The sequence below is a fragment of the Argopecten irradians genome, chromosome 8, assembly GCF_041381155.1.
Source record: "Argopecten irradians isolate NY chromosome 8, Ai_NY, whole genome shotgun sequence".
In the NCBI taxonomy this organism is placed as follows: Eukaryota; Metazoa; Mollusca; class Bivalvia; order Pectinida; family Pectinidae; genus Argopecten; species Argopecten irradians.
Window position 1 is genome coordinate 25,014,072 of NC_091141.1, and position 72,089 is coordinate 25,086,160.

Below are 72,089 nucleotides of genomic sequence, written 5' to 3' on the forward strand. Positions count from 1 at the left end.
TTAAAAGTAAGGATTATTTATTTTAACATAAGAAGCAGAAATGGAGATGATCTGTTAAAATATTGAAAAATGACCTCTGTGCGCTTCTTTGCTTTATAGGCTTCGTGTACGCCATTTGCATTTTTGTATATGCAGACGGCCCCAGAGGTATTTTTATTGTAATAGACTGTCGCAGATAACGTCTTATGGGGCAAATATATTATAACCGTGTTTTAGGCGGAGCATAAATATAAGATAGCGCAAATACAATGTACATTCATTATCCATCATCACTCACATTTGTAGCAGCGAAATGCATGTCTGTATACGTGTTGTTTACCTGAATAACAAACACATGTTTAAGTCATCTATCAACTTTAAGTTTGATTTTAAATGGTATGAGGACCTTTATGTCTATCTATTGGCATTAACTTCAAATTTGACATTTTCCATTAAAATTTGATGTGCATATATTATATGAGATTGACACAGAAGGTCGAACTGACATTATAATCATCAATTTTTGTCGTCGTTCGACCGCCGTCAATCGTTAATAATATTTAATATTTCACCGAGATTGGGGTAAAGTCTGCCATGCTGTATATAGTTTCATTTATTTGAGGGAGATTGTATTTCGCTATATTTTTTGTAAGTTTATATCTGCGAATAAAATACCCAAGAATTAAATGGAAAGAATGACAAATAAGGTCACCTGCATCGCTTATTACTGTTAGAAATTGGCAAAACTATTTCTCCAGGTAGGGCGTTAGAATTGTACCTATTGCCCCTATTGCATGATCGTAAAAGGCGACTAAATTTAGGATCTCACTTTTCTGTTCTTCCTACTGAATTTATCTTTCCTAATGCCTCCCTTGGCACCGCCTCACTTTTGGCCTTGAGTTCAGCGTTCGCCCCTGTGAGGAAGGCTTTGGGTTCTGTCCCCTGGCCGAGGCACACCAAAGTCTATAAAAATGGTAGTTTCTGCTTCTGCTTAGCGCTCAGCATACAGGGAGTGGGACGACTGGTTGGCTCGTTGTCAGTATAATGTTACCGGCCGGGTGGGGTTTGTTGCCTGGTGTCATCGGCAGCATGCTTCAGTGATATAGCATTATAAAAAGGGCAACAGTTCCACTATAACAGAAGACACAACATGAATATACCGCAGTCTCCCAAAACCCACACCCCGCACAACATACACGCAACACACTGCATACATAGGAGGCCGTCCTACCATGACCATAGCTGTTAATAGGACTTTAATTAATCAAACAAACAATCAAAATCTCCAGATGAATCAGTATTAAGGGGAAAAGCATGGAATTTCCTCCTGTAAAATTTAGTGTTTCTTTGTTTCATTACGTTTAACGTCCTATTAACAACCAGGGTCATTGGCGCTTAGCAAACGGGAAGTGGGACGACTGGTTCGCCGTTGTCAGTATAACGTGACCAGATGGGGTGTGTTGCTTTGTGTCTTCGGTAAGGGCAACAAATCCACTATACGAAAAGACACAACACGAACATACCGCATTATCCCAAAACACGCACCTCCCAGCCTGCATACATGGGAGGCAGTCCTTACGTGACTGTCTGTTAAATGGACGTTAAAATAATCAAACAAACAAAGTAAGGCGGATGTTCATCAGGGTCCACAGCCAAGTGGGTTTATAGTGTTTAAATTCATATATCGTTCTTAAAATGTATTTTATTTCAGTAATACGTTACCATAACTTTAGTATGCAAATACGCTACCTACACCCATCTTCTTGAAATTTATGTCAATTACAATTATAATGTTTCATTGTTCAGGGAGAAAAAATAGTGTCGAATACTTAATTCCGCAAATGAGGGAAGATATCACCTCCACACAGAAATGACCGCCTTAAGTTTTTTTTATTATTGTTATTTGTTTACAAATGAAATAAAAATGAAAAACAAATGTTACCAAATACATTTTATCATCATGTTCTGTCCCCTGGCCGAGACACACCAAAGTCTATAAAAGTGGTAGTTTCTGTTCCTGCTTAGCGTTCAGCATACAGGGAGTGGGACGACTGGTTCGCTCGTTGTCAGTATAATGTGGCCGGGTGGGGTGTGTTGCTTGGTGTCTTCGGCGGCATGCTTCAGTGATATAGCACTATAAAAAGGGCAACAGTTCCACTATACAAGAAGACACAACACGAACATACCGCAGTCTCCCAGTACACTCACCTCGCACAACATACACGCAACACACCGCATACATGGGAGGCCGTCCTTACATGACCATAGCTGTTAATAGGACGTTAATAAATCAAACAAACAAACAAACAAACATCATCATGTGTAAACGTACTTTTACCTTACCGAAGTGGCATTGAAACAGCATTGGCTACCTAAAAATACATACCGTACCTTTGGGACTAAAAACATCACCAGCAGTGTCTATCAAACACACTCAACGTTAACATTTGGACAGGGCATTACATGTCTGGCCTGCACTCTAGGGTAACACCTTGCCAGCTAGAGCCACTATGTGAATAATTGTGCGTGTTTTATGGCTTCTGAACATGTGGTAAGTCAAAGCTTGTGAAAGCCATTACAGACAATTTTCTTTGAACTGTAATCCTATCTAAATACCTGATAATGTCTAGAAATGTTCTGTTTTAACACAACTGAACTTTTGATCACGAACACGGAATGTTTCCACATTTTTTTTGCAGTTAGTACAAATACCACACAAATAGACAACACCGTCAGCATCTGCCAGTGAATATAGCAGTAAATTTTATTTACTGATTTTAATTACTGATTATATTGAAGAACTGGGAATCTGAAGGGATTGATCGCAATTACCCTAGGTTAAATTCAGTTTGATGTATATCCTTAACTGACTTTCATTTCCGAGCACGTATAAGGCACACGCCGTGGAGAATGTGTATGAATGACTGACAGCTGTTGACGTGTATGTTGTTTTAAACCTTTGATTGGTATAAGAGTGGTAAAGGTTTACATCAGTTAGGCCCATTCCACATGCTTGAATGAAGTGTTTCGACCAAACTACACCACCTAGATTATTTTCCAGATAGATATCTTCGAGTAATGTCAAGGTGAAACGGCATCAAGGGAGTCATTAGATGATATAATGACTTTGAAAGAAACAAAAATAATATTCCAGATTAATGTGTTATAAATCAATCGATTCGAAAGTTTACAGTTCAGATCTTCCGTCCTACTTGCAAAGCGTTTTCCTAATTTGAAGATATCAAAATCAAGTACAACTGTATGACTTGAGAAACTATTAGAGGTATATTTTTAAAAGACATTGTAGATAGTTTTCTAGTTTGAAAATGCTTCTAACGTGAACATTCCCATAATAATATGTTTGATTCGATGAGGAAAATTTCGCGAAAGAATATTAAAATAGTCTGTTCAAAACACGAATTCTTTCGATTGGTTATTTTAATGAAAAGGGATTATCCAGGAAATTAGATTAAAAGGATCGTTCCCTACCTTGAGGGTAGGACATAGAAATCTCTACCCGAGGAGGAGACTGTGTAACCCGAGGCTTTCCGAGGTTTACACTGTTGTGAATCTCCTTCGAGGGTAGATATTTTCATGGCTTTCTCTTCAGGTAAGGGATGATCCTTTTCTGTCTCTGTTAAAGAAAAAAAAATAAAACTATTATAGTCTATCCGATTTCAAAAAGAGAATTTACTAACTCTATCAAATGAAAGATTTATATTTTACTTTGTCACAAACTCTGTAAACTCGTTGCACTGTGAAAAACAAGAATCATTTTGAAAAACTCAAAGAAATATTTACATACATGTATATTGTAGGATTTTATTGGTTAAACGTCCTATTAACAGCCAGGGTCATGTAAGGACGCTCCAGGTTTGCTGGTGGAGGAAAGCCGGAGTACCCGGAGAAAAACCACCGAACAGCGGCCAGTACCTGGTAACTGCCCACTTGGAATTCGAACCCGCATTCCAGAGGTGGAGGGCTTGTGGTAATATGTCGGAACATCTTTACCACTCTGCTACCGCGGCCCCATGTAGTATATTGTATCAAAACCATTTAAATACAGTACTTTACATGGTAAACATCAACAAAATATGTTAAGGCAGGTGGACTTCCGATTTCGGTGATCATCAGGTCAAAGATGAGCACGAGCTCGAGGTCAAAGGTGATATCGATTGTCCAATTAGACTGCACATATTAATGTTAATTTGCATAATTATAACGTTTTACATATACGGTTTAGCACGGGAATACGTTCTACGCATGCAGACAAGAGAAATCTTACCCTCGACGGGGTTTAAATTCTGATCTCTTTTATTTAATCGATATTCCGAACAAACAATTTCAAAAATATAGGAAATTCTGTGCGGATTTCAAACGTAATTTTGCTTCTCCTGTATCTATGATGGTGATATTTAAAGAAGACCCTGGACAACATTTTATACAGCATATAATTGCAGATTGGTGACAACGGTTCTTCTGGCTCGGATATGAGGTCTCTTTACCCGTATCAAATGTGTCGTGTATCTCTTACTACAACACAGCACCTGCTATATGTACTAGTAGGTGACTGGATAGAGAAATGAGTAGATATGTTAGGATTTAGTTATGTCTATAAACATCCGGTCTTTGTACTTTTGTTCTACATCTCATATATCCTCTTCTTAGACTATGTTATTTCCCACCTTTCAATTTCTTTTCACAGTGATTCCATCCACTCTAGCTGAAGACGATAAGCAATCTTAAAAATTAAATGTTATCTACTAGTCTGCCCGATTTCTCTCAAGACCTTCTTCAACGTATTTTTTTGGCACCTGAGCCCATAGGCAGATAAGTTTACCCAACTGGTAGAGGTAAATCCGATTCCATTCCTATTATCATTCTTCTTCTTAGCTTTAGTCAGTTATCTATTCTCTGTGCCTTCACTCACTCTTGCTTCTTTCACTTTGGATATTGTGAGAGTGTTTAACCTTTGGGAAAATCCATGGATCAAAAATCCTCTATCACCCATTCAACTACCCTGGTTCTACACGAAGAACATCCGTGTTTCATTAAAGATGCTACACCGCTGACGAATGGTGTTTTTTTCTCTGTCAAAAAAAGAGCAGACGAATTAGCATTTGTTCTTCCTTTATAACAGTTAATCTTAATAAATAAAAGTTGATAGGTGAAAATATCATTCATCGGTGGTGTAGCATAGTTAAAGCCACCTTCTTAACTCTAAACATTCTCCTGTCAATAAATAGTTCTATTATAACTAACGAAGAAGTCCATCGATACCCCCAATGAAGTTTCAAGCATTCCGCCAATTTCTGTAAAAATAAAAACCAAACATTGCCATTGTATATTGTCTTTGCCCTTTTGACCTGTAAAAGTACAGTCGACCCCGCAGTAAAGTACACGTGGTGTCAATAATTAATGTTTATTTAAATAAGGATAACGAGAGTCAGACATGATATCTAGGTCGTTACTCAATAGAAACGACGTCGCGTGCTTCAGAGATCTCCGGAAATTTAATCCCCCACTGGAGCAATCTAATTAACCGGACATCATTTCACGGGGAAATATCAGCTGTTCTTAGTTACTTCCTAATACACATCAAACCTCAATCACTGTCGTCATTCTTTTGTATATATATACGGTGAATTTTATATGGTGTAGACTTATTTGACGTTGACAAAGCTACTGTGGATTCTGACCTCCCATCTCTCCCTAATGCATGTATCATCAGCAATATGCAGAGTAAATGTCTGTAAAAATGATGTTGGGATCTTATGGTATATATTTGTTTGTTTGATTAAGGATGTACTCCTCAGAGATGTCAAAATTTTCTTGTATTAAATTTTTTTGCTCATATAGGTTTTTAGGTCACCTGAGACGAAGTCTCAAGTTACCTATTCTAATCGCCTTTTGTCCGTCGTCGTGCGTCGTGCGTCGTATGTCCGTAAACAATTTACATTTGCGACTTCTTCTCAAAAACCACTGAAGCAAGTTCAATGAAATATTTTGCACAAACCTTCTAAGGCATAAGGCCAATCAACATTGTGAATTTTATGGTCCCCACCCCCCTGGGGGCTGTGGGAGGGGCCAAAAGGGGTAAAATTGACTATAACTTCAAAAATCTTCTTCTACACTCACAGATGTGATGGAATCAAATACTCTTGACAGATAGTAAGGTCTAAAGGTCTTTTACAAAAATTGTGAATTATATGACCCTGGGGTCTCAGGTTTCCCCTTGGGGAGGGGGTTAAGTTTACTATAGTTTATAAAGGGAAAAAAACATTTTTGAGCATTATTTGGTCATTTGTAAAAGGAAATGAGTCAAATGTTGTCAGAATTATCCCTATGAAATGGCCATTGAATCCTTTTAACAAAATTTCCATGACTAACTCACAGGGGCATTAGGGGTGGGGCCAAAAGGGGTCAAATAAGCTAGAACTTCAAAAATCTTCTTCTGAAATTCTGGAACTTGTAGAGTCATATACTCTTCATAGATGGAAAGGTCTTAAGGTCCTTTACAAAAATTGTGAATTATATGACCCTGGGGTCTCATGTTTCCCCCTGGGGAGGGGGTCAAGTTTACTATAATTTATATAGGAAAACACATTTATGAATGTTATCTGCTTATTTTGCATAGGAAATTAGTCAAACTGGGTTAGAATTATTAGCCTGAGACAGCATTTTATGGTCATATCCATATTGGTCCTGGCCGACCCACGGGGGCCTTAGGGGCGGGGCCAAAAAGGGTCAAATAGGTTAAAACCTCAAAAATCTTCTTCTGAATTCACAGATTTGAAGGAACCAAATACTCTTCATAGATTGGAAGGTCTTAAGGCCTTTACAAAAATTGTGAATTTCATGGCCCTTGGATCTCAGATTTTCCCCTTGGGCAGGGGTCAAATTTACTATAGTCTATATAGGAAAAACACATTTATGAACATTATTTGCTTAGTTTTAATAGGAAATGAGTCAAACTGGGTTAGAATTATTAGCCTGAAATAGCATTTTAACACCATATCCATATTGGTCCTGGCTGACCCCCAGGGACCAGAGGGTCGGGGCCAAAATGGGTCAAAATGGCTAAAATTTCAAAAATCTTCTTCTGAATTCACAGATTTGATGGAACTAAATAATCTCCATAGATTAATAAGGGAAATTTATAAAATCACTGACACTGACTGACTTCTAGTTTGGTTTTGTTGTTTAACGTTAGCAAAGCAAATTGGAATTTTAAGCATAAGGTTTGGTAACATAATACACTAACTATCAAAATGAAAAACAAAAAATAAAAATTCTAATACGAAAGTTCAACTTTAAAGTTTATTGTAATTCGTAAACAATTTTTATAGATTTGAACCAACTTTGCAATGCTCTTTCTGTAGCAGCACTCAGGTGACCGTCAAGGCCTCTTGGGCCTCTTGTTAGAAATAGGAATTCATATCATACAAGAAAATGGAAGAAAAAACATATGTTCGTGTGCTCGTTTTTGAGCTATTGTCCCTCAAAGATACCTACTTGACAAAATATTGGATTTTATGGGAATTTTGTCGTTTTGCCCATATACACAAGATATTAAAGCCATAATTTCCTAATGAGGTGTTTGATATGTATGGGTGTTTATAGAATTTATTTCCCCGTAGTCTTCTTTAAAAATATACCAGTTTTGATTAATAAGACTTATATTTTTTCCTCAGAATAACAATACATGTAGCCCCTACCCCTTAATTTTGAGCTATAAAATGCACCATTTTCAGCCATTTTTGCCAAATTTAACCCTTTATAGAAAGAGTTCTGGTATTAAACTTTTGTTAATATTTTGCATATCAACAGGGAAAGGGTTGTTCATTCTAAATCAGGCAGAAAAATGAGGGGGTCCGTGTGCTTACTTTTTTGTCCCATTTTAATATTTATTTTTCAGTATTTTAGAGTATAAAATAAAAGTGCTCAAATTGCCATTAAATGTTAAAATAAAGTGAATCATTATACACATTCATGTTCAAAAATTAGCTCGATACAGCTAAAAATACTGGCGCAGTGGTGATTTAAGTACAAACAATTTCAGAAAAAAAGGGTAAAATTTTGGCTCTACTCAAAGCAAAAAAAGACACAATTTCAAAATGGCCGCCAAATGACCATTTCCCGGGGGAAAATCCCCGTATGAAAAAAAAAATTACTAAAAATGGAAATGTAATTTTTTGACAAAATTTGCAACTGGCAACTTTCTACAGATATTTATAGATTTTATTATAAAATCTCATAACTTCTTTGAACTATGTCGAAACGAGACTTCAACGGGACTGAAACCTCAGAAGAATACAACCTTAATTAACGACCTATTAACAGCCATGAGCAAGTAAGGACGGCCTCCCATGTATGCGGAGTATAACGTGTATGAAGTGAATGTACGATCAAACAAACAAACAAGTCCATGTGTGGTTAGTTGCGTGTATGGATTCTATAATGCGTGTTTTGGGAGACTGCGGTACATTCATGTTAATTGCGTCTCTTGTATAATTGAACTCTTGCACTTTTTGCAGTGCTTTATCACTGCAGCATGCCGCCGAAGACATGCAGCAGTAGATACACTTCCATTTCCACATATGTTTTGACATAAAAGACTATTCTGTTTAAGACGACTTTCTATAGGCTTCAAATCACACAATTGTCTAAGATTAAGTAAAAAGCATTGTTACTTTTAAAAACTTAATCATTTAATGGGTAAAATTTATAAGTGGCTTACGGAAATCTGGTCATGGCGATCTAACGGAAAATCGAATTCTGCACACAAACCATGAAAACATGAAGCTGGCTGACATTAAGAGATGACATAAAGAGAGTAAGATGCTTTCATACGGTTTAGATAATGGCATTTGTGTTTAAAATTTGTCGTAGAATAATCCTATCTCGGACTTATCAGGCTGGTTTTTTTTATCTTCTTAAAATGTCACTTGGTGCTTTGGGAAACATTTTCTTTTTTTTTATTAAGACAATACCGGTGTTTGAATTCCCATAATGCATGAAAAGTATCGAGAGATTTTGGAAACGGTTGGCTACACGTAATCCAGTATGGTTGAATGGGAAAAGGTGACAGCAAGAAAAACAGGTTGGATTTCTTAAAGAAATGCAACTGTTAGATTGTGTTGGTATTACTGTACCTGCACGCCCTGAACCACTATTTTAAATGTTTTAACAACAAACTAAATTTCCAGTAATGATAATGAGACATCCAGAATGACTCTTGCCTTCAGGTGTTAAGAGAGCATTATGAATGACGTAGTTTAAAAAATATCCCACTATTAATGGTCAGGACTGCTAGACAATGAATACGTCTCTTTGTTTGGGTTTCTAGTGTCGGTATTTGGACAAAATGACCCTTTATAGTGAGATGATGGACCGGATATCCTCTGACAGAAGCATCATTATCATTAATATTTGTAAAGATGAAAAAGTACTGGCAAGACGACTTATATCTGTTTCAGAGCCGGTGTAACGTTGAAAGAATGACCCCAAAAACCGTTGAAAACTAAACATTAAGCGCACTTGTCACACCGACTCGTTGAAAATGGACCCCGTTGAAATGTGACCCCATAAGAACTTGTTTTTTTTTTTATTACGAAACCCAGTCGCCTTTTACGATCATGCAATAGGGGCAGCAGGTACAATTCTAACGCCCTACCTGCAGGATCTTATCTTTTCTCTTCTTCCTAACTGACTTTATCTTTCCTAATGCCTCCCTTGACACCACCTTACTTTTGGCCTTGAGTTGAGCGTTCGCCCCTGTGAGGAAGGCTCTGGGTTCTGTCCCTTGGCCGAGACACACCAAAGTCTATAAAAGTGGTAGTGTCTGCTCCTGCTTAGCGTTCAGCATACAGGGAGTGGGACGACTGGTTCGCCCGTTGTCAGTATAATGTGACCGGGTGGGGTGTGTTGCTTGGTGTCTTCGACGGCATGCTTCAGTGTTATAGCACTATAAAAAGGGCAACAGTTCCACTATACAAGAAGACACAACACGAACATACCGCAGTCTCCCAGTACACTCACCTCGCACAACATACACGCAACACACCGCATACATGGGAGGCCGTCCTTACATGACCATAGCTGTTAATAGGACGTTAATAAATCAAACAAACAAACAAACAAACGAAACCCAGTTGACTCCATCTATCTATCTTACTTTGGAAAAAACAAATGCCAAAATTCAAGGTCTTTATTTTTATCAAAAGTCAAGATTTTTTTTGTACATTTTTATCGATTTTTTATGATATCATGAAGAAAATAAGTGCAGAAATTAGCAAAATGTTGTCGGACAAATAAATTAGTTAGTTTGGTTTGGTTAATTTTATGTTTTATGTCCTATTAACAGTCAGGGTCATTTCAGGACGTGCCAGGTTCAGGAGGTAGTTTAAAGCCAGAGTAGGTAGAGAGAAAAACATACCACAACATACAACAACACAACAAGCACAAAAACACCATGCGATAACACAACAACACAATACATCAACACACAACACAACATCACAACACCATACGGCAACACAACAAATCAACATACAACACAACATCATACAATAACACCACGCAACAACACGACACACAACATCAGACACCACAAAAAACATCACATAACACAATAACAACGCAATACACAACACATCAACACACAAAACAACATTACACAAAATCATATAGCAACACAACTCACCGTCACACAACACAACAAAAAAACATCACACAACCGCACAGCACCAGTCGAAAACGTAAAATACGACAACACAACACCACATGACCACACCACATCGTACAATACAACAACACACGACAACACACAACATAGGAACACACAACAACACACAACACAACACCACATAGTAACACAACACACTATCACACAACACCAAACAGCCCCACAAAACACAAAACAACACACCTCAACACGACAACACACCTCACACAACACAACATCACAAAACAACCATACGCAGATCACAAAAAAATTATTCATACGCAGATATATAATACACTCATTCTTGTTTTGCAGTCAATATATATATATTAACATTCACCGAATATCTGACAAAGTGTGTTGAAGCTAAAGCTATTCCAAGTAAGATTGCACTTTCATCTTGAATCATGGTGTTCCAATAACTCTTATAACCGTGCAAGGGCGCAAATTTTGCAACGCTATAAAAGAAGTTCTTTGCAAAAGAATGGGGATACAGCACCGAATAGCTTCTCCTTATCAACCACAGACTTGGGCCTTACAGAGAGGTATAACAGGACACTATGTACAATGATCTCGTCATATACAAACGAAAATAGCGTCGACTGGGAAAAAAAGTTGGATTTTACCCAATCTTATTAAAATACATATCCTTATTATCACTACGTTAGATAAGAGGATCTGAGAAAATCCCATTAGGGGTCATGTCCAGGTGACCTTTGTAAATAGCCAATCAAATTGCTTCTGGCAAAATTTTGACAGTGAATTTCAGGGGACGAAATAGTTTGAAAATCTGTCAGAATTATATTGAATGGAGTGGTTGTAAGGATCTGTATTTCAATCAGATTGGATATTACCCTGTTTGCATACAGAACGGCGAATCACGAGTCTACCAAAATGGACCCATTCTCTATTATATATGGTAATGGTTGTGCTGTCAGTTGAACTGGATTTATCTGTTGCTGGAGAGGATTTACCAAATGAGCCGCTCTGCAGTTGAGGGTGGAGTGTTTTGTCAACTTAGCTGCATAACGGAAACAGTCATCGGAACACGTGAAGCGGGCACAGGTCGACAATAACATTATTATGACAAGAAAGCGTCAATAAACACATGCCATAAGTCCTTTTTCATAACACCAGAAAAACACGAGAAAATGAAGAAAGCATGATTCTTGATGGCTTGCAGTAGCGTATCTACCCGTACGCAAAAACGCAGTTGCGTACACATCATGCTGACGGTTTTTTTTAGTTTTGTTCTCTCTGATGTTTGTTAGAACCCATGCTACATGTAATATTAGATCATCGTTAACATAAATGGGTCCTTAATACAATATGACAGTCTTATGTTTATTGACAGGTTTAACCAACGTAAAATCGAAGTGGAATTGATTTCTTAGGGTATACATGTATATAATGATACATTTATGGGTTTGACTCATTCGAAATGTCTATGGTACTAGTGAGGAAGCTACGTTCAGATACAGTACCGCATGATATTATCTAGGCTATTTATTAGAATCTTAAATCATATCTTCGACTTGTTCAAATTTTCACTCGCTTAGTGCTTCTTAAAACATAAACGATCGTTGAATTATAACTGTCACTGTTGTAATTGTCTAAAATAATTTTGAGATTCTATTATATACACTGTATATGTGAACAACGATTAATGCATGTGTAAAAATTGAATTATGCATATGTGAAATAAAATTTTACACATGCAAAAACAGTCACGATTTTAACACAAGCATAATTCGATTTTTGGAAGTGTTTGAGATGTACACATGACTTCTATGAGCTATAGACTTTATTTGTAATGTATATTGTAACAACATACAACTATATGCCATATCTGACAGTTCTATATATTAAGGTAAATAATTGGTAAAGAGCATCAAAATTAAAAACAGAACCCACTCAAAAAGAGTGTTGAATTAGGTAGTAATTAGCTAGAATGCGTAAGCTTCCGGGGGCCATCGCCCCCCTGATTCCCCCAGCATGGCTTTGTCCTGCACCCATTGGGACCTTGGGCGGCCTCCAGACCCCTCCTCTAACATTTTGCGTATATCACAAAACCTTTTAGATACGCGCCTGACTCGGCCCATACAAGATTGAATCTCTAGATCTTCTTCCGAAACGGACATATCGCCTTGAAGGGTTGCGTAGCATCATCAATGCTAGTAGACTGAAGCACCACTTGCAGGACACCCGATGTTCTGACGCGGGTAGTAGTGAAATAATGGGAAAAGGAACAACTGATTTAATACCATTATTTAAGCATGGAAATGTGGATATGAACTTTAACTCTACACAGAAAGAAAAGGATCCTTCTCAGGATGAAACGGAACGCGCAAAACCTATTTTGTTTGCGAAGGTGGACAGAAAATTGCAGGATGATAAATCTGCTCAGTTTGGAATGAATAAGGGTAAAAAATATCACCTATACTCTCTTCACGTCCCAATACACTAATGTATGTACCCGTCCCGGGAATACGATTCCAAAGAGAGGAGAAGGAAATTGCCTATTTAGAGCTATAAGTTACGTGTTGTTTGGGGTACAGTTATATCATGTGTTGATACGCGATTACATAATTGATTACATGAAACAAAATGAGAACGTTTTCAACAATAGCACCTCTACACCAGTACTCGCATACATTAAGGAAACTCAAATAGGAGAAGTTGGCACATGGGGCACGGACGTAGAAATATTGGCTATGGTAACGAAACTGAACACAAACATATACGTGTATTGTGAATACAGCGAGGATGGGGAATGTTCGTGACTGTTGTATGCACCACTTAGGAATACGGGAAATGTAGTTGAATATGAAAAACCTTTATATCAAAAACATGTACATATTTATGCACAATAGTCATATTTCATGTTATTAACGGACTTCTATCAAAATGTTGTGTGAATTCGAGTCTCGGAAATATATTTATGGTAAACGTCGAAATACTTTTAAGTACATACTAAAAGAGGTATGTGCAAGCGCATCTGTCACGATATCTTGTATTAAAATGTAAGTGATATTGTTGGTCTTGTTATGTTTATATTTATAACTTAGTAAACATCTCCAGAAGAGAAGTGATAGCTGCGAAAGCGCTATAGATTGCAGACTTGTTTTGATTTTTGTTTTAATGCCTACAAATTGTGTTCCTGTACGCAACCCTCATAAGACGAGTTCAGTTGTTTGTCATATACAACTTGTGACGTAAAATAAATCGTCGTCGTCGTCGAAATATAATCATATAACAAACATTAAAAATCAAATTAATAATATCACATAATTTTAGTTTTGTAACACTATCCACTGGTACTCGGGAGTGAACATCACACAGTACAAACTTTGGATGCAGTTCATAACAACGTTCCTTTTTATTTACTACGTTACCTCTGTGTTAAATAGCAATTCCTCAGTTTGAGAACACATTATTACAGTATCTACACGGACAGCCAAAATGCCTATAGAAAAATGAAAGTTTATATTAATTTGAACCCCCCAGATTGCCCATAGACCACTTTAAAACGTTTAATGCTTCTAGATAAAACGGTACAATTGTTGTCTACATGGTGTTACTGTATATACTCGGTATAAAAAGCATTGCAAAAGAATAAGCCTACGTATATGTTAATTACAAGAAGAACGATGGCCATAGGACGTCGCCCTCGAGCTCGTTGTCCACACTGGGTTTTACTTCTTTGTCACTATATATAGACAGACCTTGACACTCGTGTCCTTAAACTATATTGCTGCAAAGAACTTTACTTTCATCAGCAAATGCCTTGATTAACTTGGTTAAAAAAGTGAAATGGAAGAAAATGTAAATTTTGTATGTACTTTAAGCCTTAATTGGAAAACATCATGTGATGAATGAATAGTTGACGTCTTTGTACTTTTAGGAAAATAATTACAAACAAGATAACAGATTAAACTCGACAGCTAATGACATGCGTCTGGCAGAAACAATTAGCCAAATAAAAGTGTAGTTAGTTTCTCAATTTTTACACAGAACTTTTCTCATTAACTGATCTAGATGTAGCTTACTCAATTGTGCTATCCTGAAATGTTTATAAATGCCGTTTTAAATAGTTCCTGTCACTGAATCTACTGCTAATGTTGACACGAAGGTAGACACACAGGGAGCTGTCACATTACGTAGTGTCAAATTACCGTAATAACGTTTGTTTGTCGGTGTTCCACTTCACTCCTGTCTAACTCTTACAGTAATCAAACACTCCCAAATTGTGACAATCCCCTGTGCTTTTCAAGCTGTGGGTCAAAGTGTATACTTTGGTGCGAAAACATGGCTATAGTGACGTCACAGGTGACACCAGTGATACTACCACCAAATCCTCATCCCTTACACATAACCCTCTTAATTTTAAAAATAATTTCCGGTGAGATAACGAAAAGGCAAAATAAACACATCAATAGAATCAACAGGGAATTGAGTATTAATCATTTTTCGTTTTTTTTTTTTTTTTTATTTTAAAACTGAAAATCCTATCCATCTCTATAACATTTTCAATAACTAAACAAAAATGACAGAAAAGTTGAACAAGTTTTAAAAAAGATATTGCATTATAAGAAATTTCTATCAATATTTTGACCAGCATCGAAGATAAAAGACAGCAATTCAGAGTTTATTAGAAAATCTAAAGACGATGAATTTATATTAATGTAAGAATAAAAGCATATTGGTTGAAAATTGTGAAAGAGCAACCAAATAATCATTTGGAATAGAAAAAAAGGGAAATTTTGTAACTAAAAGGTACAGTAAATGAAGTGTTCTTGAAAGTCAAAGGAAATAATACAGGATTAAAAAAAATATTTTAACAGATCAAAATAAGGTTAACATATCTCTATTGATAATTCTTATTTTCTTAATCGTGAAGTTAAGCTTAATGAGAGTGATCAAGATACATGTACATTTAGCTGCGAATGACTCTTAAAATTAGATCAATTAGCAAAAGAGCTAGCGCAAGAGTCCAGATGTCTTCAGTGCACAATTTTATTTTATTTTTCCTTTTTTTATTTTATTTTATTCTATTAATTCATTTTTATTTATTTGTTTTAATTCATTTTTATTTATTTTTTAAGATATAGCATTATAGGAGTATTTCTTTGTAGATCTATAAGCTATGCTCACAGATCAGGTCATCTAGTAGATATTCAGAGTCAAGGATTTATAACGTATTCTCAAAGTTGATAAAGATGGACTCTTTTGAAATAGAGACCAATTTCATTATTAACATTGACTACCAGATAGTCTCTGCTGCAACATCAAACAGAACTAAACCAATATTTTCCAAAAATCATTAGTGAATCTCAAACTCGTTCCATTAAAGGTAGATTTATTGGAGACAATACTAGATTACTGTAATGTGACGAAATATTAGAAGTAAATCAGACTCGGTTGTTATATCTCATTGACTTTGAAAACATCTTTTGATTCCAATCGAATGGACACTTTTTGATAAAGCACTAGAGTCTTATTTTTGTTATATCATTAAAAAATGGCTTAAAATGTGTACACTGTATCAAAAGATTGCATTATAACAATGACCATCCGTGCGTTCCAAAGTGATAAGACAGCGGCTAATAAAACGCGTTTGGGTTTTTCCATGATGGTGGCACCCATATGAAAGATACCCTTCGAATATATAAGCAACGAATTTTCTGTGTTTACAATAAAATGTATATGAAAGCAATATCTAAATAGTTTCGGCCTACATTTGTTTGTTTGATTAAATTTACGTCCTATTAATAGCCAGGGTCATGCAAGGACGGCAGTGTGCAGCATGTATGACGGTGCGTGTTTTTGAGAGATTGTGGTATGTTTGTGTTGAGACTTCTTGTATAGTAGAACTCTTGCGCTTTTTATAGTTTTTCGGCATACATTGAAATAAATAATCCACGTGATTTCACCGAGAGAAATAGGCCTACTCTCTGTCTTGAATTCAACGAAGAAAACATTTCGATAACAAATAAAAAGTCTCGAGTCTGCTATCTTTGATCCAAGTGGACCGCTTCTGAAAACGAACCAAGTTCCATTTGAGATACAACAGATTCATATCGATACAACTGGTACGAATCCGCAAAAAGGAACGCACGGCATATGTCTTTAAACCCTCAAATGGCTGCCGTTCAGATGACCCTCTCTTACCATATGTTTTTATATATAGGAGTGGAACTATTATCACCTTCTTTAGAGAGCGATAAAGGAGTAAAATGTGTGGGAATAGACAATGTTTCTAACCAGAAAAAAAAAAGATTTAAACTTAAAGTGGTCAACTAACGATTTCAAACTTCTTGGTATAATTTTCTCCCTCGATTTACAATACCTGAAGAAATTAAATTTTGAAAGTAAACTTCGGCAAAAAAAACAATTATGAGATTTTGGTCTTGCTCTGATTTAACTATTATAGGCCGTGTAAACGTTGTGTAGACTCGATCTGAACATCCCGAAAGTACACGTAAAATAAAAGTACAATTTCATTTGGAGTTATAAGAATGAAAAGATAAACCGTGATACTCTGATAGGTAGAACAGAAGACATGAGGATTTAATATGATCCATATATCCTCATTCATTTAAGCATTGATGTCACTATTTTTGTGAATCTCACAAATGTTTGCAAACTAATTTTATTTCATAACCCTATGAAGTTAAAAAAATAGTTACATCAATGCTTATAATTTATTTTTCATACTGCTTGATCACATAAAATGCGTTTAAACGGACGACTCTATTGATTTTCCAATGGATTTTTTTTTCTAAAACAATACGCAACGTCGACGTCTCTATTGTGACGTCATAATTACGTTGGATTTTCACGCCATTCTCGGTTTTTTCTTCATAGTATACGAACAAAAAGAAGCTGCCAGTCAGAGAGTTGGATTTAGTATGAAAACAAATAAAAATTAATGATTAAATATTTAAAAGTAAAATGGATAAAAAAAGACATACTCTGAATTTAATGCAAGCTGGAAGTTATTATTAAATGAAATACTACCTGTTGATATTGATACCTTCCTTGATCTAGGCAGAGTAAAGCTTAAAGAAGTTGAGAAAACATAAAAATACATTTTGTCAAGTTATCAGAGATTCAGTTTGAAGCAAACACTGTGGAAGAATATCATAACGAGAGTATTATAAATTTGGTTCAATACAATTAAATGGATACTTTAATGCAGTTACATGTAGAGAGAAACAATATCGGTTAAAAAATCTTATCTTTACGAAAGAAGTGTTTTGAACTGTTCATTGAATTATTGAATAGTACATCTTTCAATTTTATTCAGCACATATATCTCTGATAAATAGGCTAGAAAGAAAATGGGGGTTATACTTTACGGAAAATAATAATGTGCATGTTACACCAACCACGCCAAATGACATTATCTCCTTAATCTTAACAAAAACAGATATAAGTATACAAAATGTTTACTGAGAAAAATGCCATCAAATATGTTAAGACTCATGACAAGTAGAGAACAATAAGAAGATTAGGAGATGATGTTTATTGGATTGATGCAAAATAAATTACAGATTACAATCTATTCGTCATACAACCATTTCTACGGACAACATTTTAGGTATGATTTATTTGCTTTTTTGTGAAAAAGAAACAGAAACAGAGGAACCAAGGACGTAGATATCACTTATAAATCCTGGCGTGGAACACATCTTTTTTTCAATGCTAGTATGCAAAACTTGAGAATCAATATCAGTACACTGTATGTATACAGTCAAACCTCGATGTATCGAAGTTCAAGGGACCGTCAGAAAAACTTCGAAACATCGAGACTTCGAATTATTCGTGGTTGAAATTAGACCGATGTTTTTTTTTACCATGACCAACTGTGGTAGTTGTGTACATGTCGTCTCCGTTCCGTAAACTTTATACACATTGCATTTACCACAAGCAAAAGAAAATAAAAACGAAGTATGCAATTAATCATATGTATTGCTATCGTTAGCAATACATACGTATATTATAAACAAGACTTACGTGTACTAGGCCTAACCCATGTACAAGTGTTCGTTTGGTAACTATTTAAGCGATGGTTAATATTACGGAATGAATATAAAAACGAAAACACGTTGTAAAAACGAAACTAAAAAGGAGGAACCGAAAGCGTTACAACACCTACAAAATACTTCGATTTAGAATGATCGATTTGCTCCAGTATTTATGCCAAAGTTGTGCAATGTAACAGTTTTGAGTATGAGTTTATTAATAATGTGGCTCGCTATTTACCGTTCCGTAAATTCTACAAACCGCTACCAATGGCGGCGGCGAACATCAAAAACGACTTAACTGTATCTTTGCCGTACTAATGATTTAATAACGCAGCTTGTAAAAACAAAGCACCGGGTATCGGCCTGATTAGTGATATTAATTATCTTGATGATATCAAGCAAGCAACACAAGCTGTCATAATCCCTATTGTCCGGCGAAGGGCCGTCGCGAGACAGCTAACGTAGGTGTGACAGCATGCCGCGGGGTATCGGCGAACACCTGATCTGTACAGGTAAATTTTTATTCGAATCATCGAGTGTCAGTTACCTATGATTCTATAACAGATGGTCCATGAAAAAAGTTCGATACATCGAGAACTTCGATTCATAAAACTTCGATTCATACATGGGTTAGTTAGTAATGTTATATAGTGAAGAAATTCGGGACCAGACAAAAAGTTCGATACAGCGATAAATTCGATTCATTGAGAATCAATATCAGTACACTGTATGTATATCATTCAATGACGCTGAGATTGTATTTGATAATTCAAACTTTGGTGAATGTTTAAATCATTTGATTTTACTTTTAAAACAATATATTTATTACTGCTGTATGTAAAAAGAATTGCATTGTTTTCCAAACTGTAAGATCTTATTCATTCACTAAAGCAGTGAAAGTTGAAAAAATCAGTTGAAAGAAACAGAAAAAGATGTATTTAGACAAAAATAGGGTTTTTTGGAAGAAATACTTAAGCAATGATGTCATAAAATTACGGTCTGTAACCTTTGACTACTAGCCCGTATTTAACCCATACAACTTAAATAGTGTCATACAATAGCAAAAAAATGAATTAATGAAAAATTAATGAATGCGATTATTTATGTAGTAAATGTTATTATTTATAGTATGTGATGAATCATGTGAGTGCTGTGGTGGTGAGTGAAGTTATCACAAAGAATTTTATGATAAATTTTAAAGTGCTTTGAGCTTGTGTTAATAGTTGCTAAATTTTAACATAAATTATCAGTTAATACTATTGTGTGTAATTTGACATTCCTAAGGTTATATTCTTGCTCATATTTACTCTACATATATCGTTTGTGACATTTGAGATAAAACCCCGTATGTGTGATAACTGTGTATATCCTCTGGCAATTTACTTCGATACCTTTTCTGAAAGATTTTATGTTCCATTCTATTACGTAACCGGATTAACGTCACGGTCATCCTAATTGCCTAAACAGCCATTCCAGAATAATGGTCCCAAATAAAAATAGTGCGCAATCTTGAACGTGGAAAAATAAAGTGTGTTTGAATGACTATTGTTATTATTTTTTAAAAGAAATGGAACTCGTTATTAAATTTCCAGTTTCACACACAAAATGCAAATAGTTTTCTAACTACACGACGTTGAACCATATGAGGTAAATCCTTCGTTACGGAAGTCAGAAATAAATTTCAAGCTCCAGAGGAAAAATACTTTTTACACAATATGTGTTCCACAGATAATAACAAATTCTGCAGGTACTGTAGTTTCATATAACATGTACCTTCATACCAGATATATACTCATCACTTTTTATTGGAAATATCAAAAATGTGCAATTTCACAATTTCGGTATATTTATTTATTTCTTGAACATCGAAATAAAACAAACACATTTATGAAACGAACTCTTATACTAGGACACATTACCGTCTACTGCAAACTATAAGGAAACATATTCAGCAATTTGTATTGGTATAAATCGGTATATAACTGGACCATTTGACGTATTTCCAGCAGTAGTAATTGTTATGGAAGTTAGAAGAAATGTGCAGAAAATCAAAATATTTAAAGCGTTTGTTATTTGGCGAACTATTTTCTATAACATTGAAGTAAATTTCATTTGAGAAATACAAAATACTGTAGAAATGCATTTCAACACAAAAACTGTATAAAACAAATTTCGTTACGGAGATTAGATTTCGTTTGAGAGAACTTGCAATTTAATCAACTTCTCCAAAAATATTCTATGTATGTAATGAGGGCTATATTGATGTAATCTTTCAGTCTCATTAAAAGAAAATTACTTTCTACAAAGAAACAACTTCGTACGCAAATATTCCATTATAATTTGTAGATAAATAGGCTTTCTAATATTTCGTTACGGAGGTCAGAAATGTATTACGTTTTACGGGTTGTATATAAAGTGGCTTTATTACGAGATATCAATCACAAAGCTATTTGAGATACACATTACAAATTAAATGCAATTTATCAATCAGTAAGAACCCTACAGGTAACACTTGATAAAAATAAAAATTATAAAAGCATTCGTATCCTCCGTTACGGAAGTCAGATTTATCATTACACTTGCAAGGTCCCAACAACCCTGCACACAAACCATTTGTCAAATAGGTCTATAGTTCAGATATGCATTTCGTATTTTTCCTCAATAGTATCGTAGTCAAACTCGCTGATCTTGAAAACTTTCCTGCGAGATCCAACTAGCGCTGGAGGCGTAGTCAAAATGTGCAAAATGTCACTTTGGTCGATCCAAATTTGGTCTGGTTTGTTGGGGTATTTGAAGCTGTTTGAACATTTTCCGGTTTTTTCCAAGAAGTCTACATGGATGTCCTCATCATCGGCATCAAATATCTGTCCTATATACCATTTACGATTGTATAACCCAGCAATCCAATCCCCAACATTAAAATTCTTTCCCTGTCGCATTTTTTTGTCAGCTGCGTCGTCCGTTTGTAATGTGTTATTCCCTTTTTGTACGTTGTCCATTCGCAGCGCATTAGCTCCTCCGTGTGTGTTGTCCGTTTGTAACCCGTTAGTCTGTTCATGTGAGTCGTCCATTTGTAGCCCATTAGCCCTTTCGTGTGCGTCGTCTATGTGAGGTGCGTAAGCTCCTTCATGTGTATCGTTCGTTTGGAACGTGTTAGATCCTCTAAGTTGCTGTTCTTGTGTTCGACCCTTTCTTTCCTTAGGTACCAACGAGTGTTTTGCATATCCACCACACGTCGTATTGGTCACATCCTCTATGCACTGTTGGCAGTAACATGAGGTCTCGCGTGTGTGAATTTCCATTGGCCTACTTGACAAAACGTAGTGGATTCTGAACGTTCCAGTGACAGCTCTAACAGATGGCAAGGATTGGAGAGCAGCCTGGGCGGTGTCATAATCATTCTGGTCATACACAAAGTATTTACCTTTGCTTCCATCTTCCATGGCTTTCTCGGCCCACTTGTAGAAATCATCTGCATTTTGTATTGAAGCTTTTCCGTGCTTCACAAAGTCATCCGCCCCTCGTTTCACGCTCGCACCTAAGCCATCGCATGGTCCTTTCCCATGCCCGCTTTCGAGGTAGTTCCATCGTGCTGATACGCCGAACTCATCTTTGTGCATGGAAATCAAACGAAAGATTGTTTTGTTTCGATATTGGCTGGTGGGGGAATCTGTGAGGTAGTGGATTGTAGAGAAATTTGGAACCAAGCCCTTGATGTGTGGTATAAGTTTCAACAGCACTGCGTACACTGACACGGCATTGTGAGACAGGACATCCGAAATCGCTACGTAGCTCTGCATTCCCCTTTCATCTTCATCAGGTCTATAGTATACTACCATGGTGTGAAGACTAACCATAGCAGCATTCCAGTACGCAGATTGTACCTCTTCTACCGAGGAACATTGATAGTTTTCAGCGAAGTCCATCCAAACGACTACTTCACCAATAGGCAAATTTTGTCTCAGCTTTCTGAGCTCTTGATACTGATGTTGGACGCGACCCACATGATCTTCAAAATCTTCAAATTGTGTCGAAAACTGGTCCAGAAATTCTTCTTTTTCTTTGGTTTCCACAACCTCTTTATGGCGAAATTTATCTCCTTCCTGTACCTTCTTCCAGTGTTTGTAGGAAATTTCTGTGACTTCCAAATCGCGTATTTGCTGTATAATTGTATCCTTATCCTTTACACATTCGTCTGGGTTCTTTGAACATCTTACACCTTTTGCGATGAGTGCCCTTAGCTTTAGGGCCATATTTTGATGTCTCGAGCACAGGCACGTTTTCCGCGATGCAAAATTTGCCAGGACAACGTGTTGTGGTCTTAGAGCATAGAATTGGGATTTCGATATCTTCTTATCTGGATTTTCGAACCGGTATTTTCCATACAAGTTCTTCATGTAGTCCGACAATACATTTTTTTGTTTTTTCTCCAAATTTTCTGTCTTTGTATCCCTCTTCCCAGGCAATGTCGTACTGTTGTCTTCGCGTTCTAAAAATTCTGTGACACTGTCACTCAGTTTCCGTTTACATTTGAATCGCCTAGCTTCCCCAAGCTTCCGTACTTTTTTCCGACTAACTCCCAGTGCTTTGCTGATCATTGTGGTACACCTGTATCTGCCAGAAATACCTTTCCAAGCCATCTGATTTTTCTTCTTTTTAAGTGTTCTTTTACCTCTGTTGTTAATGTGTTTGCCAGCAATATCTTTTTCTCGATAAACTTCAGTTTTTTTCTTATTCTTTTGGGAGTGCCAACTGTATCTTTCTGGAGGTTGAGTTGTCGCATTTCTCTGCCTGTTTTTGATTTTGGTGTTACCATATCCGGAACCGTCGGTTCTTCAATTTCTTCTTCATGTTCAACATGGGTGTCGTTCTCTTCTGAAGACTCTACTCTCGAACTTTCATCTAGCTTGTTCTTTTTCAACATGTCCCTTTTCACTCTTTCTAGCCTTTTTTGTAGTCGTTTATTTGACCTTTGAAGTTCCTCATTCTTAGATTTCATTTCCACGTTGTCCCGGTATGCTTTTCTCAGTGACCTGCTGTATCTTTTTTTAAGCCCTGTCGTGGGTGTTTTCCGTTGAGGTAAGCGAACAATCAGTTTTTGTGATCCTGAAGACAGCTCTTCCTGGTACTCGTCTTCTTTATTTTTGTCTTTCCTGTTTTTGTCGTACCACTTCTTCGACCGTTTCCTGCCTTCGTCTCTACGCTTCTTTTTTGCCGAAGACGCGAGAGAATCAATCGGAATATAGGCCTCACGTTTTCGTTTAGCCTCTCTCTTCATGAAGTCTTCAAGGTCTTTTTGTTTTTGTTTCTCTCGCCATCGCCGTTGACGTTCCGCGTTGGAAAGTGCCCCAAAGTGGTGCCCTGTTAAAAGACGTAATAATGATTGATAGAGGAAAATCTACATGAAAACAACATTATTGATGTTTGTTTGACGTAAACAACCGAAATTCTCTTTATAAATGTGTTGAAATATTTTTATGACATCCATAACGAAGTCAATTCTGACCTCCGTAACGGTAGATTTTAATCATATTTTGAGCTATATTATATTTCTATGTTCATATTCTTAGCAAGAAATATCACTTTTTGTCATAACATAATATTCACGTTGTATGCAACCAACCAAGCACTGTAAAACGACCTATGTGAAAGAGTTTTGTTTTAAAACTGATGTCATCTGACATCCGTAACGAGGCATACGGGATTAATAAGGAGGACGATAAGAGAGTTAATACATACACTTAATCAAGGTGCCCATCTCTATATGATATACACATAATTATGCAAACTAACTACCAGAATATCGAATACAGTACCGGCTGAAGGCTTATTTTTCAATTCATTTATTTTTTTCTAACTTCCGTAACATTCTTAACACATAAAGAAGGCGGGGTATCATATTTCAATGTACACCGGTATACCAAATGTTGGCGTCTGCTAGCATGCATTTCAAACGGAATTCCACATAGCCTCAGCAAATAAGATTGAATTGTCAATTTGCTTGAGTTATATCACATTCATATACATCATAAGCAATACATAAATTTACCTTTTGTCTCTGTCCATTGGTTCCGTTGGCTATTTCATATCTGAAATTGTTCGTCTGCACAGTCTTGCGTTTCCGCCGGTGAGCAACAAGAAAAACCGCCAGCGAAAAAGTTCCGTGAGATTGCAAGGATTGCGACTCAATATTCGTTACGGATGTCAGATGTTACGGATGTTAGACTAATCAGTGTTTTTTTTTTTTTTTAACATTTCACAGCCAGTTATATGTTTTATTACATCTACACTCTTTTTTCGGAATCTGTTTATATAATTTTGATAATAAAAAGCAAAAATTAAACAGTGGCTTTCTGCATATATAGAAAACGGCCGTTATGGAAGTTAGACCCTTAAATTAGACATCAAGTTGAAATCAGTATCCTGATTTATAAGTATTTTAACAACACCATGTTGATAACAAACGAATATCTTTATGAAACTGTGATTCATTCCTAATATCATTATACTGGAATATCATAAAATCTTTTAAAACAGACGTTGTTTTTTTACATATTTTCTTTTGTTACGGATGTTATATAGACTATGGCGACATCATCAATTTAATCATTGTAAAACGAACCCCGCTCTGAACAGGAAAACGTGTTTTTGCAGGTAATCTTGACTTTCCTGCGAACAAATCCATGCACAACTGTTAACGCTGGCCGACTATATTTCGCATCCTATGCAAATTATACTTGTGACTAACCAATGCGACATCGACATTTGCGATAGTTTAACCAGAATACGGCTTGTTAAAAGAAGTATACAATGTAGAAATAAAAGCTTTTCTGTATTTTTCAATTAAGATTTGATATGTGTGAAAATTTACACCTATCAGGACGAGTTGGATCCGTGCCATATTTACAAGGTGAGCTAACGATAACAAGTATTTAGAGAAATAAAAAAGTGGGACCATTTTTTTGGAATGACTGTAAAGGACACTGACCACGGCTGATTAATCTGCCAATGAGCGATATCTGTCAATCATAATTCTGTAATTTCATTGTATGTACATTATTTAAGCATGAACTATTTTATTTGTAAGTCAGTTAGGTCTCCGACTTTGTACGGAACACAACGGCTACATTCTGGACACTACAGAATAGCCATCCGTCAAGTCAAAGTTATCATCATTAAATTCCAAAGTTCAACTTCAACATTTTCTTACGTCATCTTTACTTCTTGACAAAACGTGCGGAAGCTTCCGTATGTTAGAAAGCCCACACCACCCTGTGTGGGTGGGGACATCATGTTCAGTATACATGTACATACGTATCTTTGCAGGCTGATCCCAAGGCCCGAGCCTAGACATGTTTCTGGGACATTAAAGGTTAATTTTGGATAAAAAATCATTATCATTTTATCTTTTTTCCAAAAGTACAGTTTGAAATATAAATTCACGTCATTTCATATTTTTTTACTCCCGACCTTATTTTTCCCCATTTTTCTACGAAAAATAATAAGAAGTCGGGATTTCAATCTCACTCAGACTCCGGTTCCGGCCATCATTTTAGAGTGAAAGACACTAAAATGATAATAATAAAAAATCCTCCCGACCGACCGAACCTATTTTTTTTTTTTTTTTTTGTAACCCTAAACAGACATATTTTTTGGTTAAGTACATGTCTAGTAATCCTTGGTGTAGTCTAAGTATGCCTATGCAAATGTAGTTGCTAAACATACATACATAAAAAAGATATGTAAGAATTTTGTCAAGTTTGAACATATTTTGTTATTTTTTCATATAGAAACCTATATTTCTCCTAAAGATTCGAATTAGGTATCTACATGAGGGCAAAAAAACATGTCTGTTTAGGGTTACATTGGCAAACAATAAGGTCGGTCGGTTAGGATTTTTTTTTTTCTTATTTATTTATTTATTTATTTATTTATTTTGTGTGTCTTTCACTCTAATGGCCTGAACAGGCGTCTGAGATCGAAATCCCAACATTTTAAATTTATTTCGTTGAAAAGTGTGGAAAAATTAGGGTCGATGGGTAAAAAAATCAGGATCGGTCGGGTAAACCCAAACAGACATATTTTTGGGCCTAAACTCATAATTATTGCCAAAAACGAACTTGCAAACTGACCTATGCCTAGTACTTTTCGCCAGTGTGATAAGGGCGACAACTCCCACTGATCTCGAGTGCGAAAGCTTGGTTAGCTTGATGTACGCATTTAGCTAAAGTTATTTTTGAATGAAATCAAGTAAATGAAAATTTGTTATGACAAAAAATACCAATTTGATGTGTTTTAAATAGAATTAATTGTGTTGCTGGAAAGGAATGCTGATATATGTCGAAATCCAACACTTTCAGGTCACACTTGTACTTTATTTTCGTATTTTGCTGGCTTTACTTTTGTTATTTTAGCAACGAGCAAGATGGCCGACCCCGACGACGGACCGTCCTCGGACGAGGTAAACTGATATATTGTTTCCGTTTTGATGGCTATTTTTGTTTTATTAAAGAAACTTGAATATGCACGAACTATTTCAATTTAATTGAACACTTCATTTCAACCATTATTTTGCATGTTATTCTTGGTTTGACTGATAAACAATGTATTGTTATGGTCGTGCATGCCAAATTTGTTTTTGTTACAGTAGGCACTACAGCTGTAACACTTAACTTAGACTGCATATATTCTCAGTAAAATATTACAATTTTATACTTAAACGTGATATTTTTTCCAAAATATATTGGCATTGTATATAGGCCTGCCATATACATGTATACAGTGATGTTTAAAACACCTGAACACCATTGAAAATTGTATTCTTCCAGAAAATGTATGTTTCTGATTCTTCCGAGTTCATTTTTGTCCAAATTTAATAGCCTATAGTGTACTCTAACATTAATAATGCACATTGCTGCATGATTGTATAAAATGTAACAAAACACATTATGTACATTGTACATATTTTTTTTAGTTTTAATTATGATACATGATTACATGTGTTTTATGTTTTATTCCTTCAGTTGATAAGTTATGCATACAGCCAGAAAATAATCAAATATGTAAGATGGTGTATGATGTTATATGTTGGTGGAGGTTGTAAATTGTACATATAAACATATGTTGTGTAAGTCATGTAAAGTTGTGATTTAATTGTAATTGTCGATGCTGGATACATTATCCAAAGAATAAATCTAATAAGTACACACTGAACTATTCCTGATATTGTGGTAGATGTCTATTGTCTAAGCTTTTAATCAATTATTGTTAAGACAAAGGAATTAGCCTTACTGTCATTCAATCAACATCCCTCTCCCGAAATCGTGTTCATAGGTTTATATCATTATTAGTTATAGGGTCCACGTTATAAGCCTACACTACCTTTCAGTCAGATACCGTGGGTTACTTGATACAATCTTCATTGTTTTCCAGAAGAAAGTCTCTTTGGAAATTTTGACTAGTTAGAATGAAGCTTTTATAGGGCTTTGTAAGAGACATATAGTCAAAGTCCGTAGTGTTGAAACTTTAATTCTTAGGAAATAAAACTATTTTGTTACAATGGTATTTATTTACCAGGTACATAAATTTTATTATTGAATACAAATTGTATTAGGTTTTTTGACTGTCACATTTCATCCTTCATTTTAATTGAAACACATTGGGGAAAATGACAAAAAAAATATAATACCGTTCATGCATACATGTATCGTTCGCCTTATTCACTACAGCACATTTCTACCAATACCTTATCATGAACTCACTACCGTGTTAGTGAAAACTGACTTGTTGGGGTTCCATTCTTTAATTTCCAAAACATCACCCACCTGTGTGCAGTATTATGATTGGTTGATATTGTCGACTCCCCTGTGTTGTGACCCAGGGTATAACGAAGCTATTGAGTGTAGATACTGGGTGTCCGAGGGTGGGTTTATGCAGGTACAAGAAGAAACTTTTGAAACATTAAGCCATATGTCACAGTTAGCAAATTAATATCCAATGTCTTGCGATAAGAAATAGTTATATTTTTGGCTGTTGAGTAAATTGCTGAGTGGCCTCCCATGATAATTCATTTTTATTTGTTTTTTATACTAAATCCAACAAGGTAAAAACGGTATAAAGCTAGTATATTAATAATCCGAAATAAAAGGCCAAAAATAAATTCAAAGTAAAATCAAAAACATTTCTATGGAATATATATTCAGCCACTATAGGGACTTCTTCAGTCCAAAATAACACTAACACAACATGTTCGTCTACATCTATTGTATACTTTCTGATTTGCCAATTCTTTTTCTTCATACCTCTATGAAGCAAAAACAATCGGAGAATTACCATGTGGATTCAAACAGTTTGCAAATAAAATTTCTCTCTTACCTCAATGAAATTTAAAAATAGTGACTGGAATGCTTAAATGTTATAGGAAAATGGGAAGTGGTGTTTGATTTATCAGTCTGTGTTTTGATCAAAGTTGTGTGAAGTATGTTATTAACACTAGGAAACATATGGATGTCAACTTTTTCAAGTTGTTGTTTGTGTTTAATATTGCTGTTGAAATTCGCTGGCATCATGTGGTTTTATCAAGTTTTTTTTTAAATATTTGATCAAGATAACTCTTTGCTGAGTTTAGTTTAAACATTGAAACGGAGTAACAATGACAATAATAGCTTGGCATTTGATGGCGGCCTGCAGTTATTTGTTAATTAACGATAACTAACATTCAGGTAAAATTGATTTTTACCTAAATTTTGATCAGAACAAGTATTAATTTAACATATGACTGTAAATAATGAATAACATGTATTTAAAAACTTAAAAGTAAACAACTCACAGAATACATTTTGATAAAGCATTAAATCTCTTTCAAATAAGATTACTTAGAGACGCATAATATTAATTTCATAAGCGTAATCAATCCTTTCTGAAAATTCATAAAGAAATCTATTTGATAGATCAATATTTAGTAATGGATCAAGTTCTCTGTATCTCACCGTCTTTGTCACTTATTATTGCCTCAGGAACAAATAATGTTAATAAAATCTTTTTTTTTTCTTGAAATTATAATTATATATATTTATTGTTTACTTTTAAAATTGTATTTAATATTTGTCAAAAACTCTTGAGATTTCTTTAGCCTATGAAAATACTGTTTCAAGATCCATCAGAACCAATACTGTATGATGTATCTTATGTATATATTTGTCTGTTTACAATTAAATGAGTGATTGAAGTATATATATCATACTTATTTTTATTGTTCTCTAAATTACAACAGACAATATCCCAGCTGTTAAAACAGAGAGGAATCAAGAAAAACAAGGATGTGGACCAACTGTATCTTGCAAGCAAGTGGGTACCTGGTATTTCAATTTCATAAGTAATTTATTAAACTTTTAATTTCCAAGGATTCCATCAACAAAAGTTGTTTACATAATTCCTTTCATTGTATTTTCATAAGATAATTGATTTTTTTTTAATTTATAAGAATGTATAAGGAGCCTTTGTTTCTGATTTAAAGAAAACAATTTAATTCCATATTGAAAATCACTAATGTTTTGATTATCTCCCCTTAGGAGCCTTACACATGTTACAGATTTGTCTCGGTTCGCATACCTGCGGATATTATGGCTGAATGGAAACAGAGTAAGTATTCAGTTAATGTAGCAATGTAAAAATCCTCGCTTCCTCCAAACAATACCTTTCGAAACCAATCAATTGGTAGCACAAATGAGCAATGACGAAAGATAACGTCCTGCAAAGAAGCTAGAAGTGTGTTGAGGCAGGGGGCGTATGCTGGATTCAGGTTGTCTATCTGCACATAGATCTTGTCTGTCTCACCAACATTGCCGTAGACCCTAAAGATCAACCTGACTGCCCCTCCTAAGCTAGTGCTACTAAAAGTGTTTCAACAAAACTTTGTGGCAGAACTGTTTATACAGTGAAGATGCGTGTAATCTACATGTATATTGGAACAAGATACCTCCACCTTTTTCAGAATTATGCCCCTTTGTTACAGAACAGTGGGTGGGGTAGGGAGAGATGGTATAAGTTGCCTCATGGATGATGGGGCTAGTTTGAATTGTTGTATATATATAAACCTAGTTTGATTATCTAACAATATGAGATTTATTATGATAAGAAACTACAAACAGGCATCATTACATTTCGTAATTCTTTTCTGTTACTTTAGTTAAGGAGACTGAACTGCTTACAACAGAACTACATGATTGAAGAGCTTCATTTACATGATAATGAACTGATCGAGATAAGTGGCGCCTTACGACACCTAACCTGCCTTAAAGTTCTCATGCTTCAGAACAACCAGCTCACAAAGCTTGAACGAGTTGTCAGGGAGTTCTCAAGAATGCAGAGCCTTCATACACTGAGTACGGTTTTATAAGTACAATATCATTCAAAACACACCCTTTCTGCGTTTAATATAAGTTGTCTTTGCCAGTTTAGTTATATAAACTGAAAGTGATTCGTATTCAGTAAATATTTGTATAATTGTTCACGAGACGATTTGTGGCTTGAGTATTCAGCGAATTTATATACATGCATGTACATTTAGTACAGTTTGGCTCAGGACCAATGAAATATTCTTGTGAGTTTTAATTGGATTTTGATGAAATTATAAAATATTGAGGAAACAAGTTTCAATTGATTATACTGTACAGTAAACTCTGAATAAAACAAACTCTGTTAGAATAAATTTTCATGAATGCAACACAATATTAATACTGTATTCGACCCAATAAGCATCCAGGGCACTTAAAAAATTCAAGCAAATAAGGTGGCACTTAATAGACACAAATTTGGATAAGTCTTTCGAGATCAGATGGGGCGCTTATTGGGTCAATTACGGAAATAGTTGATCTTCCCACCTCTTGATTATTTTTAGGGAGAAAAGTATTGGCTACCTGATTCTTTCCCCGTTCTCAATCATTTCTAGGGGAAAACTATTGGCTAAGTGTTTCTTTCATCCCTCTTGATTTTTTTTATGGTGAAAACAATTGGCTAGCTGATTCTGACTTCCTCCTGCAGTGTTGTGAAAACATTATAATTACCCTCACACAAATAACTGACCATACATTATCAGGTTTTATATATCATGTACAATTTCTTTGCAGACTTGTTCAACAATCCAATAGCTCAGGAGCAGGATTATCGTCTGTTTGTCATCCAATCTGTGCCTTCTGTTACTCTTCTCGACAGACAAGGTAGGTAACTCCTGTTTGTCCTAGGAGCACACATCTCTGTTTGTTCTACATATTTTTATCAAAAATATTTAATTGTGTACTCTTCAGCAGTGGATAATTTTGATTTTATCGTAGCTTAGGATTGAAACTTAATCTTGTTTATTGAGTGTTTCTGTGGGAGAGGATAAAACTATGTGAGATTAATCAAGTTTGTAGCATACAGTTACAATATTCAAAAGATCAAATTTTTTAGTATTTTGATTTTATATTTTATGATACATGCTTTAATACAGAAGTTTCGAGATCCCAAAACGACGTGGGTAAAGTACAATTTACTGTCAATTAGTCCCACCTTCCTGTGATTACTGTATGACGTCACGAAACTCCTGTCAAATGATGACTGTATAATCACTGGATGGTGGGACTAATCGACGGTAAACTGTACTTTACTCACATCGTTTTGGTATCTTAAAACTCCTGTATTGTGTTGTTCATAGATAGCAAGATTAAAAAAAATTCCACGTGTAACTAAAAACACTTAAAGTTTTAATGATATACCGGTATGCAGACCTATCATTTGAACTTGAATTGAAAGATTGTGAAGATAAAGATACATATATATACCGGTATATGTATGTATAACACAGATTGGTATTAGCCATTGAAATTCCAAAACAAATTTATGAATAAATAATCATACATTTGTGCATGCAAATCTTTTCAAAAGCCTATCAAATGATCACTCATGTAAAATGTGGTAGTATATGTAATATGTACATATAAATGTAAAATTTTTAGTGATAAAGAATATTAAAATATTTGTTGAATAAACAGAGGTTGGTAAATCGGAGCGGGAACTTTCCAATCGGATATATGATCAGGACAAAGAGAAAATAAAGGACACTGTTGCCTTTGGAAGGCGATCACAAGGCCCGCCTTCAATATATTTTCCTGCAGAAAACAATCAACGGACAATTCATTCCACAGGTAGTCAAAAAATTTTGAATGATTTACATACACTTGTATGTTTTCATTGTAGATCATTCAGTTTAAATCCCAGGAAACTCTTTTCATTGGAAGTTACATGCATGATAATTAAAGGAACAATCAAGTAGCTCAGACATTTTGTTCCTTTTGTTTTGAGCAATTTTCTTTATTTTTGGTAAAGTAAAAAAATTATTGCATATGATACATGCAAAGTACTTTGGATTACTATATAATATAGACTCAAGGTTGTTGAGTTTCCTGAGTTTGTATTAGCCAAGTTGCACAGTATGTATATGGGTTAGCTACATGAAATTTATGTTAATCTTTTTCAGATTCCAAATTCATTGGAAACAGTTTTATGAGAGATAAGTAAGTTTCTGAAAAACGAATATTTCAAGATTTGAATTTCTCAAAAATTTGTTTTTTGTCAGCATTAGAATTTTGTCCTATACTACAGTGCATTTATAGTTTATTTTCTGCGGTAACAAAACTTATTGTCTTGACCTTCAACCAGACCAAAGTTTCTCAGCTAAATTAACATTCTGAATGCATCATAATATTTTTCAATATTTTTTCAAGTTGCGCATTATACAATTCTTGTTGTCTTTTGTCACATACACTTCATCCTATTTTTTCAGTCCGCCCTATGAGACTGAAGAAGAAGCCATAGCCGCACGGAGAATGAAGAAATCCCTTATCGTCTATACAACATTTGACTGGGCCAAAGTTCCGCGTATAGAAGAGCGGCGACAGTCCAACAAAGCATTTGATTCCCCTGAGCTAATTACACATGTTTATAGATGATAACTAGGATATTGGATACTAAAATGTTAAAGTGTGACCTTATATATCTATCATGTTGTTTAAAATCTCTTATCAGGTTCTTTGGAGAAGGAACACTCAATGTATGTCTGTCATATTAACTTTAGTCAGTATTACATACTACATACATATATTGTAGATCTACATGACTTTTTCAATATGTCTACTTGTATGTAATACTTTAAATTGTATGCGATATTAGGATAGCCAGTACCAATAGTATTCCTATGTCAATCAGCTTTTAACAACTACAGTATTGGACATTTTTTGAAAACCAATAGATAAAAAATGGCCACGATCAGAAGTCTCACTTTAAGTCACTTTTATAGAACTATTTTTTATTTATTTATTTATATATTTTTTTGGAGCCAAAGACCTTGTGGTTACCATAATAATATCTCTTGTTATGAATTCTGTGATATACCTGTACATGTAACTTGATGTTGCATGATGTCATGCTTATCGTCTTTCTGCAAAGCATTTACATGCTTGTTAAATATTATTCCACCGAGATACGGTGAATAATATAATTGTGATATCTTTTTATCAGATGTATATTGCAAATTTTTGTTTTAAATTTCTATTCCCCTCTGCTAATTTTGAACAAGAGGAAATAAATTTGTTGTTGGAAGTTTGATGTACATCTTGTATTAAACGTTTGACTGTTATAAACCAGATATAAACCAGAATTCTTCTGTCTTGATGTACAATTTTACATTAAATAATGTTTTAAATTGTGTTTTGAAAAGGGATAAGGTATATACATGTAGTATATTACGTACAATATATATTATATATAGTATCTTGTGAGTGTTCATTTCATGAAATTTTATGGAACAAATCTTAGCAGCCCTATCTATATGTTAAATCTCAGTAACTCAACATCAGAGTCAAACGTCATATTAATCTTAATTTTTGAGTTACAAATTGCTCATATTAATCCCATTTCTATGCTTATACAGTGTAGCTTGTCCAAATCGGCCCTTGTCTATTCTGGATCTCTGTGTATTCTAGTATGATTGTATGGCATTTTGCCTTTTTGATTTATAGTAATTAATACCAGTCTAATATGAAAACCTGACTAAATCGGCCAAATATACTGGTCCCATTGACATCAAGTTGGGGCCACAGTCGCTGAGTGGTTAAGATGTCTTGACATATTACCACAAGTCCTCCACCTCTGGGTTGCTAGTTTGAATCACATGTGGGTCAGTTGCCATGTACTGGCAGTGGTTTTTCTCCAGGTACTCCGGCTGTCTTCCACCAACAAACCTGGCATGTCCTTACATGACCCTGGCTGTTAATAGGACGTTAAACTAACTAACCAAACAACATACAGTTTATCTTTTATACAACATACGAAAAACGATATCAGGAAAATTGAATTAAAAGTTTTTATTAGGTATTAAAATAAAGATATAATGGCAGTGATATAATATGTTGAGCAATATGTAAGTATTAAAGTGTACTTAAATCATTATCATTAATTGTGTATATATATCACAGATCATCAGTATTTCCATGCAGTATTTTTGCCTTAGCCCCTTTAAATGTTGATCAGCTTTTATCTTTGAAATTAAATGATTATCTACAGATATTAATGCCTTATGTCTTTAATTCCAGCTTAACATCATGAAGTGCACAGATTTTACCAGGTCTTACACAGGGGCTTGACATAATCTAATTTGTCATCTATATGTTATATACAAGTACAGTAAAACCGCCGTGTAAAGACCACTTTTTCTAGGGTCCCAAATCAATTCCAGTTCAATTCAACTTGTGTATAAAGATCCCTCGGCTACAAAGACCATTTTTCCTGCCTCATGGATGGTCTTTATACACAGGTTTGACTGTATTATGAGTGATATATATATATAGCATGCAAATTTAAAGCGCTATGCTGTATACCCATAGCTACATCATGTAATTATAAAATGTATATGCCAAGCCCTTATGCACAATGTGTAGAAGCATTATACAAAATAAACAACATATCATATATATACGATATACAATGTTAACGTAAAATGTCTTATTATGACTAATTAAACATACAAACAATAATAAATAGATAAAAGACACCGGGATTTGAACCAGAAATATTTACGTTAAGTATATGATGCACTATCCAATCTTTGTATATTACAGTTACACATGTTACATTCTTAACCTTGTGGATATGTATCGATTATGATGTCATTACTTTAATTAAATGTGAATTAATATTATGCTAATTTCTCTGAAAAATCTGTCATTACTCTCAAATACACAGGGACCTGGCACGAAAAAAATTATCCAATAGTATACATATATATATTATAGTATCATATGTATATATGTATACTGTTAGTTTAAAAAATTTTGCCAGGTCCCTGTGCTCAAATACAATATATGTTGTAATATGGTGAATGTAATAAAAAATGGAAATAATCAAAGCAAAACGTCTTTGAATCGAAGTACAAAATGTAAGAACACCATTCACCAACTATACGGTCAGATAATAATATAAATTAAGATAAGCTACAAATCTGCTACAATAGTGTATGGTACCTAGCTTGGGGACATTTACTTATTTTAGGTTATCAGTAGATTTAAATATTATGTAGACTCCTGTCTTTGAATGTCATTCCTTAAAACACATTTTCATCATAAACTCTAATGATGGCCATTTCAATTGAACACCCATTTCAGTCTGTTAATTCACACCCTGTTAAGATTAACTCTAGTTTTATCATTTTCCTAAAATACACTTCGGGAACTCATCTAGACCCTGTTTTCTCAAATTCTCAAATCAAACATAAATTAATAAATTGTAAGCTTAAGTTCTGACTTTTAAGTCTGTTTCGAAAAAATTAAGATCCATTACAGATACTGGAATGGCACCTAAACAAATAAGGGTTCCCAAAGAATCAATTTCTTCAGCTGAAAATCATGAACAGAAAACAAAAACTTGCAAAAAAATACAAAGTATTTTAAGTCTCGGTATCAAAATTGTAGGATTTCACATGGTTCATTGATATGTATTTGTAAAGTTTGCAAAATATTTATGATATTGCACATGAGTCTGAACTCTTTTTAGATTTCTTATGGTATGTGTTCACTTGTAGATTGTTCACCAAACCAGGGGGCATGTCTGGTATATCAAACAGTGTAAAGTTGGCTTGGTATCCCAATCTGTTAGATACAATGTAGTTAAGCTTCTTGATTTTTTCGTTAGCGAACTTCTTCTCCTGCCAAGTATGTGCTGGGGTACGGATATGGTAGAGCAGGTTTGATATGATGGAATCCTGTACTTCCTGTTTCTGTTGGCCAGGGGCAGGTAACTCTCTTTTTAGAAACTGATGGAACTCATGCTTTGACGATAACTGTAAAGAAGAAATAAATATAAGAAAACAATTTAATTACCAAAAGTCCACATCTATGAGTAGTACAAGCTTAAGGGTATAGGGGACATCAAGAGAGACAATGTTTTATGAGTGTCAGAAGTGGAATTATGTCACGGTTCTGGATCGGGTCGATTGCCTTTGACCTGAGGGTGCTTAATTGGTATAGCATCTGGCAAGTGTTTGGAGGTCCTGGGTTCAAACCCCAGTCTGATTGTCTGTTCCTTCTACAACTACCAGGTATAGGCAGCAGTGACCTACTTTGTTACGTGGTACAAAGTCTAACAACATATGATCAATTAACCCACGTGAAAAGGCTTGATGGCAATTAGTGGAAACTGGAAAGGATAAATGAAAGACAAAATCAAGAAATATAACACAGAAAGACGGAATATGGACAGACAAAGAGAAAGAAGAACAGACACAATTCAAAATAAAATGAATTTAACTCATGAATGTTTTGACATTTCCACACGTTTGAAAAATGATAAAGACTTTTAAATGTATTTATATATAGCCTTACAATGAAAAATACTGTATAAGAGGTCAGTAGGTTGCAAACTGAAGTCAAACGGGAAAAAATATTTTTTTTTAATAATTTGGCCTTGCCTCATGATAACAGATTAAAGGATAATAAGAAATGGACATTTCCAGATATTTACCTCCATTAAGTTTTCAGACATGCATTGGTAACATTTCTTTCGAAGACTTTCATCTCCATCTCCTGCTCCTTGATAAACTTGCATTACAGTATCCACTGTAATCTAGAAAACAATAGAAAAAGAAGTTTACCAATGATCCCTTTTGATCCCCTTCGAGATCCAGAGAGGAAACTGCAAAGCATAATAATTATATAAGCTCCAGTCATACTTAAAGAAGAGTTGGAAATTCACCTACTCACTTCCATTTTGAGGCACTTTTGCATGAACCTGTGTTCTGAATGATGACTGGTTGAAAGTGATGCAAAAATACTGCAAGTTCTATCAGGATATCTTAAACAGCTTTAAACTGATAGTCTATATAAACAGACAATATCAAAAGAACCAGAAAGAGGTGTACTTGGATCACCGTGGTTTCCTTCTTATTCAAAGAGGGAAACAACAGTTTCGTCATTTTGTTCTCATTAAAATCTTATCAAGTTACATTGTGTCATTACAAAAAACAACTTCAGGGGCATGAACATATTGTGGTTATGATGTTTTGTCAGAAGAACACCTATGGCTTGGTAATATACCAATTGTGAAGACTATTTCAAAGTGTGACGATCTTTAATATTCTATTTACCTGTGGAGGTTTTGGCGGTGCTACTGGTATATCAAAAAGTTCAAAATTCGCTTCATATCCTAATCTGTTTGAGACAATATAGTTGAGCTTCTTGATTTTTTTATTTGTGTACTTCTTTTCGTGCCAGGTATGTGCTGCATTACGCATATGGTACAGCAAATCTGAAACAATGGAATCCTGCTCTAGCTGATGCTGCTGTCCAGATGTAATTAACTGTTGCTTTATGAACTGGTGGAACTCATGCTTAGAGGATAACTAGAATGAACAAAACAAAAAATAAAAAAAAGATAATATCGAATTACCGATCTCACCAGGGAAACTTAAATCACCATTTCATACTAGAAGCCTTGATCATACACACGCACACCCCTGAAATTTCATAATGAACAGTTCCAGCCTAAAAATAAGAATAGTTTATATTTGTCTTCAGGGGTGGATAAGTTACATACATTGGATGTCACATTTCCATATTTGTTTCAATTTTAAGTTCATCTTGCCTTCCAAAGTGATGATACGTTAAAACTTTCTGCTTCTATGTGGAATTAGATCTACCAATCAAAGACAACAGACAGCGCTAGCCTACTAGGATGTCTGGTCTTGAAAGAAAAAGCAAAACTTGCAAGTGGAATTCTTGTTTATTTTCAATAACAGTATTACCTCCATGAAATTCTCCGACATGCACTGATAACATTTTTTCCGGAGGTTTTCGTTTTCTTTTCTTGTCGCTGGAAATATCTGCATTACATTGTCTATCGTGACGTCTCCGTGGCCAGCAATTTCCAGTTGTAACTTCAGCTGTGGTAGAGTCCATCTCTCGCAAATCTCCGATAGTCTTTGCTGATCAGTTACTCCCAACTGTACAGAAACACGATGTGATTTGTGAATGAGTCAGGCTCTTTTCAGAAATGTTATGTTTGTGACTGGATTGCAAACCTGAATTTAAGCGTTTGGCTTTAATTGCAGGATGGTTTCAAACTGCTATGTTTCGGCAATTGTTTGCAAAAAAACCAACAACATTAATTTGGATTCTAACATTAAATAGCGAATTAACAAAGTGCAAATGTAGCAGACTTGCAGCAGAATCGCACACTCATTTGAAATATGTGGTTCCTATTTGTTTTACTAACCAAGCATTGATCCTGATACAGATAGGAGATCACATGCACAAAGTCTTCTTCTGTGATGTCGTCCAGTTTGACCATTGGTCTATATCCTTCCATGGCCGGAGGCTGGTTATCCTGGTTTTCAATTAACATGATCCTGAAGTACTCACTTCTTCCGTAGAAAAACATCTAGAAATCAAAACGTGATCACTGTATAACCTAGGATTTGTATCAGTTTGCACCTTTAAATGATACAACTCAACATTGCAATACTGTGGTGCAGGAATAATGTAATATTTTAGCGTACATTTTATACAATAATCGAATGGATATCTGTAAAACTAAGGGTACCCTTAATAGAACAAAATATCTGCATGAAGATGTATAACGGCCAGTTCATGAATAGTCAAAGCATGAGAAACCTCAATTGAATACAAAAACGACCAGGTAATTTAAAATTGTATATTTTTATTTTTCAAAACATTATCCTCCAGAAGTAGTCGTTGCATGATTAAATCAAAATTCAAGATTTTATTTTTTAACCACCCTCAGGTACAAAATGGAATCAAAAGCAAAATGCAAGATACATTTTACTTCGCTAGCGTTTGAATCCATGCATGTGCCTGTGGATGGCCCAGAGGATGAAGAGAGAAACATTCATACTGAACTAATAATACCATAGTTCTTATACAAGAATTATAACCATAGTATTTGAACAATAGACAAAACATTCTGGGACGAACTAAGTATAGCAGTTCAAGTTACTCCTTTAGACCAGGAGTGTTTACTCGTTCTCATTTCAAAAATACATGTTATTAATCAGTTCAAGATCTGATGAATTTATCATTTTAATCTGTATATAAAATGATACCTTGTGACATTCAAACTGCTGGTTCCCGACACAGAAACAAATATCTGGGAAGATTGGCGTACTGATGCTGGCCATGTCCTCCTTACTACCTTCAGTTGTCTGATCTGATCCTCCAACCTAGCAACATAAATGGTCATTCGTCATCACAATGATGCAATGGCAGGGGATGGCATTGCTTGTGGGATGGAGAGTTGGTTGTTTAGATATATTAACGTCCTATTAACAGTCAGGGTCATTTAAGGACGGCCTTCCGTATATGCAGTGTGTATGTGCTGTGGGAGGCCAGGTTATTACTCTTTATTATAGTGGAACTATTGCCCTTTTATATTCTTTGTATTGATCTATCTCGCTGAAACACGGTTCACACGACAAACACAGCCCTCTTAGTGATATACATCCTTGATACTCCAGAGGTTCCGATCACTTACGATCCTTACACCCCTTGACTATCACATAGTAAAACTTGAGGCAACAGAACAAAACAGGAAATTTAGTCGTTTGATGTACATCAAAAGAGCTGTATAACGGTACACTGTGGTTGACTGTGTGGCTTTGAAGTTGGGCGTCGCTCTCTCTGTAGTCTTCAAAGGAAATCTTTGCTGGTCTGTGATTGGTCAAATGTTTTCCGCTGAGCTGCCTTCAATTTCACAATGAGATAGTCCAGGGGTGTAGAGATCGTAAGTGATCGGAACCCCTGGAGTATCGAGGATGAGTGACATACTGACATCGTGCAAACCAGTCGTCGCACTATCCTTTATGTTGTGCGTTAAGAAGGAGCACATACTACCACATTTATTGACTATGGTGTACCACTGGAAAGGGGCAGGGCTAGAGCTTTCCTCACAGTGATGAATGCTCAACAAAAGGCCTAATGTAAGGCTATGTAAAGGGAGACGTTAGGAAGAAGAAAGTCAGTTAGGAAGAACAGAAATGATAAGATCGTAAAAGTTGACTATTAAAAGTTTGAGAGGATATTATATGACTGTGAAATATGGTGACCTACAACAACACTTAATTCTTTTCAACGTACATTACTCACTCCGTTTGATAGAAACGAAGTCATGATAATATTCTGTATTTTTATCAGATTGGGAAACAACTTAATGCAGAAAAATGGAAACGTATCATTATTAATTTGCCTGCAATTCTATTATTTTAGCATTATACACTATAATATTGGAACAATTATGAAAACTGTGGAAAGTAGCCATAGGCATATGTGTGCCGTTATGAAAATGCATGTGCCACTCTTCATTAAAAAGATAATTTACAGGTGCAAGTGATCTGTTCTAAGAATATGCAAGTTCTATGTGTCTTCACTGGATGAACATTCCATTGCTTGTATTCGTGTGAAGGTTTCGATGTAAAGATTGATACACTATATTTAACGACAAGCAGACCATGGTTTGGTTTATAATATAATTATCCTATTATCAACCAGGATCAAGTCATATGCGGCATCAGTTCGCGAAAATTTTGACATGTTAATTGCTCTTCTGTAATCTACTGAAAATCGTATAGTTTTACGGATTAGGCTGTAAAATAATAGACACGGACAAATATCTATAATACTTTATAAACATTAGTTACAAGACGGAATTTACGATCACTGTCAAAACAAGAGGAATCAACTGTTGTAGAGTGTTAACAATATTGTCTTACCAGAGGATGCAGTAGCTGGGGTACAGCCGACATTATTAGTTTCCTCATATCATACTGTATATCAATTGTCAGCATCTCATCTTGTACACTGAGTACAGCCTCACGATGATCTTCATCTACTGTTTAAATAATAAATATCACTCAAACATGCCTTGGCGACAATCTCTGTATAAAGACCACCTGCTTAATAAGACCACTTTCTTAGATTCACAAATTGTCAGTTTCAATACATTCGATGTAAAGAAAATGTTCCTTGTCCCTTAGATAGTCTTTACAGACAGGTTTCACTGTACGTCATCTTAACCTTCATGTTTAAGCACCAAAATTGAACTTCAAAACAACAAATGTAATGATATTTATTTAAACTTATTCTGGTCTTTTCTTGCATCATTTGCATTCTCTAATTCTGTTTCAATATTTACAGTTACATGCAGTTACATACGTTACAACCTACTTATATCTTATTCTCCAGACACAGCTGTATCTTTAAAAAAACATTTCAATATCTAATATCATTTCTGTGGGTTTTTTTAATTTTTGTTTTACCTGTTTTAGATTGCTTCATTTCTGCCTCAATACAGTTAGCAAGAGCTGTAAATCCTAAAAAGGCTGCTAATTGCTGAGTCTCTTCAACATCTTCTATAGGAACATCCAGACTGCCTAATAAAATCATCAAAACGTCAAAAATGTATACAAAAGACACCTGTGTGACGTGCATGCATGTTTTGAAAGGCTGCACTACACAGCATGTTCGAGTTGTGTATCTTTGTTATGAATTGTTTGTAATTGGGAATACATACCTTAAAGATCTGCTCTGGTGAAAAAACTACATTTTCTGATGCATGATTAACTTTTTTCTATTATACTGCAATAGATTTTTGGAAATAGGAACTCATGCCAAAGGTAAAATGTAATAAATGTGATATGGTGGTGTCATAATGTTATTTAACCTGAATGTTACTGTTTGGAGCATACTCACGATGAAATAAAGCAATGTTTTGCAAATTATAGTCGTCCGATAAATATGGATATTCGCAAAATTGACAAAATCAATGATGTCTTTAAGAAAATAATAATATCACACTGTCAACTCATTATTTTTGCTCAGAATAGCGAAGTATAAGCTGAATATGTTACCCTTACCCCCTGAGTTTTTTAAGATAAAATACCTCGTTTTTGACAGATTGATCGCTTCACAGAAAAAGTTCTGACGACAAACTTTTTCTAAAATTTTGCAGTTCAAAAGAAAACAAGTTGCTGTTTCTAAAACCATTATAAATATATAGTGTGATAGGGGGTCAATGCGCTTGACTTTTTGTTCTGTTACAAAATAAGTTATTTTCAGCAATTCTTGGTAAAAATTAAAATCACTTTATCTTCATTAAATTTGTAAACATTTAAAACCAATATATTATGATTCCACTCTTATATGCTTATCACTTATTACTTTCACCTCAGGGAACCTAAAAACATTACAGAAAAGATTAGATATAGGTAAAAATGTTGTCGCACCAGCGAGTTTAGAATATTGAATTAAAAAGGAGTGAAATTTCACCTCTCTACATATTTTTTTTTAGTTTTTGACATTTTTTCTATATGGGAACTTTGAGACAATTAGTTTTTGAAAAGAAAATCAAAGACAAAAACTCTTTGATTAATGTTGAAATGAGACTTCAACGAGACTGAAACCACATCAGAGCAGATCCTTAGATAAAATAATTATCCAAAATCTTTTCGTAGTTGTAAGCATCACATTGCAGAAAGATTAAATATTATTACCTGTGTATAGAAATTGAAGTATTGCTCTCAAACTTTCTGGAGTAAACTGCAAAATAAAACCATTTATGAACTAATACAGCATTAATAACTATACAAAGAAATCTCTTGGACAAGTGTACAAACACATCGAATTTGTCTATAAAATCCATACAATGGGCAATAAGAAATGGTTTCATAGCCAATTAGTCTGTATACATGACAAATTGTGTTGAGATTGACCATTTGGGACCCTGGAAAATGGTCGTATTAAACAGGTGGTCAATAAGTTAGGTGTGACTGCATCATTTCATATGGCTCAGACCTTACTTGCATGTGACTTGCTACTATGCCTCTACAATATCATAGGGTTTATATTTGTTTTTAAGTTTAAAAATTAGGATCTGATCATTTCGAACTGAAAACTATTAAATCAATAGTGGTCATGTTAAACATGATTAAACTTGATTCCATGTATTATCGGATTTGTTTTTACAGTATATGATCCATGTATAATTACCTATATTAAATAATTTCTCCTGGGGAACAAGTACTGATAACATTGTTGCCAACTCAAGTTTACATACCAACATTGAATTATTTCCATGGGCAAATAAGCATTTCTCTAGAGTAAGTCTTCTGTTACAGAAAAAAATGTCTTAATACCCCTTCTATGTCAATAATTGACAGTATTAAAGAAGTATACTTAGTCAAAATTTAACCGCAAACTTCAACCTTTGAACTTACAACAGGATCCGTTAGCTCAAGTGTCTTCAGTCCTAGAGAATCTGGAGCAGTCAGTTTTCTGTGAAAGTAACTGCATCGGACACAAAGGATGCATTTGTGTCCTAAAAATCTCTGGTCAGCTACAATTAGTTCCACGTCATAATCAGGAGTCCTTTCATACATTCTGTTGGAAGAGAAGAAAACAGCAATAATTGAAATAACTAAACTAAAAGCAACTTTCTATACAAAAAGCTAAAACAGAATTAATGTGTTTTTCGAGCAAATGTTTAACTGTGTCAAAATATTATTTTAAAACGCTTAATCAAACACTATAAGTTTGGAATCAACATTTCTAGCTACGATGAAAAATAAGCTAAATTTAATTACTTTTTCTGCAATAACGTTTGCTTCTTTAGTCACATTGATAATATCAGTCAATATACATGCTATACAATGCCTAAGCTAAGACCGCATATCCTCATTAAGACCTTTCTCTTTCTTTCTACAATACCATATCATACATTTTACACCAAATCAAAAGTTTCACAATTTTAACTTAAAATGAGAATATTAAATTCAACGGTTTCGTGGTCTGGCTTTCAGGGTAAAACAAAATCATTAATTGGAAGATCAAATTTTTCCGGTATATCAATTTCTTAAAAGAGTCTATACAGACAGGCCATATGTTCCTATTATATAGTGTGAACTTGGTGGATCATGTGGATCATTTTTAAAAGTATAAGTGTAAGTGTATTAGAAAGAGCAAAATATTTAACATCTAACGTTTGTAGGAAAGATGTGAGGTTGGAGATTCCTGGACTTTCCGTTGGTCTTTCCGAGACATGACAGGCAGATCCGGACTGGTATTCCTGCAGTGTAGATCGGATGTCTATGGTGAGAGCTGACAGAAAACATCGCTGTCCGTCAATACTCTGTGCATCATATCGGGCACCTGTATAATTACCAATGTGTAAAAATTGGGTACCCGATACCAAAGAAGACATGTTTGAGGAACTGATTACCAACTAGTAATAAGACCTAAATGACCAATAAACGTTGATTCTCAATAGCTCTGCATTGTGAATGACAGTATAAACAGCAGATACATACAAATGTAGCATGTTTACGTGTATATAGTTGCCATTGAGACTAATATATGATGATAATATGTTTATAGAAATATGTAAACGTGACCTTGAAATTTGATCAATTTTATTCATCTAAATTTGGTTTTAGTCAGTATACACTACTGTCAATACAAACAAAAACCCAGTAGTCATATTACCTGCTTTCAGCAGATATTTCACCATATGTAGGTGCCCACAAAGACTTGCCAGGTACCTGATAAAACAATAAATACAGTACTTAGACAACAATATATGTAGTGTAACAGGAGAGGAGAAAATGTAGTGGTAAGACCGGGATTCGAACCATGAACCTCCGAACAATAGCCGAAAGTATTTTTTTCTTTCAATATTAAACCTTATTCAAGATTTAATTTATACATACGTATATTTAATAAACTTAAAAAAAACATTATAACGAAATGCTCTACCAACTGAGCTACCTGAACACTGCTGATCGACCAGTCCAATTCCGCTACAAAAGTGCTCAGACAAAAATGAATGTGAGTAATACATCGTCATCTGCCAATGTGAAAGAAAACTGTTCATGTACATGTACCTGTTTTGAGGGTTAATTGCTTAAAGCAATAACTATAACTGTTTTGATTGAGGAAACCAAGGAAGGCCTGGTTATTGATTATATAATTCAAACGATAGTCATTATTATATTACGTTAACGATATTTTCTTATATTTCGTATAAAGTTTAACACAAACCCAAATTCTAACTTACAGAGGACAGTTGTCCCAGGGGTCAGTGGCATTGACATCAATTCCGACCTTGTTAATATAATGTCTGAAACAAAAGACAATAAATTGATAGTGATTTCAGCGTATCTCCTACGTGTTAACAAACAGTCGAAACTGAGGATCTCTTTTCCCCTGCCTTCGTCTCATACAAATGTATACTCATTTTGTTTCAAATTCCACTACTCATTCTATCCCTCATCCCTCCGCCACCCTAACACATTACCAATTCTACCCTACATGTAATCCCACCGTCAAGCTAACACACTACCCATTCTACCCCTCATTCCACCGTCAACATAACAAACTACCCATTCTACTCTCATCCCTCCGCCATCCTAACACACTGCCCATTCTATCCCTAATCGAACCGTCAACCTAACACACTACCCATTCTACCCTTAACACCGCCGTCAACTTAACACACTACCCATTCTATCCCTCATCCCACCGTCATCATAACACACAACCCATTCTACACTCCATCCCACCGTCACCCTAACAACTACCCATTCTACCCTTCATCACAACGCCAGCCTATCACACTACCGATTCTACCCTTCATCCCACCGCCAGCCTAAGACAATACCCTATCTATCCCTCATCGCACCGTCAACCTAACACACTACCCATTATATTCTACCCTTCATAACACCGTCAACCTAATAAACTACCATTTTTAGCCTTAATCTGAACGTCAACCTAACACACTACCCATTCTATCCTTCACCCAACCGCCATCCTAACACACTACCCATTCTACCCTTCATCCCACCGCCACCTTAACACACTACGCATTCTACCTTCCATCCCACCGCCACCCTAACACACTACGCATTCTACCCTTCGTCCCACAGTCAACCTAACGCACTACCCACTCTACTCCTCATCAAAACCGCCAACCTAACACACTGCCCATTCCTTCCTTCATCCCACCGTCAACCTAACACACTACCTATTCTATCCCCCATCCCACCGCCACCCTAACGCACCACCCATTCTACCCTCATCCCATCATCAACCTAACGCACTTCCCATTCTATCCTCCATCCCACAGCCAACCTTACGCACTACCCATTCTACCCTCATCCCATCGTCAACCTAACACACTACCCATATGCATTCTACCCTCCATCCCACCGCCACCCTTACACACTACGCATTCTACCCTCCATCCCACCGCCACCCTTACACACTACGCATTCTACCCTTCATCCCACCGTCAACCTAACACACTACCCATTCTATCCTCCATCCCACCGCCAGCCTAACACACTACCCATTCTACCCTCATTCCATCGTCAACCTAACACACTACCCATTCTATCCTCCATCCCACAGTCAACCTTACGCACTACCCATTCTACCCTCATCCCATCGTCAACCTAACACACTACCCATAAGCATTCTACCCTCCATCCCACCGCCACCCTTACACACTACGCATTCTACCCTTCATTCCACAGTCAACCTTACGCACTACGCATTCTACCCTTCATCCCACAGTCAACCTTACGCACTACCCACTCTACTCCTCATCAAAACCGCCAACCTAACACACTGCCCATTCCTTCCTTCATCCCACCGTCAACCTAACACACTACCTATTCTATCCCCCATCCCACCGCCACCCTAACGCACCACCCATTCCACCCTCATCCCATCATTAACCTAACGCACTTCCCATACTATCCTCCATACCACCGCCACCTTTACACACTACGCATTCTACCCTCCATCCCACCGCCACCCTTACAGACTACGCATTCTACCCTTCATCCCACCGTCAACCTAACACACTACCCATTCTATCCTTCGTCCCACAGTGAACCTAACGTACTACCCACTCTACTCCTCATCAAAACCGCCAACCTAACACACTGCCCATTCCTTCCTTCATCCCACCGTCAACCTAACACACTACCTATTCTATCCCCCATCCCACCGCCACCCTAACGCACCACCCATTCTACCCTCATCCCATCATCAACCTAACGCACTTCCCATTCTATCCTCCATACCACCGCCACCTTTACGCACTACCCATTCTACCCTCATCCCATCGTCAACCTAACACACTACCCATATGCATTCTACCCTCCATCCCACCGCCACCCTTACACACTACGCATTCTACCCTTCATCCCACAGTCAACCTTACGCACTACCCATTCCACCCTCATCCCATCATTAACCTAACGCACTTCCCATACTATCCTCCATACCACCGCCACCTTTACACACTACGCATTCTACCCTCCATCCCACCGCCACCCTTACAGACTACGCATTCTACCCTTCATCCCACCGTCAACCTAACACACTACCCATTCTATCATTCGTCCCACAGTGAACCTAACGCACTACCCACTCTACTCCTCATCAAAACCGCCAACCTAACACACTGCCCATTCCTTCCTTCATCCCACCGTCAACCTAACACACTACCTATTCTATCCCCCATCCCACCGCCACCCTAACGCACCACCCCTTCTACCCTCACCCCATCATTAACCTAACGCACTTCCCATTCTATCCTCCATACCACCGCCACCTTTACACACTACGCATTCTACCCTCCATCCCACCGCCACCCTTACAGACTACGCATTCTACCCTTCATCCCACCGTCAACCTAACACACTACCCATTCTATCCTTCGTCCCACAGTGAACCTAACGCACTACCCACTCTACTCCTCATCAAAACCGCCAACCTAACACACTGCCCATTCCTTCCTTCATCCCACCGTCAACCTAACACACTACCTATTCTATCCCCCATCCCACCGCCACCCTAACGCACCACCCCTTCTACCCTCATCCCATCATTAACCTAACGCACTTCCCATTCTATCCTCCATACCACCGCCACCTTTACGCACTACCCATTCTACCCTCATCCCATCGTCAACCTAACACACTACCCATAAGCATTCTACCCTCCATCCCACCGCCACCCTTACACACTACGCATTCTACCCTTCATCCCACAGTCAACCTTACGCACTACGCATTCTACCCTTCATCCCACAGTCAACCTTACGCACTACCCACTCTACTCCTCATCAAAACCGCCAACCTAACACACTGCCCATTCCTTCCTTCATCCCACCGTCAACCTAACCCACTACCTATTCTATCCCCCATCCCACCGCCACCCTAACGCACCACCCATTCCACCCTCATCCCATCATTAACCTAACGCACTTCCCATACTATCCTCCATACCACCGCCACCTTTACACACTACGCATTCTACCCTCCATCCCACCGCCACCCTTACAGACTACGCATTCTACCCTTCATCCCACCGTCAACCTAAAACACTACCCATTCTATCCTTCGTCCCACAGTGAACCTAACGCACTACCCACTCTACTCCTCATCAAAACCGCCAAACTAACACACTGCCCATTCCTTCCTTCATCCCACCGTCAACCTAACACACTACCTATTCTATCCCCCATCCCACCGCCACCCTAACGCACCACCCCTTTCTACCCTCACTATCCCATTCATTCTATACCTAACGCACTACCCATTCTATCCTCCATTCCACCGCCACCTTTACACACTACGCATTCTACCCTCCATCCCACCGCCACCCTTACACACTACGCATTCTACCCTTCATCCCACCGTCAACCTAACACACTACACATTCTATCCTCCATCCCACCGCCAGCCTAACACACTACCCATTCTACCCTCATTCCATCGTCAACCTAACACACTACCCATTCTATCCTCCATCCCACAGTCAACCTTACGCACTACCCATTCTACCCTCATCCCATCGTCAACCTAACACACTACCCATAAGCATTCTACCCTCCATCCCACCGCCACCCTTACACACTACGCATTCTACCCTTCATTCCACAGTCAACCTAACACACTACGCATTCTACCCTTCGTCCCACAGTCAACCTAACGCACTACCCACTCTACTCCTCATCAAAACCGCCAACCTAACACACTGCCCATTCCTTCCTTCATCCCACCGTCAACCTAACACACTACCTATTCTATCCCCCATCCCACCGCCACCCTAACGCACCACCCATTCTACCCTCATCCCATCATCAACCTAACGCACTTCCCATTCTATCCTCCATACCACCGCCACCTTAACACACTACGCATTCTACCCTCCATCCCACCGCCACCCTTACACACTACGCATTCTACCCTTCATCCCACCGTCAACCTAACACACTACCCATTCTATCCTCCATCCCACCGCCAGCCTAACACACTACCCATTCTACCCTCATCCCATCGTCAACCTAACACACTACCCATTCTATCCTCCATCCCACAGTCAACCTTACGCACTATCCATTCTACCCTCATCCCATCGTCAACCTAACACACTACCCATATGCATTCTACCCTCCATCCCACCGCCACCCTTACACACTACGCATTCTACCCTTCATCCCACAGTCAACCTTACGCACTACGCATTCTACCCTTCATCCCACAGCAACCTTACGCACTACCCATTCTACCCTCATCCCACCGTCAACCTAACACACTACCAATTATATCCTCCATCCCACCGTTAACCTAACACACTACCAATTATATCCTCCATCCCACCGTCAACCTAACACACTACCAATTATATCCTCCATCCCACCGTCAACCTAACACACTACCCATTCTACCCTCCATCCCACCGCCACCCTAACACACTACGCATTCTACACTTCATCCCACCGTCAACCTTACACATTACCCATTCTACCCTCCATCCCACCGTCAACATAATACATTACCAATTCTACCCTACATGTAATCCCACCGTCAAGCTAACACACTTCCCATTCTATCCTTCACCCAACCGCCATCCTAACACACTACGCATTCTACCTTCCATCCCACCGCCACCCTAACACACTACGCATTCTACCCTTCGTCCCACAGTCAACCTAACGCACTACCCACTCTACTCCTCATCAAAACCGCCAACCTAACACACTGCCCATTCCTTCCTTCATCCCACCGTCAACCTAACACACTACCTATTCTATCCCCCATCCGTCCGCCACCCTAACGCACCATCCATTCTACCCTCATCCCATCATCAACCTAACGCACATCCCATTCTATCCTCCATTCCACCGCCACCTTTACACACTACGCATTCTACCCTCCATCCCACCGCCACCCTTACACACTGAGCATTCTACCCTTCATCCCACCGTCAACCTAACACACTACCCATTCTATCGTCCATCCCACCGTCAATATAACGCACTACCCATTCTACCCTCATCCCATCATCAACCTAACGCACTTCCCATTCTATCCTCCATCCCACCGCCAGCCTAACACACTACCCATTCTACCCTCATCCCATCGTCAACCTAACACACTACCCATTCTATCCTCCATCCCACAGACAACCTTACGCACTACCCATTCTACCCTCATCCCATCACCAACCTAACACACTACCCATATGCATTCTACCCTCCATCCCACCGCCACCCTTACACACTACGCATTCTATCCTTCATCCCACAGTCAACCTTACGCACTACGCATTCTACCCTTCATCCCACAGTCAACCTTACCCTACCCAGCACTACCCATTCTACCCTCATCCCACCGTCAACCTAACACACTACCAATTATATCCTCCATTCCACCGTTAACCTAACACACTACCAATTATATCCTCCATCCCACCGTCAACCTAACACACTACCAATTATATCCTCCATCCCACCGTTAACCTAACACACTACCCATTTTACCGTTCATGTCACCGTCAACCTAACACAATACCCATTCTACCCCCTATCCCTCCGTCAACATAACACACTACCCTTTCTACCCGTCATCCCACCGTCAACCTAACACACTACCAATTATATCCTCCATCCCACCGTTAACCTAACACAATACCCATTCTACCCCCTATCCCTCCGTCAACATAACACACTACACATTCTACCCGTCATCCCACCGTCAACCTAACACACTACCAATTATATCCTCCATCCCACCGTTAACCTAACACACTACCCATTTTACCCTTCATGTCACCGTCAACCTAACACAATACCCATTCTACCCCCTATCCCTCCGTCAACATAACACACTACCCATTCTACCCTCATCCCATCATCAACCTAACGCACTTCCCATTCTATCCTCCATTCCACCGCCATCCTAACACACTACCCATTCTACCCTCCATCCCACCGCCACCCTAACACACTACACATTCTATCCTCCATCCCACCGCCAGCCTAACACACTACCCATTCTACCCTCATTCCATCGTCAACCTAACACACTACCCATTCTATCCTCCATCCCACAGTCAACCTTACGCACTACCCATTCTACCCTCATCCCATCGTCAACCTAACACACTACCCATAAGCATTCTACCCTCCATCCCACCGCCACCCTTACACACTACGCATTCTACCCTTCATTCCACAGTCAACCTTACGCACTACGCATTCTACCCTTCATCCCACAGTCAACCTTACGCACTACCCACTCTACTCCTCATCAAAACCGCCAACCTAACACACTGCCCATTCCTTCCTTCATCCCACCGTCAACCTAACACACTACCTATTCTATCTCCCATCCCACCGCCACCCTTACGCACCACCCATTCTACCCTCATCCCATCATTAACCAAACGCACTTCCCATTCTATCCTCCATACCACCGCCACCTTTACACACTACGCATTCTACCCTCCATCCCACCGCCACCCTTACACACTACGCATTCTACCCTTCATCCCACCGTCAACCTAACACACTACCCATTCTATCCTCCATCCCACCGCCAGCCTAACACACTACCCATTCTACCCTCATCCCATCGTCAACCTAACACACTACCCATTCTATCCTCCATCCCACAGTCAACCTTACGCACTACCCATTCTACCCTCATCCCATCGTCAACCTAACACACTACCCATATGCATTCTACCCTCCATCCCACCGCCACCCTTACACACTACGCATTCTACCCTTCATCCCACAGTCAACCTTACGCACTACGCATTCTACCCTTCATCCCACAGCAACCTTACGCACTACCCATTCTACCCTCATCCCACCGTCAACCTAACACACTACCAATTATATCCTCCATCCCACCGTTAACCTAACACACTACCAATTATATCCTCCATCCCACCGTCAACCTAACACACTACCAATTATATCCTCCATCCCACCGTCAACCTAACACACTACCCATTCTACCCTCCATCCCACCGCCACCCTAACACACTACGCATTCTACACTTCATCCCACCGTCAACCTTACACATTACCCATTCTACCCTCCATCCCACCGTCAACATAATACATTACCAATTCTACCCTACATGTAATCCCACCGTCAAGCTAACACACTTCCCATTCTATCCTTCACCCAACCGCCATCCTAACACACTACGCATTCTACCTTCCATCCCACCGCCACCCTAACACACTACGCATTCTACCCTTCGTCCCACAGTCAACCTAACGCACTACCCACTCTACTCCTCATCAAAACCGCCAACCTAACACACTGCCCATTCCTTCCTTCATCCCACCGTCAACCTAACACACTACCTATTCTATCCCCCATCCGTCCGCCACCCTAACGCACCATCCATTCTACCCTCATCCCATCATCAACCTAACGCACATCCCATTCTATCCTCCATTCCACCGCCACCTTTACACACTACGCATTCTACCCTCCATCCCACCGCCACCCTTACACACTGAGCATTCTACCCTTCATCCCACCGTCAACCTAACACACTACCCATTCTATCCTCCATCCCACCGTCAACATAACGCACTACCCATTCTACCCTCATCCCATCATCAACCTAACGCACTTCCCATTCTATCCTCCATCCCACCGCCAGCCTAACACACTACCCATTCTACCCTCATCCCATCGTCAACCAAACACACTACCCATTCTATCCTCCATCCCACAGACAACCTTACGCACTACCCATTCTACCCTCATCCCATCACCAACCTAACACACTACCCATATGCATTCTACCCTCCATCCCACCGCCACCCTTACACACTACGCATTCTATCCTTCATCCCACAGTCAACCTTACGCACTACGCATTCTACCCTTCATCCCACAGTCAACCTTACGCACTACCCATTCTACCCTCATCCCACCGTCAACCTAACACACTACCAATTATATCCTCCATTCCACCGTTAACCTAACACACTACCAATTATATCCTCCATCCCACCGTCAACCTAACACACTACCAATTATATCCTCCATCCCACCGTTAACCTAACACACTACCCATTTTACCGTTCATGTCACCGTCAACCTAACACAATACCCATTCTACCCCCTATCCCTCCGTCAACATAACACACTACCCTTTCTACCCGTCATCCCACCGTCAACCTAACACACTACCAATTATATCCTCCATCCCACCGTTAACCTAACACAATACCCATTCTACCCCCTATCCCTCCGTCAACATAACACACTACACATTCTACCCGTCATCCCACCGTCAACCTAACACACTACCAATTATATCCTCCATCCCACCGTTAACCTAACACACTACCCATTTTACCCTTCATGTCACCGTCAACCTAACACAATACCCATTCTACCCCCTATCCCTCCGTCAACATAACACACTACCCATTCTACCCTCATCCCATCATCAACCTAACGCACTTCCCATTCTATCCTCCATTCCACCGCCATCCTAACACACTACCCATTCTATCCTCCATTCCACCGCCACCTTTACACACTACGCATTCTACCCTCCATCCCACCGCCACCCTTACACACTACGCATTCTACCCTTCATCCCACCGTCAACCTAACACATTACCCATTCTACCCTCCATCCCACCGTCAACCTAATACACAACTCATTATATTCTATCCCTTTAATCACAAACCCTTTCACAATCACTCATATCAAATGTTGCCTGTTATAAAGCCAACTCACTTTACTTCTTCAACTTTGCCACGACGAACACAACTAAAGAAACCCTGGAGGTCTGAATTCCACACTTCCTGTGATTGCTGCCGTCTCACCTGCCTGGATTGACATAAAACAATTTATTTAGGGTAAACATACTATAGTTTATGTATGTTAGAAGTATTCTATCCGAGGAATACAAAATGTTGTAAAACCCCTGGCCTTCGAAGAAAACCGCAACAAGTTGCATTCTCCATACATAAAAACTGTGCGATACCTTTAACACATTTCAGACAAAGGTGTCTGAAATTAAAGTTAAACTTTTGGCGAGAAAATATAAATTTTGTTGAAGCAGTGACGTCAGGATCGCGAGGTTATATTGCATGAGTAGCTGTACAATACAGCAGCAGCCGACATTGATGTATGAGCAGTATGGCAGTTCACTTGGTGGAGGGGCATATATGTATACCTATATATAAATATATATACGTCCCGTACACGTTGTAGTGCTTCCTATCTCTATATTTCTAATGACGGAGTATATCTTTTTTAATATTGCTTATATATTCTATTGGTTATTGGACGAAATTCTCCAAATTTAGAGTAATTTAGTTATTTAAGGAACAACCGCCAGCTTTTCTTTGGATATTTTCCTCAATTTAGATATACTGGTCAGTTTGTTGGCCTGAGTGGGCAACACATACAATGTACTCTGAACCCCTGCTGTGTAATGGCAGATATGAATGAAAAGGAAGACCAGCCTTCCACCAGACCTCAAGAGCGAATCGCCACGCACATATACATTTGTTCGTTAGTTTATATCATTTAAATACTTACTCTTGGCAAAATCATTCATTCATGTTCGAGCATTCATTAAACTTAGGTTCAAAATGAAACTACATACCGATGTATAAGTCAAACAGATTTTTTTCCCAAAGTACTAAGTAAGCTGACCTTGCTAGTCGAGTAAGCACGGACAATAGCAAACTGTACATGTACATACACACATGTATTCATTGGAGTATACATGTATATAATCAATTTACCTGCGAGGCGCTGCCGCAGCCATAGTCGCTGCCCTTAGTGCACTATGTATGCGTTTAAATCAATAATGTTAGGAAATTTCAATCCGTGGTAGAAGTGGTGAACTGGAAACCACTGTATTGAAGTGATTTGAAATATCCGTTAAGGTTGGAAGGCAGCAAACCTCACCGGTTCATACTTCACAAACATTGGAGTGTTGACCTGAAATACCCGAGAAGGTTTCAGCATATATATATAAACACACTATATACTGTAAAAGGTGTTGTGAAATATACACACGTGTACACACCTATATCTACACCTACGTACATGTATATACGCATCTACATTTGTATATGTCGTAATATCCAGCTCATTATCACGGGTATCCTCCTCATATCAGCTTTATCATATACACACATTATGTATATATCATGTGTTCATGTTGACCTATATAAATAGCTCCGGGTCGACGTCACGTGATGTAAACACAGTGATGCGGAAACATAATCACAGGTATTTCCCATGGGTCCTTTCCATGTACAGAAAACCAAATGTTTCATATATATATGTGCACCACCCACATATATTTAAAGAATTACTAAAATGCTATATACGTAGTGACATACATATGAATATTGATGATTTTGAGGTTTAAAATCCCGTTTAAACTAGTTATATTTTAAGAGCTATTGGACTTGGCAATGTCGGTTGTACACGGGTATACGTATTTAACTTTTGAGAATTCCAATTAGTAGCACACCATATGTCTAACATAAAGAAAATAATACAACGGTGTTGTCAAAAAATATATATATATTTCAATTTCATTTTAAACTTAATTAAAATCAAATTTCGAAAAGTACTGTTGCATATCTAATTGACCAAATTATAAACTGTAATTAAAGAAAAAGAAAACGAAGATTTTTTTCTTTTCTACAATATTTGCTGTTTTAATATATACATATGTACATGTTTATCGTACCCTTAAAAATGACATCACATGTATACTGTATATATATATATGAATTTGGTGTAAATAATTACAATTACATTTAAGCTTTATGCAACTTAAAAAAAGTAATGTCTGTGAATGCAAGTTTTGAAAATTAGAAAGTACTCTGTGGGAATGTAAGCGCAAAGTGATATGTGAATGTAAGTGTATGGGTGAATAAAATTAGATATTTACTTTACTAAGTAAGAAAGTGCTGTATGTTAATGTAAATGTATGGATAGATAAAATGTTATATTCAAAGATGCTCCACCGCTGACAATTGGTATTTTTTTCATCATCAAAAACAGCAGCAGACGATTTGGTATTTGTATTCAGTTACAAAAATTACCTACTTTACACCATTACCGCAATCGAAAAGTTTGAGCTTCTAATTTTTACTTCAAGTTAAAAAAATATAAAAAATAATTAATTGCATCCCGAAAAAAATTCCGTTGCACTATATCCTATGTTGAATGAAGTACTGATTGCTCTTGACCCACAGGCAAAATAAATTATTTTATATTATTTTTTTTTGTTAATTAGACTTACGTATACACGATTAAACACTAATTATTGTTCAAATGATGAATATCATTTTAAAAAAAGTGCTGTGGGTATGTGAATGCAAATGTAATGATCAGGAAAAAATCTCAGCAAGTAAAAGAGTTTTTTGTTTATGTAAATTGATAATCTACAGCACGAGAAAGTAATATGCATGAGTGTAAGGGTATGTATGATTACACATGTTAGAAAGAGTAAATATATATGAAATATTGTATGATGATCATTGATCACCGTTATCTTGTGTACATTACATGTATTGATGGAAAAAAAATTACATGTATTGATGGAAAAAAAACTGAATAAAATGTAAATTATATAAAAAAATCTAATTCCAGAAATGAACGAAATTCTAAGACACCACTATATGTTATGGTCTAAAATATCAATAACTATCCTATCATATCTTCAATCTAAAAATTTAATGATAATACCATATACTAAAATAACAGGCCTACATAACTTGAGCCGAATATCTGTAAAAATGGCTGCACTTGGCAGACATGTTGTTTCCATAAGAATAGTTTTTAACACCGACAAAAGTTAGATTTTTGTTATTCAAAGTTATCTTTTTCATAAATGTCAAGTTTCAACGTTTTTGTATGTATTTCAAACGAAGTGAGGAAAATATTGTTTGACAAATTACGTTTCACAACCTCCAAAATTGCGATAGTGTCGTCCAATAGCCCTTATATAAGTTGATTAAAAGTGTGTGTGCATCTGTATTACTATTGACTCGAACATTTGTGTGATAAGTAAATTTTGGTAAAATTTGCAAAAAAAATGTACATTTAATTTTAGAAAGTCCACATGGTTCGGTACATATTTCGACTGTCACCAAATGACCATACCATTATGTTTACTAGTGTTTATAACATGTATACTAGCGCTGGTTTGACATCAAGCCATTTTTGACCTTGTCAGGAAAATGGCGACTGTAGGTTATATGATGCAAATATAACATTTTCATCATCTCGAATACTTTTCATATATACTTTGAGTAACACTGAACATAGTCGAAGACTAGTTTTGAGAAAAAATGTTCAACTGCTGTATATTTGAGGCAAAACATGCAGATTTGTGGAAATACACTAAAAACTCGTTTTTTTTCTTAAACACATTATTCCCAGTATGTTCATAATAATAGCATAATAGCAATGAATATGTACGTTGATGTCAATTAGGACGCCATATATATATATGCCATATTTGTTTGTTATAATTTACAGCCACCGCTTTCCTGTCAATATCAAAAAGGATAAGATGTGTATGGTTTTGTAAAGGCGCATCCGGTCAAACAAGCGGTCCTAGTATTCTATAAATACTAGTTAACATAATGGCATGTTTTTAGGTGACAGAAATATGTTCTGAAACCTATGGACATACTAAACTGCATTGTACATGTTTTTTTGCATATTTTGGTACAACAAAACAATCTACGAGTCAACAATAATATCTAAGGTTAAGACGGGTGCATAGACACTTTTTAGAAACTATATAAGTTAAGTTCAAGTACACCTAAGAAGTGATATATAGGCATACAAAAAAATACTACTTTAAACCACCAATCTGTTGCTCAAGGGTCAACATATATACAATTTGCTTTAATTTCACATATTTATCATACATGTACGAATTGCAGTGCTTTTCTTGCAACTGAACATAGAAAGTATTAACAGGTCAAAGCACAAATTTAAATACAATTTTCGTTGGCTAGTTACCTTATTTACGTCAAGTCGTAATTTACTCGGAGACGACTTCCCTTGTATGCAATATGTTAGAAAGCATATCTTTATATTTTGGGAGATTGCAGTATGTTCATGTTTTGTCTCTTTACAATAGTGGAAACTCTTGTCCACTTTATAGTGTTATCTTATTGAAACAAACCACCAGACACAAGACAACTAGTCATATTATACTGACGTTCACTGGAGCAGAAACTACCATTTTTATAGACTATGGTGTGTGTCGGCCAGGGGAACAAGGCCGCAAGAACTCTATTCGTGTGTTGGGACTGCATGACTAATGATAACGAAAATAAAAGGTGTAGAGGACACAGTTGAAAAAGTGGTTGAGCTTGCGAAATCCTTTGGGAATGTGAATATCTGTGATTCGGACATTGACACAGCTCAAAGACTCGAGGCCTATCAGCGGAAGACCACGCCCAATTATATGCAAATATGTACAGCGCAGAAAAAGGATGAAATCAACAAGGAAAGGAAAACACTTAAGAATACTGGCGTAACCATACTGGAAGACTTAACAAAGACAAACCAGCAGATACTTAAGGATGCATATAGTGTTCCGTGTGTGGCGCACCTGGAGTTAGGATGGTAAACTGTTTGTGCTGTTAAAAAATAAGAAAGTTCGGAGAATCTTTCATGACTCAATTCTATCAGAGAAGTTTCTTCGCGATGACGGAAATTTCAAACGGAAAAATTAACAGGTTGATTAACCTGTGAACTCTTTAGTTTTAAAAAAAACTTTGATCTTTTTCTCTTATTTTTAATATGAGGATTATTAAAGTGATGCGAAATATCATCATTCTTCTTGTGGTGTACACTGTACTCACCCAGGACGTTGTATATTCCTTGGATAACCATGTAAGATAATGAAAAGCATTCGATAAATCTTCTAACAGTATGTAAATATTCCTTAATTCCCACACTTTAAAAGGGAAATGTTTCTTTTCATTTTTCCATCAATATGTATGTATGTATCCTTACAATGATAATTCACATCATTGTTTATTATGAACTGATCAAATAATTTCCGTAAATAATACATGCTAATAGCAAAATACTAATGCAATCTTCGTTACTGTACAAACTCATTTGTTCCTAAACATATATCGAATTAGCAAACTTAAAAGTGTTGCAGCATAGCGTGACGTTTGCTTTGGTAAAGATATATCATAATGGATAAATTTGTACTTAAAGCAACCACTTTGGTCCCTTTTCTGTGTTTTCTCTGCTTTTAATTCATGGAGTTTGTAATGCCTACCTTTCAGGATTTTTATTTATATTATTAATCTTGATCAGCCAGTCACTTGATGCTTGGTAGGGTATGCCCTTCTTTGAAAAGAGACTGGTTGACCCAGATTTTGAAAAGTAAACAGTGAACATTAACTTGCATTTGTGTAATGATATAACAAAGGGTATTTCAAATATATATATATATACATAATGGTATAAAATATAATAGCCAAGGTCTGACTAACTACAGTTAATGGTCTGATACGATAACCTTTATACATTGATATGGCTAAGTATATGTCTTCACAGTAACCTACAAATGTCAGTACTATCACTATTTTTTTCTGTTTCATTCAAGATCGAGACAAAATAAATCTAGAATTTTTTTTTCTAACATTTAATTTGGGTACCTATAACCACATGCACACGTACTTCCAAAATCCAAAAATTGATCTTGATACACATATATATTGATTAATAAAGGCACATCTTAGCTTAATAAATGTCATTTTGAAATGTCGGTTTTTCTTACGGTACTGTAACGTATATACTTAATTAGCCTGAAGAATTACATCAAATACCTAAATTAATTACTATGACAAAACACTTGTAAAGCTTAAGGCACTTATTAAGATATGGAGTAGACCAATTTTAACACCAATAGGAAAAATAGATATAATTAAGTCACTAATCATATCACAGTTTAACCACCTTTTTATATCCTTGCTAAATCCTGATGATGCTTTTATCAAAAACATGAATTTTGAATTGTATATTTTTTTATGGAACAGCAAATTGACTGTTGTGAAAATGGATATTGTTACGTCAGATAATATGTACATGTTGCATATTCTATCCATAATTTGTATGCTATATATGTTAAAAAGTGATTTATATTAACGCGGTCATGGCCTAACAAACGTGTTCACGGCAAACGGCGTCGTGCTTAATAAATGTCATTTTGAAATGTCGGTTTTTCTTACAGTACTATAACGTAGATGTTTAATAAGCATATACACTCTTTTCTGCGTTCTGTGACAAAATCATTCTGTTTCTCTTCAAGTTAATTTCTCAATAATCATAAAGGTAATGCTTCTCAAAATTTCTACAGGTCAAATATTAAAATAATTAATCTGAACCTTAAATAATTTAATTATCACTTTGTGTATAAAGTGATTATTTAGTTTTAAAAAAATTAAACTATATTGATATATTAGTTCACATAAACTGTAGAAGTTAGTTGACAGGATTTTATTGTTATTTTTTGTTCTTCTTCTCTTCACATATAGCTATCTCTTCTGAATCATGTTAAATTTCCTTCTTCTCTGTGTCTTTTCCTTTCTGCTACACTATAATGTATCTTCTTTCATTAATCTAAACACTATATTTCATCTTTCCACTCTCTCTCTACTGACATCAGTTATGGTACTGCTTGGAAGCTACTTGTTTATCTATACACATTTCACAGATGACATAGTTTTTTCAGATCTAGAGGGGATGCGAGCCATAAATAATGATTTTGAGTCAAAGATCTTAAATGAAAAAAAAGATACTGATGATAATGTTATAGCACTGGATAGTTTGATTGGGGACAAAAAGGTTACCTTAATTAATATATATGGCCCAAATTCGGATAAATCGGTGTTTTATCAGCAAATCATAAACGCAGACATGAATATAATAATGAGTTCTGTGTCACTCGTGGAGACTTTAACTTAGTACTTTACACTAGTCTAGATTATGATAAAAATTCTAGAAATACAAACAACCCTAGAGCTAGAGAAAACATTATAACATTAATTGATGACTTAAACCTAGTAGATGTATACAGAGAACAACATCCGGAAAACAGAAGATATACATGGAGAAGGAGTAATCATATCAAAAAAGCCCGTTTAGATTTTTTCTTAGTTTCAGAAAATATGTTAGGATATATAGCAATCACAAATATTGAACCTGGATATAGATCAGATCATTCCACACCAACAATCTCAATCAAGTTTAATGAGTTTAAGAGAGGGAAGGGACTCTTGAAGTTTAATATCTTGCTGTTTTATGACGAAAATTATAGAAACACTATAATTGATCTTATTTTATGTATTAAAAACGATATGCACAAATTATTTATAATCCATTAAATATTCACACTATTTCAGATGAAGATATCAAGTTTCAAGATTAACGATCAGCTTTTTTTAGAAACACTACTACTAGAAATAAGGGGGAAAACCATATCGTTTGCCTCATATAAGAAAAAAATGCATTCGGAACAGGAAAATATTCTTTTAAAAGCAATAGTTGAATTAAAAAGTAATGAAGAGGTAAATGTAGAAGAACTACAAGAGAAAATGATTTGGAGAAAATTAGACTGACCAAAATCAGGAAATATCATAAGGGCAAAGGCAAAATCGATAGAGGATGAAAAACCATCAAATTATTTTTTTAAAATCTTTGTCTCTAAAATTATCCCTAAAGTAGAGAAAGATAATGGTGAAATAATTCAACATTAGAAAGATATACTTTGAGAAATAAGTTAGTACTATAAACAGGTATATTCTAGTGACGGCAATATTGATGATATCAATCTAGATGAATTTTCTAGTGAATGTCTAATTTCAAAGTTAAACTATGCAGATTATAAGTCATTAGAATGAAATATCACATATACTGAAGCATCTAACACTTTAAAACGCATGAAAAATAACAAAAGCCCTGGGTCAGATGGATTTACCGTAGATTTTTTTTTTAATTTTCTGGAAACAGTTGGGAACATTTGTTGTCACTCACAACAGACGATCATGATGATCTGGACATCAGAAGGATGGGGCATAGCAAATATGTGATGGAGAAGAGATTTCAACAATTTGAGATAAATTTTAATGAAAAAGGTATCGAAAGATCTGAGAGAAATCAAGGATATGATCACGGAAAGAAACAACACTCGTTCAAGGGACAATAGTAACAAGCCAACTGCAAATCGAAGCAATGTTTGCTTTTGGTGTCACAAAGAGGGACATTGCAGAAAAGATTGTCCACTGATGAAAGATAAACCACAACGGGAAACAAGGAAAATAGGGTATCCAGGAAAGATAACTCGTTAAACTAGAAAGGACTGTCTGTCGGCCAAACTACAGTCCGAAATATAATGCTATGAGTTCTATGGAAGATATACAAAACACATCTGGTAACACAACATGGTCCGATTACGTCACCAGCCATTTAGCAAAGATCAAACAAACGGAGTTAGAAAGTCAAGAGGTACAGATGGATCAGAAATTTCAAATACAGGTTGATAAGTAACGTACGTCATAAGTCAGATGAGGCTACAGAGGAAATTTAGGAGGTTGAAATAGAAAAATCACCAGAGACTGGGAGAACGGAGGACGCGGAAGTCATTAGGTTCAAGGAACTTGTAATAGAAAGGGTACGGGCAGTCACTATTAAAGCGTCTATTGAGGTGGAGGATATTGGGTTGCGAACTGTAGTGGATACAAGAGCAGAGGCAACCGTGATCAGTGATAAGGTATTTCAACGAATTCTAGAAGGCAAGAGACCAATGACAAGGGAGTATACGTTTGGGCTTGTAGTTGCTGAGACTGGGAAGAAAATGTCGACACAAGGCGTTGCAGATGTCAGGATAAAGATGGGAAGTAAGTTATTCACAGGGACCATCCTAGATGATGTGCTTTGGGATGCGACATCTTGGATCAATTAGATATTCTGGCAAACGTGGACTGGAAGCCGAGGGACAATGTTTGGAATGTGATGTATCTAGAACTATGGACAATACCGAGTGTCTGGTGGTTAAAGAGACAGTGACAATTCCGGCAGAGACTGAAGCAGTCATAGCTGGGAGGTCGGTAAATGCGGAGTTACTAGATACACGTTATTCTACAATTGAGCCGACTGTAGAAGCTAAGAGAAGTTTCATTGTGGCGCGGGCATTAATTGATCCATACACGAATTATGTACCCGTCAGAATTGTGAATACTAGGAAATCGAGCGTGAAGCTGACAGGAAATTGCATGATAGAACTTCATGCAGTAGAAAACTTTGAATTAATTACAAAGGAAGAAGAGTCTGTAGATAGAATTATATCGCAGCAGACTGTAAGGAAAGTAAACATGAACGCTTAAAACACTGAGTTTAAAGAACCTAAAATTCTGGACACATGGAAGACAGAGGAACCAGAAATTAGCAGGTTTAGACGTCCATGACACCCGAACAAGATAAAATACAACTGTTAGTTTCAAATATATTACAGAAGAAAGTGATGCTAAAATGTCATCATTCAACCTTAGCTGCACTTACGGGAATTCAGCGGACTACTGAAAAGATAAAAGAGAAGTTCTATTGTACAAACGATTAAAAGACATATCACACAATGTGAAAGCTGTAATCGTTTGAAATCGTCGAATTCTAAAACGAAGGCACCCATTAAAGAATTACCGAGTAGGGTATCCCCTTGACAGGATAGCACTCGATGCTATTGGTCCATTACCTCGTACTAGGAACAAAAACCAGTTTATACTAGTAATCGGTGATGATTTCACTAGATGAATGGAGGCATTTCTATTATCTCATTAACCGCTACAGGCCAGTTAGCCTTACATCCGTTATATGTAAGGTTATGGAAACTATTGTCCGCGAGCACATCAATAACTTTATGCGTTCAAATGAACTGTTTTCTTCAAGGCAATATGGATTTATAGTCACATTGTCGATCTACTTCTGCAACTACTTCACTGCAACTATTTGAGGTGACATTGTAATTGATAAATGGACTACAAAAAGATCTCATTTTCAAAGTTTTGATGGACTGGATATCAAGTTTTTTAGAAGGGAGAAAACAACAAGTAACAATAAACTCCACAAAATCAGAATGGAAAGAGGTTACATCGGGTATCCCACAAGGGTCAGTCTTGGGACCATTATTATTTGTAATATTCGTAAACGATCTACCAGACATTGTAAAATCTGATATGTATCTTTTTGCTGATGATACAAAACTTTTTAGGATAATTAAAAATATTGAAGACAAATCAAAATTACAAGATGATCTGAATACTATGTGTGTATTTCCAGTGGAGTACCATAGTGTCATATAAAGTCTTTTACTAGCTTCTCTGCTACTTTAGTATATAGTAGTATATAGTAGTTTTCCAATACAGGAACAATTTTAACGCCCTACCCGCAAGGCCTAGACAAGATCTTATTTTACTCGCCTTTTAAGATCATGCAATAGGGGTAGCAGGTACAATTCTAACGCCCAACCTTTGGTACAACAAAGAGTTTGGCGTTAGAATTGTACCTGCTGCCCCTATTGCATGATCGCAAAAGGCGACTAAATTTAGGATCTTATCTTTTCTCTTCTTCCTAACTGACTTTATCTTTCCTAATGCCTCCCTTGGCATCGCCTCACTTTTGGCCTTGAGTTGAGCGTTCGCCCCTGTGAGGAAGGCTCTGGGTTCTGTCCCCTGGCCGAGACACACCAAAGTCTATAAAAGTGGTAGTTTCTGCTCCTGCTTAGCGCTCAGCATACAGGGAGTGGGACGACTGGTTCGCCCGTTGTCAGTATAATGTGATCGGGTGGGGTGTGTTGCTTGGTGTCTTCGGGGGCATGCTTCAGTGATATAGCACTATAAGAAGACACTTCACGAATATACCGCAGTCTCCCAAAACACGCACCTCGCACAACATACACGCAACACTACGCATACATGGGAGGCCGTCCTTACATGACCATAGCTGTTAATAGGACGTTAATAAATCAAACAAACAAACAAACAAAAGCTTTGAGTAGGAATGTTGCTTGGTGTCTTCGGCGGTATGCTTCAGTGATATAGCACTGCAAAATTTGTTTGTTTGTTTGATTAATTAACGTCCTATTAACAGCTATGGTCATGTAAGTACGGCCTCCCATGTATGCGGTGTGTTGCGTGTATGTTGTGCGAGGTGCGTGTTTTGGGAGACTGTGGTAAATTCATGTTATGTCTTCTTGTATAGTGGAACTATTGCCCTTTTTATAGTGCTATATCACTGAAGCTTGCCGCCGAAGACACCAAGCAACACACCCTACCCGGTCACATTATACTGACAACGGGCGAACAAGTCGTCCCACTCCCCGTTTGCTGAGCGCTAAGCAGGAGCAGAAACTACCACTTTGGTGTGTCTCGGCCAGGGGACAGAACCCAGAGCCTTCCTCACAGGGGCGAACGCTTAACGCAAGGCCAAAAGTGAGGTGGTGCCAAGGAAGGCATTAGGAAAGATAAAGTCAGTTAGGAAGAAAAGAAAAGATAAGATCCTAAATTTAGTCGCCTTTTACGATCATGCAATAGGGGCAGCAGGTACAGTTCTAACGCCCTACCTGCAGGTCTCAAACACTGCAAAAAAGAGCACAGTTCAACTCTAAAAGAAGGCACACACGGACATAACACGTCTTCAAAACAAACACCATGTACTTCAAACACGCACACACCACGTACATGGAAGGCCGTCCTTACATGAATCTGACCGGCAATAGGGTTTTAATCAATCACACAAACAATATTTTTACAAAATTCATGATTCACTTTTTCAATCTCATTACCATTACTGGTGCCCATACTTCAGATGAATAACAAAGTATGCAGCTAACGTGTCATTTTAGGACAGCCTCCCATGTATGCAGTGTGTACTAATTAGCGTGTTTAAAGTGGGAGACCGTGTTATGTTCGTGTTGTGTCTTTCTTGTATAGTAGAACTGTTGGCCTTTTTATGGTGCTTTTTCACTGAAGCACGCCACCGAAGTCACCAAGCAACACACCCTGCCCGGTCACATGATAATTACCACGGGTGAACCAGTCTCTCCAACACTCTGAATGCTTAGAAGGAGAAGAAATTACCACTTTCCTGGCTTCCCAGAGCCTACCTCACAACGGCGAGCTGCTCTCAACAGAAGGCCGAATGGTACAAGGTAAAGTATTAAGAAGGAAAGAGCAATATTTTAAATTTAGTCGCCTTTTATGATCATGCAATAGTGGCATCAGGAACAATTATAAATAACGCCTGACACAGGGTTTGTGTATGTGTTTATATATGTCTGTAACTAAGTTGTTGTGAATTTAACCATGATAATCAGCTTCCGAAGAATCTTGATAATCCATATGTAGATAGTATAGGTTTGGGTTTTGAATCCCTTGTGATTTCCCAGTGTCACTGCCAGCGGCGTAGCTAGGTTTGGATATGCCTGCATGCCTGGGGGTGCAGGGGGCGACAGCCCCCTGCTCAGGGTCCAGGGGCGAAGCCCCGGTAGGGGGTATGGGGGGCGACGCCGCCCAGAAGCTGACGGGACATTGTTACAATGTAGTAACCATTTTACTCCAATGGTTAAATGGAGGTCACGATATCTAGTTGATAACCATGCAGAACTATATACAAAATTAGAACAGTGGTGATTTTTTATATACATATAATCGTACTATACTAGACTCCCCTGACAAGTGCTCGAACAAAAAACACGGGTTTTTGCCTGTAAAAATCAAAATAGTAAGCAATGGGAGAATTTTGTGTTATTTCAACTGATGAAAAACTTATGGCAAATATTTTAAACAAAATTGAAATTAAGTTTACATGTTGGTTTGTTTATGACAGCCAGGCAAAGACCACTGTCAAAATGGCGTAAATTGCGTAAGAAGGGACCAGTCCACGATCACCTCAATAAAAAAATTAAACATAGTATTTATAACCTATTTTTCTACCTATCCTGTTCTAATTCTAACAATTACAACAAAAATATTTTCTAAATCAACAATCTGTTCATATTCGACAAATATAAAAGTCAACTATTTCGTGAGTAGACACTGAAAATCATGGATTAACACGCGTTTAAACGGGGCGGGAAGTGAACTAAAATTGAAAAATTCACTTTGGCCAAGAACATGTTGCAATTGCTGTTTTAGTTGATTTATTATCATTTTAATATAGTTATATACTTTTAGAATATTTCCAACTTTTCATGCGATGTTGTTTATTTTGGTATTCGTAAGTGTTTCCCGATTCAAAAGCCACATTTGCTTGAGGGATTTTTGTAAAGAAGTCTAATATTGTCTTCGACAAGATTCAAACAATCAAATTTAACAACTAAATGCACGTGGTAACCGGAAATATATAGACTGTTTTCCAGAATGGCCAATCTTGAAGCCTTTCTAATGTGCACAAAGTTATGTTAGGCATATAGTTGGACATATCATATGTATTTATACGTAATTTATATTCTGCAGCGTTACGTGTATTCAAATGTTGTGTTTTTTCTGACTGTATAAAAATGTAAGTAAGAATATTTTTTGCATGCTTGAGCATGCAAGCATGCACGGGCGCTACGCCACTGACTGCTCGATGTATTTGATGGTACCTCTGTTCAAAATGGTACATGAGCTTAGGAAGCAGATATCGTGGAACAAAAGCTGAAATCTCACTGTCAATTACATGTCCCTTAACACGTCATCACGTTTGGCCTTCTGTTGAGCGCTGTTGAGCGATAGTTTCTGCTCCTGCTAAGCGTTCAGTGAGTAGGACGACTGGTTCACCCGTTGTCAGTATAATGTGACAGATTTAGGTGTTTCTTCGGCAGCATACCGAGAATCATAGACCTGTCTTAGAGTCACCATCAGCTCCACAGTTAGAGGCTGTGACAGTGACTGACTCCACTGTTGTTAAGGACAAAGCCCTCCGGCTTCTCCGAAGACAATTTATGCCTTTATACACCCCCTCGCCCCTGCAACAAGGAATTGGTCCAACATCGGTGACAGCGCCGTTACTATTAGGCATCAAACCGGATGGTAGCAATTTAGCGCATGTGCGACCATGGATTTAGCGCATGTGCGACCATGGAGAAGACCATTACGAGATAACTGACTGGACTCATGTGAGGAAGTTCCCCATTGGGTTAAGTTAAGTATATGAAGTATCTGTGATCATGTTAATTATTTAATATAGGTAAGTAAATTGTATATTATTATGAAGTATAATAGTACAAGTATAGAAAGCAAGTGTTTTTATTATAAGTTATTACTCTTTTGATCGCAAAAGGCGACTAAATTACTCTTCTTCCTTACTAAGTTTGCTCTCTTAACACGGCCTCACTTTTGGCCTTCTGGGTATGGGAAATCTCTAATTTTTGAAATTGTACAAAAATAACAAATTGAAAGATATCATTGTTCTCTGTAAATATGTCCAGAAGTTCGATCAAAACTCCAGGATCTTGAGAAGAACCTAGCCTTTGCCTTCATAAAAATTCATTTTATTTTGGGCATCCTGAACATTTTTTAAATGACAATATTCTTCGGACTGCGGAGGTGCAGCAAAGTGTGAAATTTATTTTTATTGATGAGGCACATTACGGACATCACTCAGTGGAGAGACGAATTCCGCAAGGATTTTTTAATCATTCAAAAGCTGATAGCAGTCTTTCCAAGTGGTGAGTTAATTGCATACCAAATTACACTTTGTATATCGAGCATAATTCGACATCTCACAAGTACAGTGATGGCTCACACCGGAAAAGGAACTTTTGAGCAGTATGATTTAGAGAATCTTAAGAAGGTGCTGGATTCTGTACAGAACGGGCAAGTGTCCGTCCGTAAGGCTGCAAGCACTTTTAAAGGTATTGAAATCAGCCGTTAGATCGGATAAGTGACAGGAAGCCGGACTTTTTGCAGTTGGTATTCAAGCCAGTGATTCCAGTGAAAGTTGAAGAAAAGGATTGTACACAGTGACATGGATCTCGCTGTAACGGGGTTTAGAATTAGCAGACAGCTGATTGCGAGAACTACAACGGTTTCCAAGGACAGTCAAGATACAAGCTGATTGTGAGTTGCTAGCGTAGCTTTTCATTTACACATTTGTTTGTTTGTTTGGTTATTTTATAATTAAGGTCCTATTAACAGCCAGGGTCATTTAAGGACGGCCTCCCATTTATGCAGTGTGTTGCGTAAGTGAAGTGCGAAATGCGTGTTTTGGGAGACTGCGGTATGTTCCTGTTGCGTCTTCTTGTATAGTGGAACTGTTGAGCGCTCAGCATAACGAGAGTAGAACGACTGGCTCGCCTGTTGTCAGTATAATGTGACCGGTTGGGGTGTGTTGCTTGGTCTTTTCGGCGGCATGCTTCAGTGATATAGCACTATAAAAAAGGCAACAGTTCCACTATCCAAGAAGACACAACATGAATCGGGGTTTTTTCCCCCACCTTTTTGGGAATGGGGCCTCTGGCTTTTGGTTTGGGGAAAAAAGCGCGGTAATAAGTGAAATGGACATACCCCAGTACGTGATTGTGTACTACGTATACTAGCTGATAAAAAAACATAAGAACCAAATTAACAATACATATGTTAATCTTGTTTCATTCTGTTTAATTTGTGACAATCTACATATATATGTACACCAATATCTCCCTAGCCCGCCTTTGCTGAGAAATGTTGATAATTTCATCATATGACACATTTTTCTCTGACATGGAACAAATGCGTATCAGGGCATCAAGGGTCTTCTGGGAGAGAGGAGCGTGATGGTGTGCAAAGCGAATTCATAAAAGAAAATATCCTCTCTACTCCAGCTGTTGATGTAGGAATTATGTCACAAAGTTGGACCATGTAGTGCATCGCTGGAAATGTATTGGCCAGTACTGAGTCCGTTGATATAACTTCACCAAGTCTTGTCATCACCAATTTTTCTAAAAGTAAATATATAAGGGGTATAACTATAAGGTCACTACACAGGACTGTTGAATATTATATATTTAATATATAGTATGTGTAGTGCACATTAATTCAATGATTTAAAGAATTGTTTAAAAATAAGAAATAATTTTGGATATAAACAAAAAATCCAATTGAATTCATATTAAACTAAAATTCAAATATCCTTGGACTTAGTTATTTCATTTATCTACTACTTAATCTTCTACTTACCATTAATTTGTATTAAATATTGATATCGAAGGACTCCAACCTAAATCCAAATAAAATCTAAAACAGAACAAATGCTAAATCAAAATCATAAAACGAAGAAAAACAATCATAGGAAAAACCACTAACAGTATAAATAGTATACAACTGTTAATTGTATTAAAACACATTTTAAACTATAATAATTAAAATCAAAATATTACAAATACTTCAA

At 36.9% G+C, this 72,089-nt stretch overlaps 2 protein-coding genes across 7 annotated transcripts; one reads left to right on the forward strand and one right to left on the reverse strand.

The window, feature by feature from the left end:
* Positions 1 to 27,066: 27,066 nt before the first annotated feature.
* Positions 27,067 to 35,337, forward strand: LOC138329963 (leucine-rich repeat-containing protein 72-like). 2 transcript variants are annotated; one of them, XM_069277275.1, is made up of 9 exons: positions 27,156 to 27,196; positions 27,759 to 27,797; positions 30,008 to 30,081; positions 30,306 to 30,375; positions 30,923 to 31,118; positions 31,863 to 31,952; positions 32,766 to 32,918; positions 33,251 to 33,287; positions 33,557 to 35,337. In XM_069277275.1, exons 1-9 carry the CDS (start codon positions 27,161 to 27,163, stop codon positions 33,720 to 33,722), a joined length of 861 nt encoding a protein of 286 aa, XP_069133376.1. In that variant the 5' UTR covers positions 27,156 to 27,160; the 3' UTR covers positions 33,723 to 35,337. The 2 variants fall into 2 exon arrangements, with proteins under 2 accessions (XP_069133377.1, XP_069133376.1); XM_069277276.1 differs by lacking the exon at positions 27,759 to 27,797 and having other exon boundaries at positions 27,067 to 27,196.
* A 125-nt stretch (positions 35,338 to 35,462) lies between these two features.
* On the reverse strand, positions 35,463 to 56,861 carry LOC138329957 (ankyrin repeat and BTB/POZ domain-containing protein 1-like). Of its 5 annotated transcripts, none has more exons than XM_069277265.1 (16): positions 56,733 to 56,861; positions 56,426 to 56,624; positions 55,407 to 55,499; positions 46,381 to 46,443; positions 45,810 to 45,865; positions 45,308 to 45,476; positions 44,546 to 44,708; positions 43,823 to 43,868; positions 42,590 to 42,703; positions 42,044 to 42,159; positions 40,382 to 40,498; positions 39,535 to 39,699; positions 39,065 to 39,262; positions 38,408 to 38,662; positions 37,786 to 37,887; positions 35,463 to 37,105 (listed from the first exon to the last, which is right to left on the reverse strand). In XM_069277265.1, the coding sequence occupies exons 2-16, from the start codon at positions 56,446 to 56,448 to the stop codon at positions 36,785 to 36,787; spliced, it is 2,001 nt and encodes a 666-aa protein (XP_069133366.1). In that variant the 5' UTR covers positions 56,449 to 56,624; positions 56,733 to 56,861; the 3' UTR covers positions 35,463 to 36,784. The 5 variants fall into 5 exon arrangements, with proteins under 5 accessions (XP_069133366.1, XP_069133364.1, XP_069133368.1 ...); XM_069277263.1 differs by having other exon boundaries at positions 42,044 to 42,162; XM_069277267.1 differs by lacking the exon at positions 56,426 to 56,624 and adding an exon at positions 46,092 to 46,170 and having other exon boundaries at positions 42,044 to 42,162; positions 56,713 to 56,850.
* Positions 56,862 to 72,089: the final 15,228 nt, after the last annotated feature.

What these genes read in the sequence shown, in the direction of transcription:
- LOC138329957 (XM_069277263.1), bottom strand. Translation starts at nt 56,448, where the DNA reads ATGGCTGCGGCAGCGCCTCGCAG. An exon ending in TTGAGCTAACGGATCCTGTT is followed by an intron (nt 43,869 to 44,545) that starts GTAAGTTCAAAG and finishes TTTATTTTGCAG; the next exon opens with TTTACTCCAGAAAGTTTGAG. An exon ending in AGCAGTTTGAATGTCACAAG is followed by an intron (nt 39,700 to 40,381) that starts GTATCATTTTAT and finishes TTTGATTTCTAG; the next exon opens with ATGTTTTTCTACGGAAGAAG.
- LOC138329963 (XM_069277275.1), top strand. Translation starts at nt 27,161, where the DNA reads ATGGCCGACCCCGACGACGGACCGTCCTCGGACGAG. An exon ending in ACGGACCGTCCTCGGACGAG is followed by an intron (nt 27,197 to 27,758) that starts GTAAACTGATAT and finishes TTATTCCTTCAG; the next exon opens with TTGATAAGTTATGCATACAG. An exon ending in GCCAGAAAATAATCAAATAT is followed by an intron (nt 27,798 to 30,007) that starts GTAAGATGGTGT and finishes AAATTACAACAG; the next exon opens with ACAATATCCCAGCTGTTAAA.